Source organism: Orbicella faveolata, unplaced genomic scaffold (assembly GCF_042242905.1).
Source record: "Orbicella faveolata isolate gen_17 unplaced genomic scaffold, um_ofav_v1 contig_24, whole genome shotgun sequence".
NCBI lineage: Eukaryota > Metazoa > Cnidaria > Anthozoa > Scleractinia > Merulinidae > Orbicella > Orbicella faveolata.
Genome location: NW_028301552.1, coordinates 22,830,108 through 22,895,863, shown reverse-complemented (window position 1 = coordinate 22,895,863; position 65,756 = coordinate 22,830,108). Strand labels below are relative to the sequence as shown.

Here is a 65,756-nt window from a genome sequence, read left to right as displayed (position 1 = left end):
CCTTTCACGCGTATCGCGACCGGGCCGCGAGGAAAGAATAGGGAGAAACGCCACACAAAATTTCTGTTTTTGTTCTCTTCCCATATTCTTTGCAGCTCGGATATGCTGAGTTAGGCTAATGACTTGGTGACAACTTACTAGGCGGAAATAGTTGTAAAATAAGACGGTTTACCATTCAGTTTGGCTAGTTCAGGGTTATCCCTTGTGAACCGCAGTTTCTCCATAGCCGCCTTGCTGAAACCAAAATGAAACAACAGCTTTTTTTTTTTTCATATTATATAATCTTGTTGGTAAGATTACGGTCACTAAAAACCAGGTAGATTCCGCTTGATGGGTAGAATTTCATCAGGTATAGCTGGCATGTCTTGGAAAGAAAGCACGATTAGTATCAGTTTATCAAGCAGGTGAATTTGAACTTACAACCTCACTTGTTAAAACATATCGGTGGATTATACTTTACTTCATCATAAGACAAACCTTAGAGCTAAACCCAGTCTGTTAGTAAACTAGACGCTCTAAGAGCGTTTACTCGGGCTTTGTTACGAGTACGCGTATTGGACACAGTAAAAACAAATAAAAGAATCAGGATATTTTAACACAAGAGTTCTGCTTAGATATTTAGTATTCATTATTTGCTTTGTTGAGTATCCTCCTAATCCAGTCGCAAGTTGTGAGTTTAAGCCATTTTGGTTCAAGAATCAAGAACAGCTGTCTACGCATTTCTGGAGAACTTGTTTGCAAAGAATTTTCCGGGTCTCTTTACAACGGCCGTCAATAAAACTAAGAACATGGAACATTCCGGAACATCCCAGAACATTGAATAATTATAATAATTATGGGGAAAATGTGTAAAATTAATTTTTCAAAAATTAAACTAAACAAAAATGAACTGGTATCAGCTCGGAAAATAAAAAGCAAAACAAAAGCATTATAAAACAAAACAAAAAAAGAAAAAAACTAAAGAAAAATGAAAATGACTGCATTGAGTGACGACTTGCAACTTAGAAGACCAATCCACTCCTTCCAGTCGTTCGCCATCAGTTTAATCCTGTGGCTGTCCCTTATTCCCAGATTTCGCTGTGCATAGAAAACCAAGGTGGTGGCGTTCGAACTCTTTAATCAGACCGATAAATATGGGTACACGAGTGTGATTTCTTTATTCAATTCATTACGTCAATTCAAAGATATGCGTATTTTTTCTCAAGAAATAGTTTCTCTATGAGATAGAAATAGAAACTCTTCGGCATTGATGGAGTTTCTTGTGTAAACTAGTTCGGACTGCTCAAGCTGTGATGACAGAGTAAACAAATACAAACACAAAATTTACGGGGTCGCTGGTCAAAACTTTATTGTCTCAAAAAATATTTGTTACAAGTGTTGGCGATCTGAAATTGAATTCAAAGTGTCGCCAACAGTTCAAATGCCTCTCCTGGAAAATGTTTTCTCTGGTACAAGTCAATTCTTAATTAATTAAAAACACTTTTACCGTGGGCTATAATCTATTCATCGCTAGTTCAACTTGACGTGCAGATCGTTATCTGACATTCGATCAAACTTAGGGTGCGTTTCTTTAAGAAAATCCAAGATTGGATTCTTAAATCCGAAGGAATCTGAAAACGGATTTTGCGTCTCTTTACTAAACAGATCAAACCAAGATCACTCGGATCATGGTGCGTCAAAGGAACCGAAGAATCCACTCCCAGTACCAAAGTAGACCAAACATGCGAAGTATGCGCGTGAATGCACTGCTCTAATATTTGACCGGAAAGGCTGAGTCTGCACTTGGTGGGTCATAGTGCCAGGCGTTCCTAGCGGAGAGCGCGAAACTGGGGATGATAATTGCAACACGAAGACGGAACAGTAGTGACAAAACTATGGCTACTGACTTAACAAGCAACTGTATGATGCTCCTACGAACACCTCAGATGTTGAAGAAATCGGGGTTCAACAAGGGAAAACGCGATGAATTACCTGGCATTCATCGTCCGAATCGTCCACGTTTGTGCTGTAAAGCCCCGTAACGCAATTGGCCGAAAAGAAGAGGAGCCTGCACTCATTGAACGCTCCCAACCCCCCAAAATATCTTTTCATATTTTGAACTGATACCAGTTTATTTTTATTTATTTTATTTTCGAAAATTTAATTTTACATATTTTTCTCATAATTATCATAATTATTCGATGTTCCGGGATGTTCCATGTTCCTGGTTTTACCGACGGCCCTTTACAACTTGTGGCGATGACATTGTACATCCTGGCAGAAATTGTACGAAGTTCGTTTACTGGTCGTGACGATCCGAGTGAATTGTGCAGCTGAACATCTTTGCCTTGTTGCGATCTTAAACCCTTTTCAAGAGTCATATCTCCTTTGGAGAGCGAATAATCTCTTTCGAGAGAGCCAAAACGAATATCATGATAAACTCCGTTGCGGAAACAACAGTTTACGACAAGGTGTCAAATTACATAGCACATAATTTGCATAAACTTTCAAGTGGCGTTTTTTGCGAATAACTTCCGAGAATTTACGACCTTTAACACAGTATGTGAAGAAATATTCAAGCTACATATTTTTTATTGAATCAAGGCTGGAGTTTTTTTGAAGAGGAACTCATTTATAAGGGAAGATGCGGCATTCTGCTTTGCTGCTTATTTGGTTTCGTACTCGTCAAGTCAGTCGTGTAACGCAACATGATTTTCCTTAGCAGTCAGGCACAGTTTTCTAAAAGAATTGGCGATTGCTAAGACTGCTAAGTTTATTTGAACTACTAGTGAAATAAATTTGGCTAAAGTATCGTCAATGCAGATTGTCCTTAGGGCTTGGCAAGAACATTTGCTCGTCAATAATCCCGCACAATTCCCCGTACACTCGAAGTTTTAATTTTCCCGCAGAATTTGCCTCCAAAATCATACAATGATATTCTTGTTTCCTGCACCCTACTAGAAAGCCAACTAACCTGGAACTAAGATATTTAATTCAGGTTACCGAAAGTCTTATCTTTCCAAATTTGGAGATCAACATATTTTGTGCGGCGCAAGAAAGAAGTCGCATGTTTTAATAAGCTGCGAGTCCAAAAACGTTTTCGTATTTAGCTAATTTTATTGCAATATGATTTGTTTTACTGCCATGTTCTAAATAATAACAGCAGTAGCCACATACCGTCATTGAGTGCCTATTTTTTGTCAGACTTTTCGTAGTTTGAACACATACCGCGATCGGCTCAGTTGTTCTAACGAGAACGTTTCGAGCGTGAACTTTGCTTACCTGGCTGGCTTTCAAGTAATATAGTTCGTGGACCGATCCTTTCCGAAAACGATCGATATCTTTGTATGTGAGATGAACGTATAAGGCGCGATTAGTGCCAAAACTTTCTTCGCAAAACAACGCATTCTGCCACGAAAAGGGAGCAATGTCGCGTTCTCGTCCCCAGTTCCACGGGCTACGTATGGAACGCCTGGGACCATGACCCCCTTTTTGGCGACCAACAACGGCTTGCTTTTTAGTGCAGAGTGCACTACTGGGATGGTTATGGGGATTGCCTGCCGCTAAGGAACTAAGGCGGTATGGCCCTATGGCGCTAAGGTGTAAACTTTAATGTTTGTTTAATTAATTAATTTCAATTAATTAATTAGTCTAGAGGCAAGGAAGTAGTGGGAGTAGGGTGGGAAAGGTACATGTGTACTCTACGTAAAACACATTCCATCGCCGTCGCTTAACTTTGAACATCGCAAAGCTATATAGTTGTTTCAGGTAACCCCTTGCTCTCCTTGTGGTACCATTCTCCTTAGAACAAAACTAATTTGCCCTAAACGCATGCGTAGATTAGTTAGGGTTCGTGGCCTCTATATTAGGTGAAGGATACATTGCATACGGAATCACGCACAAATGTTGAGTGGTTTTCCTTATGGTAGAGCTCAACATGTAAGACGCATGCGTTCTAGCATTGTTAGTGTTTACACTATCTTTACACGCAGTATTTTATATATCGTGTCATGTGACCAAGGACGGCAGTTATCTTTCAGGTAGCGCCAATTGTCCCTTTTTATTGCAAAAGTGTAACGTTACTGTGGCTGCGTAGCTTTTAGAATTACAAACAGGTCGGTTCAACAAATATCGTCTCCTGTTTTCAATCTACAATAGTGTGCTTGTCAGGGTTCAAATATATTGCTTCTCCTTTGCGACTTGTTTATTTCTTGCCTTAATTGTGTCTGTAAGAGAGACCAAAAAGTTCTCAAGTTAGTGGCTTTAATACTCCGCAAATTGTAAATTTGTAACAAAAGAAACCAGGAAAATGCTCAAATATTGCTGCAGACGCCGTGGCACCTAATGAAAGTTCAAATTAATTTAATCAGTCTTTGAGGAGACTCATTCATATCGGCCAAGTAGCGCTGTTTATCTTCAATACTTTTCGTTGAAAAGCTTCTCAGCCATCAATATCATTGTGTGTTAATTTTGAATTGTTTTATTGTTAACAACAAAGGTGGCAACAGAAAAAGAAAGTGGTATTTCGTGACTATCTGATAATTAAATTAGTTCTTGTTCATCGGTAAAAATTTGCATTTTTAGTAAAACATCGTCTCTGTTCCGTTTCTTCATCACTACATCAGATATTTAACTTTCTTTCATTTATCTCCAAAAAACAAGGACATCTTCCGTATGTTTTGGAGAAAACAGGGGTTTCATATTACATGGCTTTGCGAGGAAAACAAAAGTATCAAGTTACAAAGTTGGCGTGAAGAGCTAAATTGTCACGTTTGCTGCTTCAGCGTATTGTTGAATTTAAAATGAACGAAAATCAACTTAAAGCACCAGTAGTAATTAATTTGTGCGTAATGTTTGGACCTTGAATGAAAATACAACCTTGAAACATACACACTGCAAAGGGGAAAAGCCGTAGCAGACTACCAAGGTAGACACAAACCGGAAGTGAACCGAGCAGGGGTGAGTACTGATGGGACTACTGTATCAGAGCTATCAATTGCGCTCTGCACTATCTGAGATTGTCTCACTAGTTATGACTCGGGCTTTCCTACGGAAGCCGAGTAATAAGAACATTCCTCGAATATAAACCCGTTTTTGAATGTGATTGGTTACCTTCATGACTCAGATAGGCACTAGCATGGATCGGTACTTTTGTTGTCAGAGGAAGAACTTCCTGATCAGGAATTGCTAAACTTTACACAACAAAGAGACTGGAAGTTCAAGTTTCTTCTGTTCAGAAAACTGCCGCAACGCAGCAGATACATGTGGTTATGTGGTTGTTAATACATTGCTATTATCAGAAGGAAGGGAAGAAAGAAGGAGAGTGAGAAAAGAGAGAAAGAAAGATTGAAGACAGAAACTCGTGTTAACTACGTCATTAACTAGGTTCTGTCTCGCCCGACATCGATAAAATGGACCAAACAGTCCAAACTTATCCTGGTGTAAAAATGTTCCTTGGTCACGATAATGAAAAGACCCGTGGTAGCGCTCACTATCCAAAAATATTAGGTTAATCAAGTGAATGCGGGAGAGCAAGTGATAGAGTTGCTTTGGTTCTTTATCATTAGATCCTTTTAGGTGAGTTAAAACATACTTTAAAATACGGATGGTTTTGCTTCATTAAGCACCAATTCCTAGTCCGGGAAACTCTTACCAGCCATTAAGAAACCAAGAGTGGAATATTCCTGTAGAATATTCTCGTACGAGCAAACTTGAATTGTATTGTACATATATGGTTTGCTCTTCATAGCTCTTTGGTATCTGAGAAAAAGGATGGTTAAAATTTCAGTTCTTGCTATAGTGAAGGGAGTTATGGAATTGTATTATTTTTGTGAATGCATAATTCTTGCCTTCTATCCTGTTATCAGCTTTAATGTTCGATATATACCGTAAAAAATTCCGTAAAATGACGATTATAAGCCCTGGGCTTATTTCTGCTGATCTCCATGCAGTATAACCTGGGAAGCTTACACACGGGGAGGGGGTTCGAATTGAGCGGACAAGAAACGACTTAAGGTTTTGATGAAAGATGTATTGTGAGGATGCCACTTTGGCTCAGTAAAAGTTTTCATCTTCACTCTTCATGAAGGCTATTGGGAGGCGCGGTGGCCTCATGGTTAGTGAGCTTGTCTCCGGATCGAGCGGTCTGGGTTCGAGACCTGGCCGCAGACATTGCGTTGTGTTCTTGGGAAAGACGCTTTACCCTAACAGTGCCTCTCTCCACTTAGGTGTATAAATGAATACCGGCGAACTTAATGCTCGATCGATTTTTGAGATTTTCGCGCGTTTTTTTGTTTTTGTTTTTAGAAACCTCAACAAAAGTAACTATACATTATATTTATTTTCATTTATGCAGCGACTTGCGCTTGCCTTGGAAATTCCCTTGGTATCTCCGAGTACTTTCAGGAAAGATGCTGTAGCGTAGTATCGTAATGTTTATTATTTTATATTTATAATGTTTTTATCCTTTCATGTATATACGTATTTTAAACGTTTAACTTATAACTTTTATTTTAACTTTTAATAGTTATTTATGCAGGGCCCCACTGAAAAGCACCTTATAGTGAAGTGGGCTATTTTTTCATCATCATTATCATTATCATAATCATTATCATTATTACTGTTGCTGTTATTGTTTTTGTTAATGTTATTGTTATTGTTATTGTTATTGTTATTGTTATTGTTAATGCTGCAAGGACCTAATAAAAGATACAAAAAAAATGTTTTCATATTCGGAAGAGGTCGGTTCTCCCTACCGGTTGTTACAAAATGTTATTTATTAATTTAACGTTTACCCCCGTGTCACGCTCGAGTTTGTCCTAAAGTAACGTCACCATCCATCGAATTCTCTCGGGGGACAGTCTATATCTTTCAATAACCTCGTTTTCTCGCATATTTACCATCGATGTTATTTCCATGTATTGTCTGGGCTGTCTAGCTTGAATCATAAGAGCCGCGATACTCGCCATTTTATTTCGATAAAAACGCCCGAAAAACGTTTTCGTGAGGTGGTGAGTACCCGTAAAGTTTACGGGAAAAAAGTGACGTGATTTTCTCTGGCCCGAAATTTTCGTGCGCTTTGAGAAACTCCCGAAAGTCTTTTCGGGAGCTTTACAGTACGGTTTTCGGAGCCCAGACGTTTGCGGGTCTTTAGTGAAACGCACGTTAGGTATATTGGATCAGGGATATCTAGGATCACAAGTCTTATGCATGGGATCAGGATCAGCAAACCTTGAAAAACGGGTCTCACAGTCTCATTTTTCTAGCGATTCCGATTTCTCACATTGTTAAATATCGAAAGTACCATTCGCCGCCCCTAACATTCTTAGCTTGTAAACGTTGTACTCGTCCCACAGATCGAAAATTTTCCTTGGACGCTTTCGGTATTTTTTCCGCAGGATTTGCCGCAACTTGTTCTTGGAAACGAGCCTAATCTGAAGGGATGTTAGGCGAGCCTCTCGGTGGAGAAGACGGATTAAGAGAGATTGTAGAAGCTGGGATTATCAGACACGACGAAAGGAAATAGAGAACGAAATAAAGGAAGAAAGAAAGAGTGAATAGGCAAATGGATGGATTGTACATAAAAAAGCCATAGCGCAACAAGTATGTTATGTGGACCCCAAGATTTTATTTACAGCGTTGTTTTTGTAAACTTTCATGGTGATCATACTTCAAGAGGTCAATTTAATGAACTGATGATTAAAATGCGAAGACATAATGTTAGTAAACAGTGTTTAGCGTCTTTGTTAGGTATCTTGATTTAAATTAACATATTCTGTGTTAACAGTTAATAAATATTTCGTATTAGTGTAATTAATGTTCTCCTAGACGTAACTCTTTTCTGCTTCTTTTATAGTCTCTCTGACCCATTCAGTCATGTCCTCCATGTCTGCGTACACTCCATACTTGTGTGGGTCCCCGCAGTTGTGGCCCCAGGAAACCACCCCAGTTAGATACCAGAGCCCATCCTGTTCGCAAGCTAGCGGCCCCCCACTGTCGTACTGGCAAGCGTCGACTCCACCCTCCTCAAATCCAGCACAAAGCGCCCTGTTGTGAATGGCTCCTTCGTACGATTTCTCTGCGTTGCACTGGTCTTGATGAACGAGCTTTACTTTGGCTTCCCTTAAAATGTCAGGCTTTGGTCCTCTCCACTGTGTATGGCCCCAGCCGGTAACATAGCACTCCTTACCGGCGGGGAAAGTAAAGCCCGGAGGAAGGAGGCAGATTGGGGATACAAAGTTGTCCAAAATGGCGGGAGATTTTAGATGCAGCAGAGCTGAAAGTGAAATGAAAATACAGCTTTTCATTGGTCATCGTTCCTTCGCACCTGTTCGGTCAAATAGACCCAACTTGATTGCTAGGCTGGAGCTACAGCAAGAGGGCAAAGCACTATTAGCACAGCTACTCGTCCTAGACTCACGACTGTAGTGGTTTTAATTTACTTAGAGACGTCTGGAACATGCATTTCGTAGACGAGAGAACCGGCAAGAGACAATAACAGCTGCCATTATTACCAGCTATTCATCCATTTATCCATCTATCATTTTTCTCTCCCCTCCTTTCTCCTTTCCTTCCTTGCTCTTTTCTACCGACCATCCGTTCCTCCATTCAATCATAGGTCGTTAGATTACGACGCGGTGGAGAAAAATCTTTTCCTAACTGAACTTAATTAATTTGAGGTTGACAGTCACCAAATACCAATTTACTTTTGAAGTTTAATGAGATAAAATGCAATAAGGTCTCTTTTTCCTACGGAAAGTAAGGGCAAGCGGAATAAGAATGCGGGAAAGGAAGGTTATATTTTCTTTTCTTGGAAATGGAAGGAGCGTCTATTGGTGACGAATGGCTTGAGAAATGTTACAAAATCATGACATCTTTTAGCAGTGATTTCCTGTGATTGGGAAGATAAATTACAGTTGATAAGATAAGAGAAAACAGAGATATATAGAAGATGACATGACAACGAAGTTTCTCATACCAACGTCATAATCGGGTGGGATTCCTTTGATTTCTTGGTCTGTGACTTCATTTCCGCCGCCAGTATACTGTGGGTGAGTATAAATGGACTTCACGTTTCTACTTTGTTCAAACCAATCCTCATTTTTTAGGTGGTGCTCTCCTAAGGTTACTGTCCAATCTTTGGGATCAGTAGACAAATCAGGACCTGAAATCAGATTAGCAAGAAGATCGTGGCGATGCTTTAATTATCTTATGCGTATTCCTCTTGCTTTGTTTTGTTAACAATTAGCTATTATATAGGCTAAGCTTTATGGTAATTTGGTAACTTGCACCTGTAATTACCCAAATGCTCTATGAAATATTGTATGTTTCTTTCCATTGAGTCTCACCCATAATATTGAAATAAGACCTCTACGGATGAAGGGATGTGATTGCACCAGGCTGACTTGTGAGTCTAGAGGATGTGTAAACATACACGCTGAAAGAACTTGGATCATTTACATAAACCAATCAAACTAGTGATAAGAATCAGTTTGTTCTGCAGATGTTCCCTTCTTTTAAGATAAACACGTGACAATAATTGTAAATTTCCATCACTGAATAGAAGGTAAAGTCCAAGTCATTGCGCTGTTTGTGCAGCATGAGGAATGAAATGTCAGAATGAAATAATCTGTATTTCTTACCAACAAAGCAATGCGATGCAGAGACAACCCATTCTGGCGAAATAAGGGAACCTCCACACATCTGAGTGTTGTTTAGGAGCAGAGCCACCTGCCAGGGCCACGCCCCGGGAGAACTGATCCGGCCGCCTACAATGCGCTTATCTTCTTTCTCGTTTTGCCAGAACCTTACACCACATTCGGGCTCTGAGAGAAATTCATAAGATCCTTTCAATGTGTAAAGCGCTGGAAAACCGTGTTCAAGGTTATATTAACGTTCGAGAAATTACAGGTATTGATAACTTTTTGTTACCGTCAATTCAGCTTTCAAATTCAACTGTGCATGTGTAAAGGCCATCGAAAAGAAAAAGTACACCTCGTTTTTTATTCGTAGGATCCAATGAGTTAAGGTTTTTTCCTATTTTAAAATGGCGACCTGCCCCAGATAAGGTGTTATGTTAAACGAAAAATATAATTATTATTTTTGGTTTTACGTTATCGAGCTATTGAACACGCAAACTATTTACAGTCACAAGATTAACGACCATAATATGTACACGCGGCTCTGCCCCTTTGGTGTCCTTGTTAAAGAAGTTCAACTGTGTACGTCTTGAGAAGTAAAGTCTTTTTTTGGCTAAGATGGACATTGTTGCTAATGTTTCACGAAAGCTGCGGCTCGCTGGTCTTTTGTATTCTCGAATTTCAGGGCTGCATACAGATTAGCGCTGATGTCAGGACACATGGCAAGGGAAAATATATAGTTTTTGTTCTTACCTAAGACCGTTTTCCAGCTGTAAGGTTTACATAGGCCAAAGACGCTTGCCAAGATCACTATCCTTGTTGTACCCCAAACAAACATTCTGAAATCAAACCTGCGTGGCGTAGCAAAAAGTTAACTGTGTGGACCAGAGTTTAAAGTTATGTTGAACAGAGATATAGATTGTCGCAACTTTAAAAAGTGTAATTTGTTAAGCAATAGAGGACTTTTTCCGTGTTTACATAACCTCAGCAAGAATTCGAGACAGTTATGCAAACCCAAGATGCATCACCTTCGAGTCCTCTATTGCTTTTACAAAAAAATATTTCTAACAACGAGGTTTACATACTCACATCTAAACATACCTATCGACCAATGAGAGCGCGCTTACTATCTTAAATATTATATAAACGGCAATGTTTAATTTACGCATAAACGGGACCCCTAAATATGTTTGATTAACCGTCATATGCAGCAGATGTTTATTATAATGTTTTTGTTTTGAATTTTACTTTTTTGCATATATGTTAAGAGGAGAGCACCAAAATAATAACGCCTCGCAATTTTTCAGGCTTGTAGCTTTTTGTCTCTGACTTAAATTAAGACCAGGTTTCTGAAGATATTACAAGTAAAGAGTAACAAAATCCATTCTCTAAATGGTCCAGAAAATATAGTAAAGTTGCAATTCAAAAATTATATTGATATTATTCATTATCCTGTTGGCTTTTTCACTCCCTTGAAAGCTGAACACATTTGTGTACTCGTTTGAGATATTTTTAAATAATAGAGAAGTTAAAAGTGTAAATTTCTTAGATATAGCGTTCAAACCGATGGTTTATTTTTACAAGGCATGAAAATTTAGAGAGCATCGATCTGTTAGCATAATTTTCGTTGTCCGCCACTACGCTGATTGTTCAAGGAACTATAATGTTTTATTTCATCAAGCGTATCTTCTTTATCTTCATTCATGTAAAAAAGTAATACACGAAACATCACTAAAACCTTCAAGTTGTCTATTTTATTTACCCCAGAAAAACAACCTTGCAAGGATGCATTGAATCTAACAGAGTGCCACGAGAATCTGTGTCTGACATAGACAATTGAAATGTGAGTTTATGTATAAACGGCTTTCACGCAGTGCTTTTCTTACCTTATATAGAACCTCCCAGAGGTGTCGAGTCTCATCCAGCCTCAGCCAGTAGAATTTCACTGCAATTTACCGTTCAAAACATGAAATACATGTTCTAATACATCTACAAGCAGACTGCTCGAGTGACTGAAACTGCCGCTCGCGAACAATTCATACGGTCATTTCCATACGGGAACTCGTTATCATGCAACTCCAACAAAAAAGCCAGGTGAATGGAGTCCTTATGAAGTCTTGTTGATTGGTCATGCAATTGTTGAAAATGAAACTATTCAAAAGAGACATGCATTTTGAGAAATATTAGTATAAAATACGTCTTGGAATTAATTGTCTGGCATTGAAAATTTCGTATCCCTTAGAAATTGTCCGAACGTCGCTAATACATCGTGAAAACACCTACGTTAATTATTGAAAATCGTTCGTTGAATATCGGACGCGCGCCAACTTGTCTATTACATCACGTATCATACATGCATTATCAGTGGAATAAATTTATCAGTTAATGCTAAAAGTCCCGATAAGATCAGAATTTCCACCTGCAAGTTTAGTTCAGTCTCGCTCCAAAAAAGATCTCTGATCGTATTGAGTTGATCAGGGAGACATGGCACTCCATTCCTTTTGAAGGGTATTGAGAAACACAGACATCTGTATCACATTTCTCGTACGGTCAACAGCGAAAGAGTTAGATTTTTTTTTGTAGATATTGATAAATGAAGAGATCTTGGCATTAACCGAAAATTATTCCATGAGTCCGCATTGGATACGAAGTGGTAAATAGCAAACGGGTGTTTTCTATGGTGAATTTCATTGCTTCTATACTAAGTTCCTTCAACGCAATTATTTTTTTGCGTTTGGTTGTGTTGGAGGGTTACCTTTCCTCAGGGCGTTTTAATTGAAAAAAGTTGTCCCTACCAACTAATCCCAATATGGCCATCTTGGTTTCGCGCCTGCTCTGTATGTACCGACTTGTCCCTTAAGGGCGAATAAAGGTGTTCACATAGGAAAACAGTCGGTTCGCCCCAGAGTCACCCTGGCTTCAAATCGAGTAACTCTTTTTCCGCTAGGCCACCCTGGAACCGAGCTAACTCTGTGATTTTTCGTACAAACGTTTCCGTTTTCATTCCACATGTGGCTCGGTATGCGTGAGCCTCCGAATAGAGACAACTCTTCTCCATATCGGAATAGGTCCTTAAGAAGTGAGCATCGCGTCGCTTAGTTTTGCCGCCTTTTTCGCACAATATTATCTTAAGTAAAATAGCAACATCTTCCTATCGATCTCAAATTATATCTTAAAATTCATGAAGTGGTAAAAAATTTAGTCAGTGAACTATTTACTGGTAAAACAATCATTCCGTTTGCGTCTATGTCATATGAGATTGGTTTTTTTTTCTTTTTATTATGTCCGCTATCCATTATTATAAGATTGTTGTAACGTGCTTTGCGCCAGGTGCCTTATCCATCAAATACCTTTTTTTTGCCAATGTTTGGTTTAAGATAGGTCGCTTAACACACCCAAACCAGGTTAGCTTCAAAGAGAATCTTGGCTGAAAAACAATTTAAGTTTCAAAGTATATATACGTGAGTAATCAGAGGAGACAGAGACTGTTTTGGAGGCGGAGTGACAGTTTATATTGCTGGTTTTCAGTGTCACGCAATTCAAAATAGATCAAAATAAAAAATCAAAACCGGTCAATAGATAAAGTCTAGAATCTGGGAAATGAAAGAAGGTAAATATGCAAAGACTCTCGCCAAAATTCTGGTCACAGCAATTTTTCTTATGCGAGATACGCGGAGAAATTTTTTACCCAAATTTATAGAGATTTGTATGGAGACGCCATGCTGGTGCCCATCCGTATGGGCACCAATATGGTGGCCGGAAACCAACAGAAACATCTGTCACTGAGTTTTGACACAAAAGCGTGAATTTATCCCTCGAGGAACTATAAAACATTAAAATAATACTTTTTTAAGGCATGAACTGTTCAGATAGCCAAGTTCCCCGAAATAAGTCACTTTTTTAACCATCATGACAGCTCTTTAGGCCGTCATGTAAATGCCGCGTCACGCAGAAGCTTAGAAATTCAAGCGTAGTGAATCACAAAACCAAGAACCCATTCGGAGCGAAAATTTGTGTGAATGTTAGTTTTTAGCTGCTCTTATACATCATTAAAGTAAAATCTCAGGAAGATCAATAGTTTTGTAGTTAGAATTTTAGTGACGTCATGTGAAAACCAGCTATTGCCGACCATCTACAGTTCAACCTGATAAACAATGAAAGTAGCTCAAATATTGAAGCGCTCTGGTTTGAACTTGCGCCGCCTAAAAGCAAGAAAATCTTCTTTGGCAGCCTCTGTAGGCCACCAAATTCGGATGCTTCTGTTTTCTCCGGTGAAATTGAATCGATGTTGACGAGTTATTCAAAGGATGACGAGGGAGCCATATTTTTGGGGGACTTTAATTTTGACATGGTTTTGAATTCGACTGGCCTTCAACCGAGAGCAAAGAACTTCTTACGTATCCCCAGAGCTTTCCATTTGACGAAAATCATTAGTGAATGCACGAGAATAATGGTTCTCTTTAATTGATCTTGGGTGTTTTTAGTCTCTCTTATTGTTCGGATAAGAATATTGGTTTTCAATTTAAATCGCCTGGGCGTCGTCAGGTTTATTTAATTGTAATTTATGGCGTCATTGCGTGGTCAGAGATCTGATTAGGAACCTCTAGATCGAGCTACGAATACGAGATTAAGTACGAGTACGATCTTCGAATTTCAAACCAGTGACGTTTTTAAGAGCCCTTGCTCTTCATGTTGGTTTTTTTGGCAGAGAGGGTGTCTCATGGGATAAGGTGGGTATGTGACGTGATTATGTGAAGACTACAAACTAGAATTAAAAAGGTGTTCTCGTCCTCGATCTCGCTCTCCTACTCGAGTCCTAATTCTGCTAATGTGAAGTCTATAGAAGACGATTTCTTGTTGGAACTACACATACATAGGAACCCTGTTTTACATCACCCTGAATATGAATTATAAAAGATTAGAAGCACCTTTACATCTCTAGACTGACGCAATGTTGTATTTTAAAAACGTTCAACCGCGTAATGACGTCATATCTTCCATCACGCTTTGCAAAAACTTACATGGCGGCGCGCGGGAATTTGAAATCCCATAATAGCAGAAGTGAAACGTCCGGCATTCAAAACAGGCAAAGAATTATCCACTTCAAATCACTGAATCAGTTAAACACAAACACCGACTTGTGATTTCAAACAAAACTTTTCTTTAGCCGAGATTCCTTTTAAACGCGAATGGGTTCCTCAATGTTAGATTTTCCAAAAAAGTCGTAATCATTGGGGCCAGTAAAACTACTGTAAAAATGAGTAAGATATCGTTTCCCAGACTGACGTCACATTAATTTCTTTGGTTCATGGGAAGCTGCAAAAGAATTACCGTGTTTGTTATGTTCTTGCTACCTCAATGCTACCTTCAAAATTCCATTTACAACCTTTAGGGTGGTAAATGGAATTTTTATCGAAGTGCATTGTATTTCATTTGAGCGTTAAAACCTCGTATAGTTTTAACTCGGTTATACAGCTGAACAGTTGCTGAGCGTTACCAGCAAAGATTTTCCCTAATTCAAAGCTTGCTTCTTTCCGAACTTATCCACTAATGATCTCTCACCGAATCTCTTCGATCACAGCATCCAGAAACCTCGATAGATTTAATTTTTTTTTTTTTTTAAGCAGAAGTCAAATTCTGACCGGAAGTGCGTTTGTACATTTCGTCACGAAAGGATGTCATCGAAAATTCTCCTTGTAAGCCAGTTTAAACTTACGGAAGGTCTGCAGGTGATTTGATCGAACGGCTACAGTCAGAGATCAACCAGTCAGTGATACCAGCGATTAATTAGTGAAAATCTTAGTCCAAGAATCTTGCCTCTATATCCACCTTTTCCTTTCGCCCAGGCCCCGCCTGCCAAAAAGGAAAGGTTGTTCTGGGGAAGAGAATGTACAAACACTAGCCTGAAATGTTAGTCATCTCCAGTCTCTTTCCCAGGGCCTGCACCTTGGGCCGCGGAAGAGTGACGACTGACATATCAGTTTCTATATTCGTAACAGTCAAATTGATTTTAGGATAATTTCACGGGATGAAAAACGACATTTCGATTTCTCTGAGATAATTTCCAAGTTTAAAAAGTGATTAAAGTTTTTGCACATCTGAGTAAAATTAAGACATGGGAATATCAAACAAACGATAAAAATGTGTAAATAATATGCACTAAGCGTCACGTTTAGACGTCTTCTGAGATCTATTACTGATAATACACACGGCAATATGGAATCCTGGCCTAGGCTCACTTTGACAAAACACGAAAATAGCAATTTGACGAAATCTATAGTCTATAAAATGAAGCAAAGCGTAACTGCTTCAAATTTCTGACGAACGTCGAAAGCAAAACGAGCCAATTTGAAATCGTTGTTAAGTTGTAAGCATGTTTTAATACACTTAAATTTTTAATTTCTATAATAAATCACGAAACATTTTGGGAACATAAACAGCTATAAATTTTGGCGGACCGTAGAGTAGAATAGGACCGGCTAAATTTACCAATTAGAGCGCGCGTAGTATCTGGTAAACACAATCACTCAAAATTGCCTTTTATCTCTTCCATTTATTGTTTTAAATGTTGAATAACGTCTGTGATCCACGTGCGCAGCACTCGTACATCAGCATAGACTCCGTATTTATTTGGAAGTGCGCACTTCTTTCCCCATGATATGACGCCCAAAAGATACCAGCGTCCGTCGTATTCACAGGCCAGCGGTCCACCACTATCTTTTTGACATGCGTCAATACTGCCATCTTTGAAGCCCGCACACAAAGCCGTTGGAGGAACAGTTCCATTGTAAGAATTCTTTTCGTTACATTCATCTCTCGAAACCAAACGAATTGAAGCTTCTTGTAGGAAGTTAGACGGGGGCTTGTTCCACCCTTTAGTCCCCCATCCTGTTATGATGCAGGTCTTTCCGGGAGGAAATACCATGTTAGCTGTGGCGAGGCAAATTGGGAGCACGTGACTATTGTAAATGGCGGGACTTGAAAGTTCAATTAAAGCTGCAAGTGTTGAAAGCAAGGAAACGTTGATGCAAATGCGTCCTTCAACTAATCATAAAGCAATTACCTGATACGATTGACTCGCTGTATGAAAGAAGTTGTTATAATTATAATTATTACTATTACTATTACTATTACTATTACTATTACTATTACTATTACTATTACTATTACTATTACTATTACTATTATTATTATTATTATTATTATTATTATTATCACGTAAGGTCAATGAAACTGGACAAAAAAGTCAGCCGTGCTGGTCCAATATATGTTGTGTTACATTGTGCTCTACGTTCTGTTTGGATGCAAGCAAGACGATTAACAATTATACAGAGTACCAAAAAGTTAACATAGGGGGAACGATATCTCTTTTCAGCTCTCAAAGAACCCCGGGGACATACTCGATATACAATTTCGTCAAAAGTACAATTTTGACCACACTAACACACCGCTCCGCTTGCCCAACTGCTATTGGAAAACCGTAATGCGAACTGCAGTGTGTAAGGCCTGACGGGTTGCCGTGAAATGACAAAGTACTTTTCGACTGAGTGGGACGGCCGGACGGCAAAATAACTGACTCCAGGTAAGAAACAATGAACCTCCCAGCGCTCGGTCTACACGTCCAAGCCTGGTGACAAATGTTTTGCCGTCCGGCCGTCCTGTTCAGTCAATAAGCTCATAGTACTACTTTATGCTCTTCAGAGAATTATTTCCGTTCAATTTTTCACTCACCGACATCGTAATCGGGAGGTTGAACAAGAACTCCCTGTTCAGTCTTGCCCCAATACTTTGGGTGCATAATAATGTTCTTCACTTCCCTGGTTTCTTCAAATTCTGTCTCCGAAGGAATTTGATGCGCACCAAGTTTAACTTTCCAACGAGTCGGATCCGTTGATGATCTGTAATCTGCGGGAAAGCAAAGTAAAAAACATCGTTTCCTTTTAGTCACATATGCTGTCTTTGCTGCACGATATACAGGTCTGAGTGCAATTGTACTTTTACAAGTACCTGGTAAAAAAAGATTTAAATTGGAGGACGTATTCAGTGACGCACCTGTGAAGCAATGACAGGCAGTTAAAATCCAGTTAGACTTGATGAGTGAGCCGCCACACACTTGAGTATTATCCAGCAAGAGAGCCACCTGCCATGGCCACGCCCCGTCACCACTCATGCTCCCACCCACTATTCGCTTGCTGATCACGTGAGATCTTGTCCACGCCTTCCCATACCTTTTGGTTTGGGGACGGAGAAATCGTTTTCCACATGATTGAAAATCTTTAATCAAAAGCAAACAGGATCATGATTTTAGATGCTTAAACTTCCTGTGGATAAAATATAACCTCGCAAGAGGGTCTGACAAATTATTGTTGTTCTGGGTGAAAGATATCTTCCAGTAGCAAGATTAAACAAGACTGACTTAATTTGATTCACTGACTTCGTGCGACATTACCACCACGACTAAGCCCAGTCCACAGTACGTAAAAGAAATTTGAAAACACAGTTTTATTTCTACGGCCAGGCCTACCGTCCACCCTAATCCTTCACGAAAACAGAGCTTTTCGAAAAAGCAGGTGTTTACACCAAATTTACATTTTTTCTATGTTTTAGCATCCAATAATATTTTTGCGTACATGAGTGCTCACTCAACTTACCTCTAGGCGAGCTTTCCGCCCGGTAAACCGACAACTTATCACCAAGAAGAGTTGTGCCACCGCAGCTGACTTGGATTATTGTGACAGCTAGCAAGGTGAGACGCTGCTTTCTCCAAAGATTCATTACTAAGGCAATGTTACGGAACAGTGATGACTTGAAATAAACCATGTCAGTGTAGTTAGACAAATGCAAATTTCAAACTTATTGTAGGCGTTCATTATATTAGAACCGAGGATGCTTTCCTTCAAATACATTAACAGTTAGAGAGTTTATCAACACTAGTAATATTATGGGCTCTTCTGTAGCAAAATGAACATTAACCTAAGAACAATTCTGTCTCTAATCACCTAAGCATTGCAATCGTCTTTATACAATGCATTTTCACACCTCGTCCAATACAATAGATTACGGTTTCGCACGTTTTCCCATTAAAAAGTTCATTTTTGAAGATCTTTCATCTGTGCGTTTCCTGAGCTAAAATACCTCTTGACTTGCTTATACCAGGCCCTGTCGACTGCTTGATTAACAAGGAATAACAGCAAGAATTTCTAACTGGTCTTATTCAATGCATTTATATACAAAACCATTTCAATGTCAATCCCCACGTTCAAAATTTTCATCAATATTTCGAAATACCATTTTGTACAAAGTTAAAAATGTGAAAATGCCTCGTCGAGCTAGTTTCTTTTACCCATTTCTCTTTAGTTTTAACAAAAAAAAATTATTGCCGTAAAATAGTTCAATCGAGATGCTCTTGGTTTCAATATCTCGGCCCAGTTCTTCATTTTAAACAGCATTTGAATGCCAGCCAGCTGCTGTCGGAATCGACACAATACAAACTTCCTTCTTTCATTTAAATTATTCCTTCTTTGAAAAGCAAATTAGCTTAAAGATGTATCCGTGACAGATGATGTTGGAAAACAAAATTGCCACAAGTTTAAAAAACACAGTTCGATGGTCATCCTTAGAGGGAAAACAAAAAAACCAAGGATAATGTTTAATGCCTGCGTTTAACAAATAGTGGGAAAACTAACAATTCCAAAACTAAAATGAAATGAAAAGTCAAAGTTTACCGGTTTGAACTTGCGCCGAGAACACCAGCAACTTGGCATCCATGTGTGTTAATAACAATAACAGAAAATTCTCTTTGTGAACTTACAAGTAAAACGCTGCTTTTTCAGATTTGACTAAAATTTTTTCGTCGGTCGCTATAAACCGTTTGTGCTTTATATTTCTCGACTGAATTCGCATTTAATATAAATTTTTTTTTTCAACGAATTCGTCGCACAGTCGTTTCTGGTTATTTTCGAATAAAAGTAGGAAAAGACTATTTTGAACGTTTCTTGTCTTAAACAATTCAAAATGATTCCCGCAGAGTGATAACTGCAATTCCCCCCGTGAAAATTGTTAATATTCTTTTCGTAAGTTGAATTTTACACAGTAAGCTCAAAGATGAAAAAATAATACAAAGCGTTCGGAAGTGGTTAAATTTCAGCTCACACAGTAATAGATGTTTATATGGCAAGGCTGATTGTGTGCAATAAATCACATTGTCTTGAAAGAGATGACACAGCTAAGTGAGATAATTCAGCTTGTATTCGGCAAATAACACCTAAAAAACCTCGCAATTTTTAATCAAGCTCAGGACATTTTTGCCGATTAATTTGCATCTTTTGACAGCTACACGAAAATAATTAGTCGTGAAGTCTGTCAAAGATGTTAATAACTTTTCTGGACGTTTGTCTTTATTGAAAAGAAAAAAAACAGGAAGGATTTGCAAAAGAAGTGCTACTAAGCAAGATAGTTTTTTGTTCGCCTGTATTTTAATATCTTAATTGCTTCACATAATCCATTTAGGTTTTCGCGATTAAGAAAATTCGAAAACGTTTATTAAAAAGCGGAGGATATATTTTACAGAGGATGTGCTTTGAATTGTGCCCGTTTATCAGAATTTCTGATCTGGAAATCAAATCCAAATTCTACGAATTTGTTGTGAACATAAAAATATTTCGGTTAACACGTCGCCAAACAAAACACCATACACGATTTCACCAAAAGTGAAAAAACAAAACAAAATGAAATCTTTCGTTAAGAGATGTACTTACTTAGACCTCTCAAAACAATATTATTCACAACACAGTTTAGCATCATTAGGACACCTTACCTGTCAATTCTGTGCAATTCTCGTTGGTTATGCCGTTTGTAAGACATTTATTCCATACTACCAACCAAAGATCACTTTCGCGAGAATGTTCCCTGTTCGCTTACACCTGCGAATTGAACCTCCCTTTCCATAACAACAAGCGGAAACCCCGCAGCTTATGTTTGTCGGAAACCTTTCATTTTAAGTGTCAAAAATAACCTGCCGTTGTGAAATGATCTTTGATCTAGTGGTTAGGATGAAGCGATTTACCCGCACTAATGATCAAGTTAATCCGAGGTTATTTTTTATTATTCAATCTGATTGTAACTTTATCAGCTTAGTTAGTGGTTTATACAAGTATATTGATCTGTGCATGGCCCTTCGGTGAATGTCTTTGTTGATTAGTCCACAACAAGGTTAAGTTTTACACCAGAAGTACTTAATTAAAATGGCATAATTAACAGCTAGGGAAATACGGCTAACGGGCTGGTGGGATAACTTCTCGCAAATACAGATTTCTTTTGCGAAACTGGGGTAAACAAGGTAGAATTGCCAGGCTTTTGCCATTGCTGCACGCTTGGTTTGGCCTGCCTGATGTAGATCCCAGCGGGTCCTTTACGAGCCACAACAGTCCACCCACGTTGATGAATCTCGCGTAAATTATGTCTGTCAATAATGTTGACCTATGGAAGTGAAAGGAATTCATCTAACTCTAAGTTATACTTCATGGATGAATATTCCATGGGAAAAAGGATAGCGGCCTTAAACAGCCCATAAAGTACGAGGAAAGTCATGTCAGTTTTGCAACATTTGTCCCTCTGCTAACGACATAGTGTATGCTAGGTTTGAATATGTTAGAACTTCAGTTTCTTTACGTTTTTATGAGCGTTGCTTAAGTTTTCGTGCTTTACGAATTATGGGTAAATTTACCAGTCGCCATTTTTTTTTTCCTGCGGAGGATTGAGGTTTACAGCAATGCATTGGTAAAACCTGTCTTTAGTCGCAGTTCACAAAACCCAGTCCCCCTAGCCGCCTTTTGGGATGTAGCGATATGATTTTGAGCGGAGTGATGATAGGGATGGGGGATTCAAAGTGAGGCAAGACCAGGCTTTCCTCACACTTTGTCCTACACCATCAGCCCCTGGTATTTGTGTGATTTGTTTGCGACCTCACAACGGCAATGCTTAATTCGTAATGAAGTCAAGTTGAGCCCGCCGTAAGTCATGTTGCTAATATAACATGAATATAAGTAAGCAACCGCTTCCTTTCACAAAATTTTGTGCCCACGAAAGTTACTTGCACAACCTGTTTGAACGCAGAAACGTTTGCGTGGTTTCAAAAGGGTGCTTATCTCTCTCTTTCTGTCACGGCTTTTTCTTCTCTCTGTCTTGTTTAACCTAACTTGTCAAAAGTGGTATTTTTTATATATTCGTTTTATTTTCTTATTCTATTTGATATTTACTTTAAAGAACGTGAGAATGACAAATCTGTTGCCTTGGTATCAGAGTTTAGCGATATATCTGAAAACTAGAGCCTTTAGAAACAACATGCAAAGGAAATTTCAGGCTGGATGGAAATTATTTATTTATAGTTAATTATCATCTGTTATGACATAGATTAAATAATTGTATTATCATTGTTTATATCTAATGTAGTAAGCATGTAATTACGACACGTGTGGTAAAATTGCTATACTTCGTAACCAATTGTTTCAGAATTGCCAGTTGTAAATTATAGAGATAAAAAATTGAGTTTGAGGTCGAGTTGGAAATCGAGTTGGTAAGACTACAGATTTTTTGACTCTAAACAGGCTAAGCTGAGTATCTTTCAACCGGGCTAACCTGAGCGTTATCCAGTTTAACCGAAACGCTATTAAGGCTCAGCTAGAAGTCCAGCTGGAATTCAAACTGGAACGTCCAACTCGAGGTTTCAGGGTTGCCTGATGGTTGTCACGTACTCAAGCGTGAGGGTGCAGTTGTGTTACGGTCACGTGTCAAAACAAAATTGTGAAACGAAAACGTGCTAACTGGTACGATTCAAAGTGCGCTGTCATGTTCTTCCCGAGAAAACCACTTTTTCTTGTGGGTTTAGCCATGTGCAGGTTTCCTGGTGCTTTGTAAGTACTTAACGCATTAAATTTGCTTTTTGTCGGAATAGCTCATTTTTATTTTGAACGAGAAATATTCATACTGTTTGTATTCCATGACGTGGTGCACGAACTAGTCTTTGATCAAACTGTTCCCTCAGAGAAAGAGTTATGAGATAGTTTAAGTTTTTGTATACATGACTACATGATTTCTTGTAAGAAATCCGTAACGGAAAAGGACCGGATCAAATATATTTCAAAGAAATTGTGGAAGTGAACATAAATTTCAAGTTTACATGATCGAAAACAAAAATTACCCTTAAAGCATAAGGCAGTTATCAGGAAAAAAACACGCAAAGGAAAAAAGTTATTTTTGTTTGTTGAACTTGTAGTATCTATATCATTTTTATGTTCAAAGAAAATCTAAAATGAATGTGGTTTTAACTTTGCGGTAATTTAAACACGTTGCTTTTGTTTGTCAGTAGCGTGACGGATAGTAACGCAATCGCGTCCTTAGAAACTAGTTGACGTGAAAAAAAATAGCTTGTCGATATTCGCTCTCTTGTCTTACTCTTACAAGATAATCAAATTTTTTAAGAGGTAAAAGTTCTTGTTTGACTCATGCGAAGGGAGTTTTTACTGTGCCCCATGTTATAAAACTGGATAATTTCGTTGTTTCGAGAGTTCTGTGAAATGCTTCCAATCTCCCCTTGGTAGCTTTCTGTCACTCTGTGCTTAATGGGTGTCACGAGATCCGTAACATAAATTCCTCTTGCTAAAATTTTGAAAAACATTTTGAATTTTACTTTGTTGGTACATATCTATAACTTTGGATTATATTTGTAAGCACATTTAGTAGCAAATATTTAAAATACGTATTTGGCTGTTTTGAAATTCAACGTTGTACCCTTGTGGCTTGTTCTGTGGTTCGCCAAATCAAGTGGGATCGCAGTACAGTGTATCAACATCTGAGCATGTGCAAAGTGAAGAGGAAGGTAATTCCGGTGCACCCCCGCCGTCCCTCATGTGAGACGTGGCAGTTCTGCTTGTGCGTGGTGATTCACTTCAGGCTTGGGTTAATCAACAATTGCAGGTGAGCCAAATGTTCTTAGTTAATTTATTGCTGCGTTGTTTAGCAAAGGGACATAGTTTTAATTGTAAATCTTCACAGCCGTATTGTTCAAAAGTCCCCGTATGCACACAGTTCCAAGTTCCATTTAAGTGATATTCAGCAACATGATTTATCTACCCGTGCTGGGATAAGCTGAACGAAAAAGTCCGTTATCAACATTTATAATCATATTTTGTCCTTGCTGACGCCGGACCGAGGTCTTTACATGAGTGTCTGAGTGATGGGAAAAGGGCTTTGCTAACTGAACAGGAATGTTATCGTTCAGAAAACTACGTAAATGAATGTTAAGAGTTGTTCAGTGAATTGAGTGTCATAATTGCAAGTAAACTTTGTTGCTTAAGAAGCGACTTTATTTGTTTCAAGTAGCTTTGTTGCCTTGACGAACTCAACTGAGAACTAAGACGGGAAAGCGTTATACCCCGTACAAAAAACGTAATTTTCTCAACTGGCTGGACTATTTCATTGCATGTTGTATTTAGTATATTGGTTTCAAAACAGTCTTGCCTCGTGACGCAGCAAAAATAATATACAATGACGTCAAACTACACGTGGGGTCCTTTGTCAATGAGCTCAGTCAATGGAACTTCAACTTTACGGAAAGACGAAAGAGCTGAAAGCTCAGTAGTCTCAGTATATTGCAACTTTGGTGACTAATGAAAAATAAAGAAACGAAAAAAATTACCGACCAATCAATCACATGCTTTTATGTATTGATTTTAAAAAACACAAGAACTGAATATCGGAATTAAGAACCCAAATTGGGAAATATTGTTCGAATGTTGTGATATCTGTTTGGCATAAAAATAAAGGACAATCATGCTCTTGGACGATATTGCGATGGCATGGTTTGTCATTCATTCCTTCATTTATTCCGTTATTTGCACGGTCTGTTGGACATTCAGTAACTACAGTCAGTGATTCAGGGCCTCTTCATATGGGCCCGGTCAACCGTGTTGCCGTCTCACTCTAATTTCCTTTGTAAAAATTTCCATGTGTTCATATGAGAAGACGGGTCAGCTCGGTTACCGAGATTTTTTTTTTTTTTGGATTTAAAGAAACATTCGTACAGGACTAAACTTTCATTACATCACTCTACTTACATTACTCAACATCTCTCTACTTATTATATTACTGTAGTTATTGGATTAATCGCTAGTAAACACTAGTACTTATTTTTACTTATACTAACGGTCACTCACTAACACTCACTTACAGCGTTACTTACAGTTACAGCACTAACGGTCACTTACTAACAGTCGCTTACAGCGTTACTTACATTACATTGCTAAACAAAACATGACTTACATTACAATACAAAGCTCACAAGTCGCTAATTGAGCTTATTTGCCCACTTAAAATTACTTGAAGTACTTTACAAAACGACACCTTAGTTACTTTCTACTAACAGTACGAAGTAGATGAAAATTTTCCCATATGAGCACTCAAGCCCAGGTAACCGGGACGAAACTTTTTTTGACAAAATAGCTTCGCTTTCGCAAACATAGCGGCCAAAATGGCGTAATTTTTGAGTCGTATGTATTTCCAGTTCAGAAGTACGCTAATTGACGTTATTGGTAGAGTTTCAACTTTATTTGGCGTCATTTTGGTTTTGTTTTCTGGGCCGGGTTGTACAAGGCCCGATTAAGCTAACCCAGGATTAGCGCCGGAGAATTTTCTTTTCAGTTTTTGTAACTTTTGGGTGCCTTTTTCTGTGTACATCGTTTGTCCTTCAGGTTTGAGTTTGAAAAATCTCAAACTACGCAAAACAAAAGCAGTGAAAAGCATTTTTATACAAGAAAAATGGATACTTCGATTGACTTTTAATCCTGGGTTAGCATTAACCGGCTTTCGAACAACCGGGCCCTGAATTTAATCCTAGGCTGAAATTTCCCATATGAACAGACAACAAAACGTGTCCCAGTAACCGAGCCAGCCCGGTTACCGAGCTCATGTGAAAAATAGGCCCTAATTCACAACACTTATAAATGAACATTTCTGCCCAAACTATGTAAGTGTCCTAAGTACGTTCGTCAGCTGTAGCTGTTGGGTCAACGCCGTTTCTCTATCAAGACTTTGGCTTGTTTGCCTATTCCTTAAAACCCTAGACTTAAGGCGACCTCTTCTTTAAATTTCACCTTAAAGATAAATCAATCACTGACTTTTTTTTATCATTTTTTGCCATTCTTACGTGATAAAGCATTTTTCCTTTTTTGTAATATTTATGTATATATACTTTTTCACAATCTTTTAATCCATGTGTTTGCTTTTTTGTTTTATTTGTATTGTCATTGAAAAGCCCCGTCAGGGAAGTGTCATTGAAGGTGCAGTATTCTATTGCTTTCAATTACTTATGTCTTAGTTCTCATTTTCTTGACTTTGTTTTGCAGCAAAATGCCTGCCAAGCGATCTGCACGGTTAACGAAGCAAGCAGCTAAAGCTGTAGCAGCACCTCCAAAGAAGAAAACCAGGAGACCTGAACCGAGTCCGTCTGCGCAGTCCTCTGAGTCCGCTCCGGAAGCTCCACAACCCACCCAGGAATTAAACCTGCCTCCTGGTTTAATTGATCAGTTGATATCAAGAGTGGCTGATGAAGTAACCAAGAGGTTGTGTACACTGCACTACCATTATATTTCATAACAGCCAAATATATATAAATAGCTGAGTTAACGAAAGAAAAGGAAATGTAAAGTAGGCCATTTGTTGTGCACAAATTGATATGCCACTAAGGTTAACAGACAATATTTGAGTAGAACTAACGTGCAACTGTGGTTAATGCGGAGAGTCTTTTCAAATGCAAATGTCATTCACTTCTTTTTAATGATATTCCCCCGTATGAGCCTCCATTGCAAGCTAGTTCCAGTCCAATACCGTGAATACGAATATTGTCCATTCTCCTGTACTAACATTGTTTTATATCGTGAAGCAACTTGCTACCAGCTTTAACTTCGTAGATTAATTGTTAAGGTGGCTCGCAACAATTTCTAGCACTTTCCAAGACTTAGATGTTGATGGGTCATTATAACAACTCTTTATCAGTTGTTGATGCAATCATAGTACCAACCCGCCCCCGCTCCCCATCATTTGGGTACACTTTGTTGCCATTTTCGAGACACAATAGGTTACCATAGCAACTGTAGGACCTGCTAAAAACACTCTTAATTTTAGCTTGAAGTACTTGTATTTCAAAAACGGTACGGGGAAACCCATATTTAACTTGGAAAATCCAAGTTGTAGATATGGATGGGAGATTCACTCGCTCCTGTTGGACTTTTTGTGAATCCGCTTACCAATGTACAAGGCTTTCATAGTCGTAGCGAAGTTCAAGTTATATTCGACCTGGAAGTGCAACGATTTCCTCACAGACTGATTAGTTTTAATTTTTATTAGCAATGTTTCTTATTTGTTCGTTGCGTTTCTGACGCAAGTATTCAATATCTTACCTCAGAAACAAATTACATAGAATAGATTTTCGCACGAACGTCTCTATGTATAGAAGCTAATTTATATAAATAGCGCATTTTCCGAAGACGTCCGCTTAATCCAGGTTTGACTGTATTCGACTGCCTAAAAGAAGGTATTGAAAATCACAGAATTGATGTGCTGTATGAATTTTCGAATGTTTCAAGCCGTGATTACACGAATGATTGGGCGGTTTTTTGATACCACGATTGTAATATGAAGGGTATTTTAGCAGGTCATACTCTTGCTACTGTAACCTGTTGTGTCGCGAAAATGTGTCTTAACCATTGAGTGAGTGTTTTTTTGATACCATGATTGTAGCATCAACTGATAAAGAGTGGTTATAGCGACCGGCATCAAAATCTAAGTCTTGGGAAGTGCTGGAAACTGTTTTGAGCCACCGTAACATAAGGTAAGAATATTGTATCAGTCTTAAGGCTACTTTCCTTTACGTTCTCCACGTTCGCTGTGATCGCAACAGAAAAAGGTAAGCGATCCTTACGATGACTACTATATGATCGCTAAGATCGCTATAAGATTGCTGGAGAGTGGTTTCAATATTATTACAACGGTCGCTGAACTTTTTTCTGCAGAGATCTATCGTAGCGATCATTTAGAAACCTAGTGCTCGATACTTTGACTCCAATACTCCTTATGTGTTGTGGAGGTGTGGTGGCCTCATGGTTAGTGTGTTGGCCTCCGGATCGAGCGGTCAGGTTTCGATCCCTGGCTGGTCTTCTTGGGCAAGACACTTAACTCTCGCAGTGCCTCTTTCAAGCCAGGTGGATGAATGGGTACCGGCGAATTTAATGCTGGGAGGTAACCTTGCGATGGACTAGCATCCCATCCAGAGGGAGTAGAAATACTCCTTTTCGGTTCTTGGCACTGAAACCAGAGATATGCACCGGCCTGATAGGCCACCTGGCTCGTGTGTAGACTTTATCTTACTCTCTATGTGTTAACGCGTGAAAGATAATTAAGTAAGTGAAGGGCATAACTTCCACTTCAAATTCTTGTGTTACTATGACAACCTCATGCTACACGATATACAAACCGGAAAACCTTTTCAGTACAAAACAACTTCAAAGTTTGCCCGGCGCTATTTGCGCGTATGTATTCGATGTGCATCTCACGACCAGACGTCTAGCACTAGTCAGGTAAATAAAATACAGATTATTTTAATGATGGATACCCTCCTTCATATTCGGTCATTTAGCTGTACATTTGCAAAACGTTTAGTGTATTAGTGATACTAGCTCATGTGGCGAACATCAAGGTACAAAACGTCTGATAAAATGAGAAGCCACTTATTGACTTTTTGAATCAAACTGATTATTGTAGGTCTATGAATATGATTATTGTCTTACAAGGCATGCCAAAACCCGAAATGTTATTAGAAACGTTCGGACCGACACCTTAAAGTTACTCATTTGGTCGTTATGTATGCGATATATGCAGTTCAAGATCAGTAGTCAAACAAAAAGCTATCCACTTCAGTGTTCGCGAACTGATATGGCGTGAAAGTAGTCGAACGATACGAGCTGCTGTGAGCTGTCTTGGGAGAGTTTAATGATGCTTTATAATGCAATGTAATATCAGAGGATCCTTGAAAGTGACTGATTTAAAGTCGTCCATTCACAATGCACTAATTTAATATTTGTGTTGGAACGCATGAGTGAAAACGAGAATATTAAAATTGTCCCGTTTCAGCGCAATGATTTTGAATCCTGCCGGTTTCTCGTTAGGTTTAACAATCTCTCTTGTAGCAAGGGACGATGATCTAGTCTCTTGCTTGTAAACAGATTGCATTTGCAGCTGAACGATAAGAAGAGTCATATCGTTACGACAACCTTTATTTACACGAACAACAATGCGGCCATTACTTTACTGTAGAATGACAGATATTTGCCCATGTACTGTGAAGGGGTTCTAAGTAATAATATCATCCCGAAAGCTCTCTGTTGGAATTGTTTTGGGAATTATAACTAAAAAGAATTTTCTATAGAGTATTTTGAGACATTTACAATGGAAATCGCTCAAATAGGATTTTAAGACAATTTTTAGTTATAATACTCTTATAGTTCCTTTTCACCTGCGTTAATTATGCCCACTGTGCTCTTTTTAAATAGGCCATGTTTGTATTCTCGGTTTTTGGACTAGAAGAAACTCATGCGGGGAAAAGTTATCATTAAAAAGAGATTAATGTCATTTGCATTTGCAAAGACTCCCCGCATTAGCCTCAGTTGCCAGCTATAAGTTCGAATACGAATATGGCTTATGTTAAATATGAGTCCAAATTCTGACCTGAAGAACTGGGGGAAAACTATTTGTTGTGCATAATTATATCAAAGTTAAGTTTTTGCTCTTAAAAAAATTGTTTGAACATGAATGAATGAATTAATTTTATTCATACACCGAATGCAAATATGGCGGACCGCTCGGTTGGCGCCCGGGACGAGTCGCACGCAAGCGAGACTAGTGAGGCTTTGATGTTTTGTTGTGACAGAAAAGTCTTGCATCGTCGTCGATCTGGTCTGTTTTTGTTTCGCCCTCCCTATAAGTTGTTGTGTTCCTGAATGCCACCAGAAGGAATTGAAATCTTCCACAGCAGAGAAAGTGTTTTTTTTTTTTTCGTTTCCGCGGTCGCCTCTCAGGGAAAACAAACGAAGGTAAGTAGTTTACTATCGCCGAAGGAACTGTTAAAGTTTGTTCGTTCAGGCTGGAAGATCTTAGAAAATGTGTAAGCGACCGCATTTAGCTCCAAGTCGTTTTCATTTGGCTCAAAGCATTCACTGGATACAACGATGGGGGCAGTTGAAGTTCATTCGCTTGGTTATTACACCGTAGTATTTGTTTCGTGCGATTCCGTGCGAGTGGACGCGAAGTCAACTTCTTCCTTTGAGACAAAGGATGTTTTTCAAGAGGAGCTTTTCTTTACTTTGGGGAAGGTACTGGCCATGTAAATCGTGTTGGAACACCACCAGACACCACATAAGCTCGTCATTTAAACGATTTTTCTAAGATCTTCTAATGTGAAATGTAGCGAACAAACTTTAGTTCCTGCGGCGATCGTGAACTCCTTTCCTTCGTCTCAACGAATTGCATTGATCCACTATTTTCCCTAAGCTTAAGAGGCGAACGGTGGAAAATTTATATCCCTTCTCGTGGCGTTCAGAAACACAGCAGCTCGTAGCCACAGCTAAATAAAACAGACCAGATCGACGACAAAGCAAGACTTTTCTGGGAAGCATTGTCAAAACAAAACATCAAAGCCTCACTAGCCTCGCTTTCATGCAACTCGTCCCGGGCGCTGACCGAGTGATCCGCCATATTTGCATTCGGTGTATGGATGAAAACATGAAGTATTTTAGTTATTAGCTTTCCTCAGATGATTAATTCCAAGCACGACTTTCACCATTGCTTTCTATTGGTGTTTTCCCGGTTTTTCGCTGCATTTGACTGCGTGTTAAAGTCCAAGTATTTGTAGCTTGATATTTTTGATTATATTTTTCAGGATGACGGGTTCGGCTCATGTCTGGGACTATTCTATCCTCCATGGGCCTCACCGCTGGGCAAACACTTTTCCCGCCGCAGCCGGTAAAAAGCAGTCACCAATTGATATCCAGGCTTCTTGCGTTCAACATGACCCGACTCTGTCCCAGACCCCTCTCCACGCGCTTTACATGAAAGACAGCACATATACCATCACGAACAATGGTCACTCGGTGGAGGTGTCTCATTCGTCAGGAAATGGTTATCAACTGAGCGGTGGGCCGTTGCTTCACAAATACCAGTTTAAACAATTTCACTTCCACTGGGGTGCCAGCGATAAACAAGGCTCCGAACATCTGGTGAATGGAAAAGCTTACCCAGCTGAGCTTCATCTGGTTCACTGGAACGTTGATTTGTACGAGAATTTTGAGACCGCTCTGACGCAGGAGAATGGTCTGGCCGTGATTGGTGTCTTTCTTGAAATCTGCGACGATTGTGAAAAGTTGACGCCTATTTGCGATCTCCTACCACGCGTCCAGTACAAAGACGACAAGTACAAAATGAAGTCTAGTTTTGATCCGGGGTCTCTGATCCCAAGCACCAAGGACTACTGGACCTACAGTGGCTCGTTGACTACGCCTCCTTGTTCTGAAAGCGTCACGTGGATTGTGCTGAAAGAAACCATTACAATTTCAAGGAAACAAATGGAGCTGTTTCGAGCCTTGCGTGGCTTTCCCTTCTGGCAGACGACTGGGCCGAATATTGTTGATAATTATCGCAAGGTGATGCCGCTGAACGGTCGAGTGATACGTTCGACTTTCCCAGTGGATTAAGAAGTACACTGGCTTATTGAAACCTTTATATCAGACAAACCGTAATGCATTTCAAAATCAGATTATTTTGCAGCTAGTTACTAACAATTAGTAAGTGTCCATGGGGTACGTTCCATGTTCTGTTGTCAGCTTAACAGCTGTCGTTCAAATGTTCTTAATCAGAGGAAATCAAGGCTCTTCGGGCTGACTTACGAAATGAAGGAGAAGTTCTTAGTGATAAACTTCCGGCTACAGTCAGGGGTCAAAACAATCTTTGTCAATAATATTTATTTTATTATCCATTGCCGATATTTATAAGCAAGCTATCTGTCTTTAGTAGGGAACTCTCATTCTCCGTGACCCGTTTTTTTTTTTTGCCTTGAAAGTCAGTTCTTAAAAAATATCTTTCATTAATTTTACTGAGGAACAATCTTGGAGTGTACAGCGTCCATGTTTGTATTTTATAACAGGAAATATTTCTCTAAGAAAGGAATTCATTTCCCAAAGAAGAAGTCCATTGTTGAGAACACAAACATGACATCCGTGACGTCATGTGAGAACACTCTATGCAAAGACTTTCCGTTTTGTTTTATTCAATCACAACTAACACTGGTACTCCGAAGTTTCCAAATCAGCTTGCTTCATACTTATAGATTTCAAACACAGGAGTAAATTGTTCCTCAAAATGTATAATCAATTATGAGGGATCCAAGCTTCTCCCAACCCACTCATCAATGCCATTCCTGTAATATTTACCTTTATTAAAGTGAATACCTACTATATATTGTAAAGTTAATTTTAAAAACAAATTTACTTGAAAAACAATATAAAATTAAATGCCGACTGTTTTACAGCAGCAGTTGATGTTATCGAATGTATTTATCGCTGACGTGAACAGGACATAGTAATTTGGTATAGGATTGTCTCAGGCAATTTTAAATATCTGCAAAGGTTACTTATTTTCATAGTGTATGCTCACTGCTTATGTTGTATACAGCTAACAGTACATTAAATAAATTAAAGACGTAATTGTATTTTCTCTTACTGTATAATGTAAATGTATAGGTAATCATACGGTTTCGTTTTCAACTTGAAATTAATTTGCACGAGTGGGCTTTTCAAAAATAATTTTGAAAAACTCACAAGTCCAAATTAATTCCAAATTGAACGTGAAAAACTGTATGATTACTTATTAATAATATAAACATGAAAAAAATTCGCGTGAAGCCATTTTTCTCATTCGAGAAAATTTTTTTCAAAGTTTCCGCACAAAATTTTCGTCATCATTTTACGTGATACCATTGGCTTAGAAAATGTCCTATTGTCTTTCAGCCAATCACAATCCAGAATTTGGATGTGTAATTTGTACTGGTGTTACACTTTTTGCACTGGTGTTACACCTGAACTGCACTGCTCTCAGCCAATCAGAATCGAGTAATTTTTTCATGTATATTATTATAAACATTATAGCCATGACTTGTTTTGAATTTTTAGTCAGAGTTGTACTTTTCGCTTTGTCTCCTCCGCTATATGTTGGTTTCCTGTTATAAGAAACCAATCTTTTTTCAATTCCTTTAATACTTTTAAAATTGCTAAAAGTATGTCTGTAATATATTAATTTGTAACGCCCTGATTATGTTGTGACTGCAAATAGTGAGTTTGAATTGAAACAAATATCATTTCACCTTTTAAACATCTTTTGTTTAAGATTGCACAAAATTAACATTGATTCTTGTTAGAAGTTCAAGGGTTATAACAGTTAAGTCACCTGACAAGTCTAAGTGCAGCAAAGCCACCCCGATAATTTCCAAAAAGCATGCACCAATTCAAAGAAATGCTCGGTCAAAAGCGTATAAAGGTATCTGATATTTGGAGTAAATTCGCCCATTAGCTGATGTTATAAAGGTGTGGCTGTTCTACGGGGACTTGTGGAAGGTGACCGGTAACCTAGTTCGTTAATTTCTTCGCAAGGAATCTCTTCCTCTTGAATAGGACGACCAGTCTTTCTCTTACACCAGTTGTAAAACGGCTCCAGTGATCCGGTATTTCCCTCAGGACCGAATATTCCCAGAATAGTCGTGAACAAAATTAGAGCGTAAATAATTGAAAGACCAATGGTGCAAAACATGAAAATACCAAACTGAAAGAAAAAGAGAATTTTCGCCGCGACCATAAAAACAGAGGCCCCTAGTGACGTGCTCGCTCCTGACAACACAGAAATCCCCACGTGACCTAGCGTCTCTCGGACTTTGTCCTGGCGTGATTGCTTCTGGGATCGCACGTAACCGTCAGCAAGATGAACTACGTAATCAACAGCAAGACCGACCACCAGCGTCAGATTGAGAGATTCAAGAACGCCCAACTTCCATCCGGCCAGCGGTATAACACCAACAACACCCACAGTGATACAAGAGATGATGGCCCCGCACAGCAGACCCACTATCCAGTTTGACGTCATCACTACTAGCAAAGAGATGGCCAGCCCCAGTCCCAGCAGGATACCTCGCACAGCGGTTGATGCCAGGACCTGATAAAGAAGAGGAGATTCAAACCTCTTGAATTTAAAAAGTTCTACGAGAGACTCATTAGATGGCTGAGACGCCCGGGTGCTCTTCCCGATGGTATTTCTCGTCCTCCAAAACTCGCCTATCGGGTTTCTTTAAATGATAACTGGATAGAAACAAGAAAAATACTTCTCTTGCTAAAGAGGGAATAATAATGTTGAAAACTTTGACGATTGTAGCATTATAAACGTTTAATGAAGTCATGATAGCGACTTAACCCGAACAGGGTCAACATGAACCCCCTCTCATTAAACGTAATTTAACGCTTGCCTCGTTGTGCTTGGACTGACCAAAAAACAAGAAATGTTTTTGTCAGCGAAGAACTCTTTCACAAAGTTGGCATATTTTATATTCTTTCATAGCGCATTTGATCAAGTTTTCGAGGTACACTTTCATTACAAGAAATAAATTTCAAGGAAACAGGTTCACATGTACATCACTTGTCTCGAGTAGATTAGTTTCTAATGAACTGTCAGAGTCGAGTTTTCGACGTGGTTGAGCTGAGAATGAAACTTGCGATATAGCAAACAATATTGCAATAGTTACTACTTTGCAGGCAATACTAACTTTTTTAACCTTGAGCCAATGCCAAGCGTTATGTCCATTGGGAGTGGCTTGAAAGGCATTCTTACATGAAGGAGGCATAGTTCTCATCTGAAATGAAAACAAGTTTCAGTCCTTTGTATTAATAGCACTTACATAACTTAAATAAAAGCTGACAGACCAAGCGTCTTGTCAAAGCATTAGAGTTTGTATTTTGATATCTAAAACATTTACAGGTGTTACTCGAAATTCCATCATAAGTGTCAACGCAGTGCCAGTTTATACCTGGCCACTGTCAGGTGATAGTGATATCTAGTCAAGAAATCAATCAGTCCGTTATAATAGACACAATCAATCTTCAATCTATCAATCAATCAATCTTTATTTGTACTCACTCTTGCTCAAAATAATACGACAATGAAAATATTAAAAGTAAAAATTAGAGTACTAGCTGCCTAGAATAACCATAGGGGGCTAGCGGAGCCAGGCAACCAGTTAACATCAGCATTAACAGATGGTAGACGTGTATTGTGAAATTTATACATAAAGACTGCAATATTAAGAAAGACAAGGTCAGGCAGTTTAACAATATTTAAGTGTTTGAAAATTGGACTAGAAAAGTAAACAAAGGCTGGGTAGTTGGAGATTAGGTGTTACCCCAAGAAATGAAACCATAGGTTAAGAGGGGATATATTAAGGCATAATGTAGTTTAACCACAATATCTGAATTCACATGATAACGAAGTTTAGAAAGAATCCCAATATTTCGCTTAATCTTTATAGCAATTTAGCTTACTTGACTTTTCCATGATAAATTAGAATCTATTATAATACCTAGATATTTTATCGGAGTACTCTTGGTTTAAGTTTGTGCCATTTAAAGAGAGTGTGACATGAAAAGGTAAGTTCTTGTGGAGGGTGGAAAATGTCAAAGTTTAACTTATCAATATTAAGTGAAAGTTTGTTGGCACTCAACCAAGTATGAATATTTACTAGTTTATTGTTTACTTTGGATTCAAGGACTTGGCATCATCTGCAAATAGTCAGAAAATCTAGAATTTCAGAGCAGTTACTAAAATCAATGATATACATGAGAAATAATAGTGAGCCAAGAACTGAGCCTTGAGGAACACCGCAAGAGACAGGTTGAAGTTCAAACACAGTTTGCCCCAAGGAAACATATTGATATCTGTTAGTAAGATAAGAGGTGAACCAGTCTTTGGTTACACCACGAATGCCATAATAATCTAGTTTTTCAGTCAAGATATTATGATGTCTATGATTTACAGTATCAAAGGCTTTACTGAAATCCAAAAATATACCACAAAAAAATTCCTGGCAGTCAATCGCATGTTGAATCAAGTCAATGATGCTTAGGATAGCGTGATCCGTGGAGTGTTTCGCACGGAAGCCAAACTGCTTGCAATAAATTACTTTATTCTTCTCCAGAAGTTCTAATATTCTCTTATACATCAACTTTTCTAACAGTTTATTGAATATTGAGAGAATAGAAATGAGACGATAGTTATTTAGGCTTGTTTGCTCACCCTTTTAAAAACAGGGGTAACTTTAGCTATTTTAAATAAATCTCAGACAATTCTAGTAGAAAAGGAGGCATTGAATATTATTTCTAGAGGTACAGATATAACACGTTTGGTAGCTTTTTAAAATAGCAACTGGTCTGCTGTAAGGCCCTGTAGACTTATTAGCATTTAGCCCAATAATTTCATTTTCAATTTCAACTGTTGTTGTGGGAAATAGAAAGAAACTATCTTGGGAACTGTGAGATACTGAAGGGGGGGATTTATTTACACAAGGAATATTCGTTGTCTTATCCCCTTCCAGACTTTCTTAGAATCAGACATATTTACATGGAAATAATTATTATGATAATTGTTTTTACTTACTTTTAATGAGTAATTAATTTTATTTCTATTAAGTTTGAATTTAGTGTGATAATATACAGAGTTAGTTGAAAAGTCATGAACCTGTTGTCAAGAAACCGCCTTCGTGGTAATGTTAAGCACTTCGCATTTCAGCCGTTTGTTTGTTAGTCACCTTGTTTCTGATTGGATCTTTCTCTGAAATGGATCTCTTAGTTGTTTGATGAAATTTATTTTCGTAGGCAAATTCTCATCCGTTTTAACAAGCAGTCTTAACAACTGAAGGATGTTTAATCGATGAAACTTGCATGTTTACCGACTTAAATGTTTACTGATTAAAGGGGAACTTGGAATCGTCTAGACAATTTGAAATTTGATTTATGCCGTGTAGTTATTCAAAACTTCATAGAAGTCTGTATCAAAAGAGAAGGTTATCAGTTCAAGAGTTTCGAGTGTATCATTTGCGTCAAGCATACCTTTTGTTTTACAAAGTCTTCCCAGTGTTTATACACCTTGAGTCCTTCAGTTTGTCCGGTCTTGCTTAGAACCATGGTCGTGTTGACAGCCACAGAAGCAAATAGAAGCTTGTTCCCATATTTACCGCCTAAAAGGAAAAATATGTAATATTCAGTCCATTCATAAGCAGGAGGAGGGACTCCATTAAGGCTGGCTTTCACTAGGGCATATAACAACAACAACAACAACAACAACAACAACAACAACAAAACCTTTATTGAAGTGTCTAGGGGTATTTGATTTGATCTGGGGGTACATGCATATGCACAAGGTAACCAGGACATATGCGTAAGACGATTGCAATCGCGGAATAAGCGGGATTTTCGATACCAGCTCATTCTCGTTAAAAACGTGTGGCACTGGAAACAAGAATAAAACCAGTGCTCCTACTTCTCACTCCACATAAGCACAGATTAAGCATAAAAGAACGAAACATGTTTGTTCTGTGTGTGCCTGTGATTATCTTTCGTTGTCGTAACTTGCTTATGCTTATGAGCTAGTTCAGGATTTCTTTCACTCTGCCTTGTGCTGAGTATTTTCGGTGCGACTGTTATTCAACTGGTTTCTACTACAAAACGTTCCTCACAAGCGTAGACTCCTCACCTTGATAATTTGGCTCTGTGGAGGGGTCGGTTGGGTCCCTTGATCCACCCAGCAGCCCACCGTAGGTTTTGTAGTCAGATGACGTAACAGACTGATTGGCATTGGTTAACCAGTAGCCAAGCATTGCTTCAAAGTATCTGTTGTACATCTCACCCACAAGCGTTATGTTGAACAACTGAGGGTTTCGCGCCATTAGCAGCCGTACGTCATCTTCATGTGAGGGTATGGTTAGGACAGTGGTGTTTGAATATTTGGGCTTGGTAGCCTCGTCCTACAAAGATGTAACGTTAGGGATGCAATAAATGAAAAGGGAACTGATGTAAGATCAGTCACGGTAGTTTACTTAGAGGTCAGTGAAGAGAAAATGGTATGTGATTTACATAGTCTCAGTGTTTCAACAATGAACGCCGTAAGTTTATATTTCTCGTGATCGATGATATGTACTTTTTTTTAAGCAGGCTTTACAATCATTTTTTTCTAAGTAACCATAATAATTTCATTAGACTGACAGACTGTAGGAGACATAAGTCGCAACTCCATGGGCAGTTGTGTTTGCAACTAGAAAATCAAAATTAAATTAATAAGTGGAGGAACCGCTAATATCATTGGCCTTTTAGTGCAGCGCGTAATGCTGTTGCTTACGCCCAAACCATAATACAGGATTGCTCGCGCACGAATTGCAGCTGACTAGTGGATAGTTCAGGATATCGAGAGTTTTAGTACAGAACCGGAGGCCAAATTAAGACTGTTTTACCTCCGATGTAGTATGCTTCCATCCATTAAAAGGACCGAGTTGACCAGCGTTACTGTGGACACTCTCCATGAATATTTTCCAAACGTACACGTGTAGACTAGTATCATGTTCATAGTCACACCTAAGTGCAACTTAGTAAGGTTATGAAGCAGGAGAAACCAGTTGATATCGCCTTTTACATACATAAATAAACTTTATTTCAGTGTCTAAAAGATTTTGCCTTGAAGGCTAATTGTGGACCCCACATAGATAATTAAATCGATAAATTAGCGGATCGATAATGAAATAAAATTAATTATCTACAGCAGAAAAAAAGTTTTAAGAGCTCTATTTTCATTCGCTTTCGTTTATCTGCACCTGTATGTATGTGTTTAACTATTCTTGCGTACGGCCAATCATGAAGAACTTTGCAAATGATGCAGGTCCTCCTCCAGATTGTTGAATTGTGATTCGTAGGAATTTTTCAGTTGTGCTAAGATAGAGAAATTATTTCTTTTTGCTCACCTGAAGGTATTCATTCAGTCTCTCCATAAAACATTGGATTTCTGGTTCTCCAGAGACGGCGTTTCGTCTTATTTCCAAGTTTGTGACCTGGTGATCTGGTAAATTCTTCAGTTCTTTGCAAAAGTCCTTGAATAAATGAAAAAACACAGCATTCAGGTAACATCGAAGAAGCCAATCGATAGGAAAGGGTATTACGCGATCAAAACCATTTTTCAAAATTATTTATCAAAACTAAGCAAGTATATTTATCTTAATTGAATTGATAAAATAATGGATGGATGGATGGATGGATGAAGGGATGGATGGATGGATGGTGGATGGACGAATGAAGGGATGAACGGAAGGAAAGAAGAATGAACTATGACTGAATCACTGTCAATGGATGAATGATTGATAAACTGAAGGAAAGATTGCCAACCTCTAATAATGCATGCATGTTTGTAATGTTAAAAAATGTTAAATGTTTAATCTGAAATGTTTATAGTGGTCGATGCAACTAGCTAGTTTTCACGCATGCCACTTAAAGTGAAAGAAACAAATATTGCATATAAACATAATAAGCAAAAAAATCCCACCTGACGGGAGGCAGACCAGTTGGCTTTTTACAAGCATGACCGAGGAGTTGAACTGGGGTCTACCGAGAAACAACTCCAACTTAGCGGTCAGAGCGGGACTTGAACCAGCGACTTCCAGATTTCAAGTCCGGCGCCCTAACCACTCGGCCATGCTGCTTCCATAATGAATGAATTTGTAAATGACCGTGCGGACGGAAGGACAAATTACTTACTAGCAAGGCCACCTGACAGTCTGACGGGTTGAGATCAAAACTGGTATCAAACACCGTCCTTCCTTTGCACTTAAAGTCTGTAAAGTGACATGAACTCCGATCTTGATTCTTCAGACCCCAGATGATGTGAACTTCAACAACGTCGTCTTCTTGACTCGGACGAAACGCGGAGCGCCTTAACTGTTTGATACTGTACCAGTTAGTGCCCGGGCCCCAGACGTCCACCTGTCAATAACAAAGTGGAATATATAGGTCTCAGCTAAATTTGGTACTTCACTGTACCCTTGCTTTTCATCGCTGCTGCATACGCCCTATCATTAAGCGAATGTGCATGTGCGCTTCCAGTTGCCTTCACAAAGATAGCCTGTCTTTTACCGCAGCCGCAGGGAGTAGAAATACTTCTAGCCGCTTCATGCTACAGAAACCGGGATAAGCTCCGGCAGCTATGAGCCAGTCGGCTCCAAGGCTTCACATTTACTGCAGCCAATGTAATGAGTATTCCTTTAATATTTCACCCGGCGAACAGAAATTTTGCGCCTCAATTTAATTAAAATCTTCGTTACTAATCTAGACTATCGAAAATGAGTGCAGCAGTGAATAAGACTCCGCGTGGAAACAACAACTTGAGACTGGAACGGAGCCATTTTCATACATCAATGAGTTTATAGATTGTTTGTTATCTTTCTCCTGAAGAGTGGAAATATCCTAGTCGACTTGCACATATTGCTCATACCGACTGAATAAAGAAAGACTGAAACACGCAAGAGAGAATCGTTCAGCTCAGGGAATCGAGCCTTGGCCCTTCTAAATAATAGACTAAAAATACTACATAATAAAAACAAAATACCTTAGTACAAGTTATTTCAGATAGCGTTAATTTGTTGAACTTATCAAGATGACTTGTCTTAATTATCCTTTTTGCTTTATAGATTATTATGAATTGTTTTTCCCTTTGCGTATTTTGTTTATCAGAGGAAATTTAGGATAACTGCCAAAAGTTAACCTATGTGTAAACAGAAGGCACTTTGAAACCTTAAAGATGCATACAGTTCACTAAATTGATTTGTGCAACGAAGAATGATTTTCAAGCAATTTGAAATTTGTACAAATTGCAACCTTTATTGTTGTAACGTACTAAGAAGGTATTTGTAAACTCTTCATTAATAATAAAATACTTCATTTGAATTAAGATATGAATGAATGTTATTATTATTCTGTCACAAGGATCAGCAGCGGTTTTTTTTTCATGAGAAAGTTAAATCATAAACAATGTGTTTTCCTTATTGGATTGAATTGATACAAATTCGTTTTCCTCTAAAACCTTCACCGTGCAAAATGTTTCAATTTGGAATGCTTGTTGAAGTTTGAAACACCCCAGGACCTTTGCCAACTGTGGCCAGATTTGATATACACGTCGTTTACCGCGTGACGTTCACAGCGACAGGTCTGAAAATTGTCAGAAAAAAAACCAAAAACAGAAAAAACAGGTATTATATACAATCTCTGACACAAAACACTGAAATTTCTGAAGAAGACGTTTTTTAAGAATTAACAAGAATAGAAAGTCGATAGCTCAAACTGTCGCCAGTTTTGATGAGTAAATACAGCTTGTGTGAAATCAAATTATACAGAAAGTTGTTTTTTATCAGATCCAAATCTTTCTACACGCACCTAAACAGGAACATCATTTATTTATGTAACATTCTTCTCCAGTGAAAGAATATATAATTTTTTCGATTTCGAGAAATAATTTTTGCGGATACGTGTGGTTTCCATGTTATTTTCGCGAAGAAATATTTTTTTTCGTGAAGAAAGATGAAGATCCGAATTTAACAGCTATCAAATCACATGAACAAAACCAGAATTTCCTGTCATGTCAAAACATGATGGGACAAGTCACACTTCATGACCTTACCTTAAATGTTCAGTGTATCTAGTATATTTTTGCAATAACGTTCTTTGGGACATTCATACTATAAGTTTTCACTTTCACTGCTACAGTCATACCGTAACTGAAAAAAAATTAATGACAGTAGCCAGGGGCGAGTTATAACGAGAAAGCCGAATTTAAGTACTTTGACTTCTTTGTTTTTAAACGAAAATGGTTTAGAATATGCAAATGCGACACAGAAAGAATTAGTCGAAAACCAACGGCTCCATGAAACTGAAGTTGATTTCTATAAAACATGGCACGGTTACTTTAATTATTTTTTTATGAAAATGTCGACTCCAAATTTTTTTTCAAGCCAAGCGCGTGTTTCAGTCTTTTCACTTTTAAACTTAATGTGTCTAAAATTAAACCTGCCGAGCCTGAATACGGTCCAACGAAAACTACAGAATTTAACAAGTGCACTGAAACATAACAACACCTGATATAACAGTCACAGTTAGAGCCAAGTGAAATAATTACCAGCACAACGACTAAAGAGTAGACTGTACTGACGCCCTGTTGCTACAGTCAGTCGTTCATTGTTAGTGTCTACGTATCTTAATCGTCTCAGGTGGAATATAAAACTCACCGGCTCTTCATCTGGAGTGAGCTGTGTGGCAAATCCAATTGAAACGCAAAGAAAAATGAAAAACACTCCCAAGATAATCCATCGAATTGTCCTGTGCGCAATGAAATTTTCGAAGAAGCTATTTTCAAGGAACTTGCTGACAAGCTTGCTCGGTTCCACGAATTTCTCCTCTCGTTGTTGTTCTTCCGGTCCCTCGCCCTGAATTATATCTTCTCTACGTGACGTTATTGCCTGCCACGCTTTCAAATCCCCAAAGCAATGCCAACGATAGGCTTTCCAGTAGTACTCGTAAGTTATTATTACAGTAGGAAAGAAAATTATCACGGAGCAAAAATTTACAAAAACTAGCAGCGCTGAAAATATGCCGAAGGTGGACACACCCAAGAGTGGGGAAAACACGCTTGTCACAAAAGCCACCATCGTAGTGAAGGAAGTTGTAAACATGGCACTGGCCGCGCGCCGGTAAACCAATGACATCCTTGCTGCCATGTTGCGAAAGGCCATTGACTCCGAAGATTTCCATGTGTCAATAAACACAAATACATCATCCGCTCCAATGCCAAGGATTATAAACACAGAAAGGACGTGAAAAATGCCGATGTACCGACAGTCCAATATCACTCGGTAAATCAAATTCGCGCCGAAGAAACACGTGAGTATGCTAAACACGGCCCAGCCTGTTATCCAAAGGGACTGAGTCTGAAAGAGCATAAATAGGAAGATAAATGTAAAGCTTGCACCGGCCAGAAGAAGATCATATATAACCTGCTGCGAAATGGCATTAAAAAATAAAGCGCGGAGAAAATAATAAAATTTCATGGCACCGATTCCTTGTTTGAATTTTTTATCCAACAACTTGGCAAATGCCTCGCTCGCGAAAAACTGAGCTTCGTCCCACTGTTCGTCGACGCGGTCCTCTGTGTTGTGGAATCCTTTAAGAGGATAACCAATGTAAAATAACGATCTGGTGTATCGTGATTGAACAGCAACATCGCTAGCGGAATGGATTACCGCGTGCTTGTCCAGATGAAAGTCTAGCATAGCCCGAGTTATGTTCATAGAGTTAGCCAGGATTAGAATTCTCGTGATATTTTCAAACTCGGGATCGAACAGATCTGGATGAATTGATCTATAACTGCCGTCAAAGAAGCGAATAATCGACAAGGGCAATTTACAAAGGCCATTTGCCATGACCTGGCAAAGGCGTTGCTGATAAATAGAATTGTTGAAGATTTCAATCTCTACGTCGTGAATTAATTTCAGATTCTGTTTTGTGAAGGTATTGCCTTGTTGTGCGTCGTACATCAACTCCAGCATGTCGTATTGGATAGTCCTTTCGCCCTGAATTCCCACGGATGTGGGATTTATGTTTACTCGGGAATCTTGCCGGACGAATTTCCACGCGTCCGCACGAAGTTTTGTCACATCGTCTTCGAGATTTAAGGGCACCTGGGTGAAATCGGCCGGCAAAATGTCGTAACCAGAAAGATACAAAGAACCCGTCACTAGAAGTAAGACAAAATGAGCTCCAAGGGTCAAGCCTGTCGATACAATTCAAACGAGAAAAACATTTCATTTGTGTACTAAACAAAATGAGTTTTAAGAAAAATGGGGGAGAAAACCTTCTTGTAAAATCACTTACCGAAGCAGAGTTTCGGCCTCCGTACGAGGAAGCGAAACACCCAAGCCGCCATTACCGTGGACGTTATTTCAACTGTGTCATTCTGGCAATGATCGGACAAAGAAGGTACATGTTCAAACGTACACCACCGGCCGTATTACTCAACCTTGGTTCTTGTTTTCCTTTCAACACTGAGCAGTAAATCATTTACATAATTCGCTTGCGCATGCAAATGACCGCTCCAGCGGTTTGTCGCTCTGCAAGCGCCTTTGTTGTCTTTGTTGGGTAATGACAGAAGACACCGCTTGTTGCAGGTGCTATGAACAATTTTTACACCACATTGGATCTTTTTCGGTTCATTGGCGCTATACCATACGAGCAATTTGAACTCGTACTGTTTTGTACTTCTTTTACGCAATTTTCTCAAAGGAAGTGCAAAATAACTCATACAATGAGGCAAGTCTGACAAGAGAGGTTTCTGGAAAGCGAAAGACTCATTCATTTTTACCTTTGACATAAACTTGACGCTGCTCACAACATAATCGACCGCTTTGAGAAAAAGAAAATTTACCGAGGGAAATTTTTGACAATGGGAAATTTTAGACTATCAAATTGCATTATCGGTCAAGTGAATTGTTGTTTACTTAGAATTACAATAAGGACGCGCAAAAAAATTTTCTGTGGTTGATTGTATGCGCCAAGAAAAGACTTGACACTCGCGTTATCTGTCTAAATGAAGAAGTCTTGCAAACAAGCTGTCAAACTGTTAGAATAAAAAGTGAACTCATGTTGGGAACTTTCTTTTCCGTTCTGTTATGCATGGTAACCCAATCATCTTCATTGTTTTGTCTCGTCACGCTATTAACTGGTGGACCACATGGAAATCGTTCAATTAACAACACGTGTCGAGTCAAATATAAAGTTTGACCCTCTTGATTGCCCATAACACAAGTCTCACTCAGAGGAATATGAAAAGTCAACACCTCTTGAAAGTGAGAGAAAAGTGAAATTATTTGAGATTTCCGTTGATAAGCTTTCGAAACAAAGCAATGACACAAAACGCGACCAATACGCGCTTGTTTATGTCAGATGTCGACATGACATCGCTTTCATCGTCAACATTTATGTTTCACGTTGTTTCCAGCCCCAATTCGCTCTCAGCAAAAGCTAATTTGCTCAATCTTCCGAATAAACGATCTCTTCATCGTCTTGGAACTTTTAGTAAGGAGTACACCGTATGTTCAGTTTATCTGCTTTCATAGTTTTCTTTGATACATTGGATAAATTGAATAAATTATACATTAATTTAAAAGTCGACACCAATATAGGTTATTTATGCAAAAGCGTTCAACAACTGCTAAACTTTCCTTAGTTCTGGCTCCTTGTCGAGTCATTGTTCTCTTGTATTCGGTATTCCCATATATGACTTTTGCAACTTGTTCAGTCAACGGTGTGAACAACTCCAGCTGACATAATGCATTTTGTTCATGTTTCGTTTTCAGAACAATGAATTTAAATTGGAAGGTGTAAAACATCTTGAACCATTAACGATTTCGAGCTGAGGGGAACAGGTATTGATCATGACTTCACGAGTATAGTGTTTCTGACCTTTTCCGAAATACCGAGTCCAGAATTTAGAAAAAGAAAATTTGATTTTCATAACATTTAATTTTCGTAAAGTTTGTTTGTTCTCTAATGTACGGTAGCCTTGCGTGAGAATTAATTAAAATACAAATAAAATTACATTTTTTAAAATTTGACTTATGCTAGTGCTAACATACCGGAAGCCTGTTTAATTCGTCTTAGTTTAAATCATTTCTGGCTATCATAAGTCTACTGCAATAAGAGCAGAAGAAACTACATATTCTGAAGAAACTATTGACTGACTCTCCATGCCAACACTGTTTATGTGCAGTTTTTGTCTAAAGCTGACGTGGACGAGGTTTATTGACTTTTAAAACATACTACATGCATTTATGGCAATGTCATCGTGTCCAAGAGACTAAAACTAACCTATTTAATTTGATGGTTGGGAAGGCTTTCTGTCAGCGGAAAAAGCCCTCAAATAACACGACTCAAGTTAATACTCTGCCGGGGTTTACAAAAAGTTACTAGTATGTCCACAGACGTTCCGTTCGTCGAGATCAAAAAGTATTATCCGCAGGGGATTTGAAAAAGAGCCCGAACACAAGGGGGTGGCCCTGGGGAAAAACAATGACCACCAACGCGAGGTTTCTGCCTTTAATATATATTAAGGGAAGGGGCTTTGCACGAGGAGAAACATGATTTGATTGGCTAGATTCTTGGCCTAAAATGCTGGTTTCCCTCCCGAAAATACTCACTAGTGGATCTTCACCGCAAACTGTTCGATTACAGCACCTACAGACCTTAACGAAGTTTTAGCAAAAAGTTCTCAATGAATTAAGTCATCTTCGACCAAACACATCAATTCCTCTTCCATTCAGAATTTTACATCTATTTTAAATTTCCTTTGTCAAAACCCGTTAAGGTCTGTAGGTCCTCTACATAAACCGTTTTAGTGAGATATCAACCAGTAAATATATTTCGGAAAGAAAACGTCGTTGAAGTAGCGAAAATCTTGGAATCTTGCTAATCAAAATTATATCTTTATGACCAGCTTTTCCTCTTTGCCAAGGCCCCGCAGCTAAGAGGGACGAGTGGCTCTGGGAATGAAATTGTCCGGTACAGTCGAAGAGCTCCGTGATACTGGCACCTCAATATTATGGACAGTTCACTTGAACCCAGAAAAAAAAAACAGCATTCTTATCATTTCAGTCTCTATAACATGGACACTCGGACGTGCCTCCTTCGCCTTCCCATCCCAGTGATCGACCGTACTATTAACAGTTTTGTGGTACTGTGACACCAACATGAGAGATAGCGTAATGTAAGGAGTGAATCTGTATGATACTGAAACTTAGCTTCAGCTTAAGGGTGAGATTACTAAAGATGAGGTAAGGTGTTTTGAAATGAGAAAGAAACTGGCCACATTTTATGTAACCGTCGATAGCAAATACTATTCTGGAGACCAAACACTCGGTTAAACAAAACTGTTTGTACCTTTAATCGCTCCGTGAATTTCTTTGTTTACAACGCCCTCCGTTTCCTTTGAACCTTTACGTGAATAGGACGAATAAAGACCGTTGACGATAAGAACCTTGAAATACAACAAATTTAACGACGTGAAATTCGCATAGATCCGCCGAGGTACAACCTTGTGTCGAACAGTGTAACACATGCTAGAACTACCTGTGACAGTTGTCCGAGCGAAAAACTGGTAACTATAGCACAACATACCGCTGTACAAAAAACTAATGCGACAGCATTAACATTTTATTCTTCAAATGGTTTTGCTTCTGTAAATTATGTTCCTGTAAAATTAATCGATATTTACATTCCCAAGGACATAGCAAGGTTTTACGAGATATCTACAGGAGTAAATGTGCTGTTCTCTCGAGGGGGCTGGGCATGAAATCCTCGTCCATCGCATTGCTGACAAGTGACATCTGTGGGTTTCTTGTTGCGCAGTTTGTCTCTCACATAGCGCACTAGCGGTAGTATTGAACCCCTGCTGCCTTCAGGTCCTACCAGAGCGAGGACAGTGGTGAAGAAAAATAACGCGTAAAATATCGAGAGTCCAATTGTGCAAAAAATAAAGATTCCAAATTGAAAAAAGAAGAGAATTCGCGCAAACAGCATAAAAATGGACGCTCCTACGGTTGTGCACGCGCCTGACAACACAGAAATACCCACGTGACCCAGCGTCTCGCGCACCTTGTCGCCGCGCGAGTGCTTCTGGGAGCGGACGTAGCCGTCTGCGAGATGGACCACGTAATCAACGGCTAATCCAACGACTAGGGTCAGGTTCAGGGACTCGAGTATTCCGAGCTTCCATCCGACTAGTGGAATGATACCGACCACGCCAACCGTGATAAAAGAAATTGTCATACAGCATAGCAATGCCACAATCCAGTTTGTGGTCATGATTATCAACAGGGGTAGAGTAAGGCATAGACCAATGATAATGCCATTTACTGCGCTTCGAACAAGAACCTGTGAAAATGGAAACATAAAGAAGAACGAGACAGTTTTGCAGTGAAACGTAGTAACTAATCCTGAGACAGTGCGGAAGATGAACAACAGCAAGTGTGACAACTTGACTCATTGTAATGATTGCATTCCAAATTGATTAAGAGATGGCAAAATATACTAAAACATCATGAAAAAAATGAACGCAACGCAACGCAACGCAAGAAACTCAATATATAAAATACTATTTACTCAGAACTTTATTCTTCAAACCTGTTGTACTTTGATCCAATGCCACGCCAGTGCCGCCTCAGGAGTGGTCTGGAAAGCATTATCACATGATGATGGCATTGCACTCATCTGCAAACAAATTCAGTTTATTCAAAGTTGGAATGCACTTCGGCGCACGAGTTTACCCGTCTATGAATTTTTCAACAAACGTCAGGTTTTGCTACAAAAGGAGAGCACATGGGACTTTTCAAGCAGTACAACATGCGAAGATAGCGGTGGAATGAGTATAGGTGACAACACAAGTTGCTCTTAGACAAAATTCAGGAAGAGAAATAACAAAACTGTCGTCAAAGGTAAACTCAGAACTGACGGGACTGAAAGCCTGAGAAGTTAGTTTTTGAACTGCAATGTGCTTCTGGATGCACGGAGACACTGTCGCCTTGAAAATTAGAAAAGGAACGTTTCTTGTAGGATCTTAACTCAAGTGTCATTCTCTTATGCCTGATTTCATGTTACTTTTGGTTGCTTAGGGAGGTATACATATATTTTGAGCAGGGAACCATTTGATAATCATGTAGGTCCATTGCTTGTTTATTGTCCATGTTGAAACTATATGTTTAGGCAGTCACTTGAGTAAGAAACAAGACAAACAACAAAGTCGTGCCTACACTCCAGGCAGATATATAGGGCTTTGATCTCGAGCTGCTGCTTGGTTTGTCCCACAAATAACTTTTTAAAGAAACACACAACACTCTTTAACAAACATATTTCGGCGGATGCTTTATTCGGAACCCAAGAACACAGCCTAATCTAAGGTGGTTCAAAACAGTAATGTTTCCGTGAGAAGCCTGGGCTCTAACGCGCACTTCAGCACGAGGCGTCACGCGATCACCCGAGGGGTCGCGAGATAGCGCGCGAGATTTAAAGTTTGCAAAAATGGCGGCTCGAGGACTACTTCGTAAAACTTTGTTTCCGCTGACTTTAGAGAGCTGTTTGCGATATCGCTTATTTTTACCTTCGAAAACATCCATCCTTCAGGCAATTTCAAAGGAGAAAGTATTCTTTTTAACCACTGTGCTGGAACGTAAACGAAAATTGTGATGTTGGTGTTGCGATCGATCGCGCCGGTTATCAATCTAAAATACAGCAGGAAAAAACTACTCTTCCGGTTTTGTTCGTCCTTTTACTGTGCCAGTCTCACCTTCGGGTATTTATGGTACTCTTCTACTGCAGATAATGCTGCTAACGACAACAGCGAAAAAGGAAACACTATTTTCGGGTATTTGCGTTTTTTCGCGCGGAATTGCGGGCTTTACTGAGCAGCGGACCGCCTTCATGTGTGCACAAAGTGCGATCTTGCAAAGTCGAGATTTTAATTTATGCATTGAACACGCGTGAAAAATTCCTCATCCTCGAAGCTAATATCTCAAAAACTAATTCGGTGACCCTACTTTTTTAATGCAAAAAATTAGTCAACAGCAAAAGCGGAATGTACGTACGAAATGCGGAATTTTTCCAACTTGGAAATTTCCACTGTTTTAAATTTATGCAAAATCCACTCCACAATTTTTTTTAATCATTTTCCCTCTTTCTTCTTCTGTATGTAATAAAACGATTTTAAACGAACAATTATTCTTGTCACAAGGTCTAAAAAATCGTAAACGAAGCTTTCGACTGTATCGCACAGTCTTCATCAGCGATTAAAGTGAGCTCACGTTGTCACGTGAATGCAAATTGTTTAATCACGTGACAACAGATGGTCAAAAATGGCAGGAAGATCATAGCCCCTGTCTCTGTTCAGTGTTGGGCGTTGACGTCTGATATGGATGGCCTCCTTGATTTTCCTTTTGATATCTACTGACTCTTTATCAAGAATCTTGACTCCTTCCCAGTCGATCTCGTGGTTGGCCTAAGACTGGTGTTCCCGGAATGCAGATGTTGTTTGTTTCTGATGTTCACCCAGTCGCTTCTCCAGAGTTCTCGCTGTCTCGCCAATGCAATGCTCTCCGCAATCGTTGCATGTGATGTCGTATACCACGCCCGTCTTCTTTTCAGTTGGTGTCCTGTCTTTTGGATGGACTAAGATGGACCTCAGCTTGTTGTAAGGCGTGTGGTATGTGCGGATGTCTTGTGCCCTAAAGACTCTACTAAGATGTTCTGAGAGTCCAGACACATAAGGCAGGCTTACGGAGGTTGGTCTAGGTGTCTCCAAGGTGCTGTTCTCCTAACTTGTGGGGCTGGGTCGAGAAGGGACTTTAAATATCCAGCGTTTGTAACCATTTGCGAGTAGAGCATTCTGGATGTGCCGTACTTCCTTTGCCTTATCTTCCTCCTCGCTAGCAAGGTGTTCTGCTCTGTGTAGGAGGGTCCTCACAACTGAACGTTTATGATGTAGATGATGGTTGGAGGGGAAATTGAGAAGGAGGCCATCCATATCAGACGTCAACGCCCAACACTGAACAGAGACAGGGGCTATGATCTTCCCGCCATTTTTGACCATCTGTCATGTGATTGAACAATTTGCATTCACGTGACAACGTGAGCTCACTTTAATCGCTGATGAAGACTGTGCGATACAGTCGAAAGCTTCGTTTACGATTTTTCAGACCTTGTGACAAGAATAATTGTTCGTTTATTTACACACCAAGGTCAAGAATGAGCGTACATAGTCAAAAAGATTTTAATAAAACAATATAGGATCACCGGCCTAGCTTTTAAGATAAATGGAATCGATGGTAAAAAGTGGGTCAAGTTTGTTACTATGCAACAGAACAGTGCACCCTTATTTATGACTTAACCACAATGAAAGGTACAGTGGAAAGTTTCCTTAAAAAATAGCACAGCCATTCAAAGCAGTACAGTTCCAAGCCTGAAAAACCGCACCTAGTTCTAAAAGTCTCAAAAAAAAAAACAACAGAAAACTGTTTTGAGCCACCTCAAGTGTAAACAAGTTTTAGTACCTTTTGGTTTACAAATTCCTCCCAAGCATCATAGGTAACAAGTCCTTTCTTGTATCCTAAGCTACCCATAGTCATTGTGGTATGGACCTTGATTCCGGCGTACAAAAGATTGTTGCCATATTTACCACCTAAATCAGTATTACATAAATAAATAAATAAATTATCAATACCAAGATTCCAGACGAAGTAAAAGTATAGAGATGACGAAGACAGAACGTTGAGATAACTGTAAAGTGAGAGGAACAACAAATCATTTCGCCGATCTTACAGAGAGCGTGTCATTTAGTTCTCTTAATTGCAAAAGTGGTTAACGCATACCAAGTTAAAGAGCATATCGTAGTTCCCATTAAATTGACACATAATTCTGTAACATGCGCGTGAATTGTTCAGTACTCCATTAAGTTCGATCCTTAAGGGCCCATTAACCGATTTAAGCGCGCGCTCGCGCGCGTTGCTAAGGAGGTGAAATTTCACTCCCGATTACTTACGTCAGTCTGAGCGCGGAAAATAAAAACAACTCAATAACTTCCAAATTCGCTAAACATTTTCGATGTTTTTCTTTGTGTTTCACAAAATGCAAAGTAAAAAAAGTACAAGCAACGACAAAATAAGAGAAAGACAGAAAAACAAGAGCAATAGAAAGAGAAAAACTAACTCCGTGTGGCTTTGTTTGATCTTACCGAAGTGCGCTGGTAGTGTAAATTGCGCACGCGCTGATAGGGTGACTTCCAATATATATCGGGCGCACTTCCGGTTTCTTTAAATGCTAAAGGAAACGCGGTTTTCCATTAAATCCAGCCTTTTTTGACGGATTTCGATTAACGCCAACGTTGGAAACATAGCTATGCATTCCTTTTTCGAAATCATGCTTTTTTCAGAAAATTGCGAATTTTTTAATATTTTGAAATTCCCTCAAGATCCGACCTTTTAGAAATGAAACAAAATCTATGCATAGCGTAATGAGAATTTATATCAAAATATTAAATCAGCAAAAAAAAATCCCGATAAAGTAATTTGCCTGGGAGCCTTTGCGTTTTTTCAGTATTAGTCACATGACCATGGGCGTGGCCTGATGACATCATCATTAGTGTTGCTGATCATGAAAAAGTTAAAACAAATGAAATAACTCTGAACTGACTAAAAATGATGAGATTACATTAGAATAAATTTTCCTTAGCAACGGCTCGAAAAGATCGGTTAATGGGCCCTTAAATACCTTCTCTTCTAAACATAACATCATTTAAAGTGAGAATGTCCATCCAAAGACCTCCAGGGGAGTAGGGGCCAATTGATATGCAATAATTTGATTGTTAGCAAATTATCTATCCACTTCCCTACTTTTTCTTGAGAGAACTCAGAACTATGTCAACATATTTAGATCCTCTATTTTCTACATAAAAGACACTAATAATTACGTAAGGGGCAGCTTAATTTTCTTAGGGAGTACAATTTCAAAACGCTTACCTTGAAAGCTGGGTGTCTTCAACTTAGACGTTGGATCAACCTGCCCTCCAAGGAGCCGACCATAGGTGACAAAATCATCGTTGTTGTATGACGTGTTACCACGAGTCAACCAATAGCCAAGTGCCATCTCAAAGAAACGATAGTACGCTTGCGAAAGTTTCGAAGTGTTGTACAATTTAGGGTTGTATTGCATCAAGGTTCTCATTTTTTCGCTGTTTAAAGGGAAGCTAAAATCCGTACCATTTGGATATTTGGACTTTTTTGCTTCATCCTGTCGATAAAAAGAAGTGAAAAAAGGTTGATAAAGGTTACACATGAGACATGTTGCACGATACTGACTTGTTATACTAGTCTCTGACTACATAAGCCTCGGGGGAGGGGGGGTGGAGGAGGGGGGAGAGGGGGACTCCCCTATGAAAAGGTCGGGGATGGTCGTCGTCTCGCTTAGGGGTATAAATCACTTAGGGTGTTCATGAAGAAACGCCACTATTTTTATCTGTCAAAGTATATTTTAGGGTGCACTTGAAGAAATAATAGTAAAAACCGCTGTTATTTCCATTTTTAGGCTCGATTTCCGCCGGTCTCTCGAATCCGGTCTACTACCTGAACAACGGCTGGTAATCGAGTCTGTTTTGTTTGAAGTGGTATCTTTAAGGGGTCAAATAAAGCTCGAGCCACCCCCAGATTGTTCTGCTTTAGGGTTTTAATTCCAATTTTCCGACGAGGATCCCCGACCTTTTCATATGGGAGTTCCCCGGGTACGTAAGGCTGCAGAAAGGAGAATATTGGTCTCAATATTCAGAGTAAACTTACGTCATGTTTATTTGCACGACTATTCCTTCTTAATATAAATCTACTATTGTTCTTGCTCACTATCTATTCTGTGCATGTAAATAGTGTGCCTAGCAGTTGTTGAAGTTTAGCAGTGTGCGGTTGTCAACAAAATGACGGCCGCTTCTTTGCGTTTTCGAAGTGTCTGTGGAGAAGATTTAGATAAAGTTTTAAACGAGTAGTAGATTTATACTAAAACAATTAGATTATTCGCTGTCAAATTCTATGTGGGATAGTTCACCACTAAATTTTCTCCGATTCTTATTGGTTTAATTTGATCATGTGACGCAACAGTGTTTATCGGCGGAGAGACACTATCGGCCCATCGTGCCCGTCCGAGGAAAATACCCGGATAGATAGTACTCTTCGGTGAACATTTTTCTGTAAACAGGCTGTACGCATGAATGAATATTGATTGATCTGCACTTTGTGGGTTTTTGTCTGTTTTCTTTTTCAAATTTTACATTTGGCTTTCACGCCCTTTGGAAATTTGATGTTCTTAAAACTAGCATGTTTTCCCTTGAAGATTCGCTTCTTGGGTAAATATTTGTTTTAAGAACACCAAATATACTCGAGGCAATTATCAGCCGATAGTTCCTCGACAGAAACACTCTCATAATAGAGCGAAAAACTCACCTTAAGAAATGTACTCATGTCCTGAAGAAAGCAGCGTATGTCTGGCTCACCAGTAACCGCATTCCGTCGTATCTTCAACTGCTCCAGTTTATCAGCACTCAAACTTTTTAACTCTTTGCAGAAATCCTAAAGAAAAATAACCAATTTGTGTTAAAACTAATTTGTTGGTTTTATTTTCTTTTAACGAAAATCCCTAAAATTAGAATACTTCAGATGAAAAGATAGTAAATAAAGTGAAATGAGTTATTCAGAGGTACTTCTGTGGTAGTGCCTTGTCCTCGTATTTTATTTTTATCACTGACTGAATGGCTGGTAAATTCTATTATCAGTAACAAATTTAAGACCAAAAAAAAAAAAAAAAGAAGATTAAAAAAACGAAATAACAGCATGACCTCTCGCAATCCTTTGAAGAACAATGCATGATCCGACTTTGTGGATTAGCACTGAATTATCCGGGCCGAAATAGTTTTAAATCGGTTTTACTCAGCTTCTAGATATCAGCCACCGCGGAGAGGGAGACCTTTTAATACATAAGCTGATTTTAAATTAACAAGCTTGTCTTCGGCAGTTTCAAAAAGCGGTTTAAAATTTTTCACAAAGCGAAGCTACGGACTAAGTAAGTGTCTACACCAAAACATGTGACTTTCACTTGGTCGATCTCATTGAAACATTTATCGATTAATTTAAGCAACTATTGGTTTGCAAAATAGGTCGAAAGCATGAACGATTTTAAAATCTAGAATGCTTTGTGATTCCTGAAACAAAACAGGTGTGGAGTAAGCCAAAACTATAGCTGATATCCAAGCATGCAATTGAAATTGATTGTTGAACTGTTTAACAAACAACTGCTTGATTACAGTCTAGATGTGTTTAAGGTCATTTCACTGAAATAGAACCTGCACTGAGATTATTTTTGTGAAACTTTTCCTATTGATTGTTTATATTATAGGAACTTAAATTTTGAAATAAAAATGGGGGTCCCCATGTTCGTTTAGGAGCAACGGCACCTTGTTTATACCCAATAAATCCTCATAGAGCGTTTTCACATCACGTCAAGGCAGCCATATTGGTGTTCCAAGACAATGAAACAGCGGCCAAGTTGGTGTACCAAACCAATCCTGTGGGAGTTGAACTCTTTTCTTATGTAAACACTTTCTTTTGTTCCAATAAATTTGCATGGCTGCTGGTCACGTGAGTGAAAACGCTCTATAATAGCACCATGATTGTAGTCACGACTGCTTGCTAAATTCACGTTTCCGACGATTGTTTTTTTGTTCTACACTGAGAATTGGTCCATATTTATTTTACACAGAGAAAGTTATTACTCAATTTAAAACAACAGAAAAAAAATGACAGGTCACCATACTCGTTTGCGAGAAAATGATGATTTACCTCTATGGCGAGGTCCAGCCGTAAAGAAAAAGCCGCCATTTTAATGCGTGCGCGCTAATCACGCGTGAAATTATGCGCAGTAGGGATGCGCAATGCAATACTGGGGAATGACCTTAAAAAGGGAAAGCATGTGGCCAGCTTGTTAATAAGCGGAGGGAAAAGGAAGAAAAGGAATAAATCCTAGGCTCCTCCTCTGGTTTTGCCATTGCCGAATGACTGACGGACTCAATAAACTGGCTGAATGACTAATTGATTGATTGATTCACTCATCAGTGGTCAAGTGAATTGCTGATCCATTAATCTTTTTAATCTAACAGATTTGCGGACGGACGAACTTACTAGCTGACGAATAGACAGATAGACAGACAGACAGACAGACAGACAGACAGACAGACAGACAGACAGACAAACGAACTGGCCAATTGACCGACTTGCGGACCAACGGACTGACTGACTGACTTACAAACAGACGGTCATGGACTGAAAAATTGACTTACTGATGCCGCACTCACTAACGTTCTGACAGACCGACAGATTGAATTACTGACTGAATGATTTAGCTCATCGTAGTTGATTAATAAAGGACATATCTTCTCGGGAAATCTAACAGCTGCCCCAACAAAGTATTCCACTGTTAACAAATCTTACCAGCATCGCTAACTGACATGGCGGAGGGTTCAGATCAAAGCTTCTGTCCAGCACAGTGTTTCCCTTGCAGTTGAAGTCTGTGAAGTGACATTCACTGCGGTCTTGATTCTTTAAACCCCATACGATGTACAAGTTGATCACATTGTCTTCTGAGCTCGGTTTAAAGGCGACCGCCGTCAGCCGCTTTACACTGTGCCAGTTTGTTCCCTTTCCCCAAATATTAACCTACAAAAAAATGAGATCATTACAGTGCAATTCAGAATAACGGAACGTAGAAACAAGAGATTTAATGGGATCGACAAAAGTCGATATCTGCGCAAAATAGGCCAATTTCGACATTTTAAAATTCTAACTTGGCTCCGAGGTTTAAGGAATAAAACATAAGACATAAAACATAACTTATTCATCCTCGACAACGATGTGATTTTTTTTTGTTTTATTCCCCCAAGCCTCGGGGCCAAGTTAGAATTTTAAGATATTGAAAATGGCCTATTTTAGTTTAAAAAGGCTTCAGAACCTAAAAACTTTTCTTCGCGAGATCTCCCTAGAAATACGAATATTTAAAACAAAGGAAAAGATAGAACCTTGCAAGTGCATATTTAATAGGTTTTCATGATTTCAAATTTCAAACTCGCACAGTTACCTGTTTATTTAAATAAGTATCCAAGTTAAAAAAAATGTATTAAGCTACTTAAAGTAAAGATTGTGTACGCTTATGTATATTCAAATGCAGAAGAAATATTATCAGCATGAAATATAAGCAGAGCTGGGGACCTACGGCAAATAAGAACTGTAAATTATGCAGATGAAACTGCTTCTACTCTGACGGAGGCAACTGAATGTTGCCAAAAATTTAGTCTTTAACAAAGTTCTTATAAGATCGATTTTACTGTTTTAGATCAATTAAAAAATATGTCGTTTTTTCAAAAGAAATATTAAACGTTAAGGCTCCGTCCACGCTACGCGAGAAATTTGAAACGGCGTTTCAGTCTGTAAACGTATTAAATGTTTTCCGTCCATACTACACCGAAGAAATTTCAAAACGCAACAATCACCGATCATTTTGGATTTGTCTTTGAGTAAAACTAGGACAGGGAAATCACTTGATTATCGTGGCGTCATCGTCAGTTTTCCGTTTTTAAAATGCTTTCCGTCCACACTAAACCGCAAAGCTGGCGTATTCAAATTCCTTCCGTTTGAAGAACGTTTCCGAAAAGCTCCATTTTCGTGACGGATTAGTGTGGACGGTAGGCCTCACCGTAGAAATAAAGCTGCGTTTTCAAATTTCTCCTGCGTAGTGCGGACCGGGCCTAAAACGTCAATTATTCGGCCTTATGTGCGTGCTCCCACTGAAAAGTCACTGCGTAAAAAAACGCCGGAAAAACTGTAGCCACAGCAAGAGACTTTCACTTTATGTCCAGGAAACGAACTCTTTCGTTTGAATAATTTTTCGCAAGAGCCAAAGCTTCCAATTTCTGTTGAACTAACCCAGTAGACGTTGTCTCGACAATGTTGTCCGGAGAAGAAACCTCTCCTACAGAAACGGAATACACAGTAAACTGCCAGAGACAATTTACGATAACATAGCTGCTTTTACTCTGATTTCAGTCAAACCGGGGCAAAGATATCTATATTACCTGCTCCTCGTCGACCTTTATCCGTGTTGCATACGTCACTGACAGGCAGATAAACACGGTGAATACAACAATTATAATCCACCGGGTAACTTTATGGCCAACAACTTTGTCAAAGAAAACTCCTCCAAAGAGCCTGGCCACCAGTCGAGTGTGACTGCTTGAAACAGATTCCAGCGAAGAATCTTTCTCTTCTTCAATGTCTCCTGTGAGTGTTGGTGAAATCCGGTTGTCCCGTGGATTCCTGTCACAGAAAATGTGGAACACCTTGCAGCAAGGCCACTTCCAATTCTTCCAGTAGAGCTCGTGAGTAATTACAACTGTCGGGAAGAATATGATCACGGAGCAGTAGTTGACAAAGACAAGCAATGCGGAAAACGTACCGAATGACGAAACGCCTAGCAACGGCGAAAACACGTTAGAAATGAAAGCCACCATTGTTGTAAACGATGTTATGAACATGGCACCAGCTGCATGGGAGTACACATGAGAAAACCGACTGACCAGATTTGGATAGACTTTGTCCTTTGACGCACGCCAAGTGTCACAGAAGACAAATACATCATCAGCCCCAATACCAAGAATGATGAAAACGGACAACACGTGAAAAATGCCGATGTATCGGAAATCGAAGACAATTCTGTAGATTAAGTTAGCGCCAAAAAAGCTAGAAAAGATACTGAACAGTCCCCATCCAGTAATCCAAAGAGACCGAGTCTGAAACAGCACGAAAAAGAAAATAAATGCGAAACTGCCAAGCACAAGTAAGAGATCAAAAATGACTTGTCTGGACACAGCATCGAAAAACAGCGATCTGAGGTTGTAGTAAAATTTCATTTCACCGACACCTGATTCGTAAAGCTCGTCAAGCTTTTCAGCAAATGCTTCTCCCGAATGTTTTTGTGCAAAGTCCCACTGATCATCTGGCCGGTCCGCTGTGCTTTGAAAACCTTTAAAAGGAAAACCGAGGCTAAGGAATGTTCGAGTGTAAAGCGAGGTCGCGGTTTTTGAATTAATCACCGCGTCTTTACCGAGGTGATAATCTAAGATTGCTCTCGTGTGGTTCATGGATTTTGCAGCGCTTAAAACTCGGGGGATGTTATCAAATTCGGTATCGTTTAGCAACCGATGAAACTTTTGATAAGAGCCATCGAAAAACCTAATTATTGAAGTGGGTTGTTTGCACTGGCTGTTTTGCGTCTTCAAACACAACTTCTGTCGAAAAACCTCGTTGGCAAACAATTCTCGTTCGGTTTTCTGAATCAACTTCAGGTTCTCCTTGGTGAAAATGTTCCCATTTTCCATCTCGTATATCAATTGCAGCATGTCGTATTTCGCCGCTCGTTCTCCTTGAACACCGAGCGAGGCAGCGTTTAAATCGATTTGCGGGTCTTGGTCAACAAAGTTCCAAGCATCCGCTCTGAGTTTGGAATCATCCTGCTCGAGGTTAAGAGGAACTTGAGAGAAGTCCGCCGGAATAATATCATAACCAGTAGTATGAAGAATTGCTGTTAATATGATAACTGAGAAATGGGCAGCGAGGGCCAAACCTAAACAGGGGTTTAACAAACGGAAGTTTACATTAATTTACGACGAACATTTAATATAACACATATTTAGTCGTATTTCGCGGAGCAGTTTAATAAAAAGAATTGGCATCTCCAGCACCACTTGTTATATATTTAACCAGTTATTTTGTACATGAGATTCATCAATCGGTTTGCCTGTAACCAAGCCTATCCATTTAAAGAAGAACTAAAATTGAACGAACTTAACAACAGCGTCGCTTCTATTGCTAGCTTGTAACCTGAACACAACCCAGAATTCGCCTGGTAGCATGTAACCTGAACACAACCCAGAATTCGCCTGGTAGCATGTTACCCATGTCATCATCCGGGCTTGTTTCATGACTCTCGGCGACATAAACCGAAGACAAATGAAACGGAAAGGTCGACTTACCAAAGCAAAGCTTAGGACGTCCCACAATCACCTTGCAGTATGGCAAAATCTTGTTCCTGGTCATTTCAAAATGCTAGCTTGTGGCTTGAAGTAATCCAAGGATCAACTCAAACTTAGCTGTAGCAGATTTGCGATGGTGCGATGTGTTGTATGTGTTGTCGTTTCGAGCTGTTTTCACCTGCTTGGAGAACGAGCGAAACTTATTTAAATAATACCGAAGTGACGTCATAAATGTTCATTCTGGTCAAGACAGATTGACAATGAGAAACATGAAATGTCACCATCGGAAGCCTTTGTTCACTTTACAAAAGGACTTTTCTTCGTTCAATTGCAATGCATAGCTAGACTGTATTATTAAAGTATTTTAGTATGGCTGCTACAGCGGCATGCAGTCCTGTATAATTCGTCGATTGAAATCAGGCGGGAACTTTTGGTACTTAGTTATGTAACCGAAAATTCTACTAAATATCTTACAGACAATAATTTCAAATCTCGTTTGAAGTTGAGTTTCAAAGAAAGATGACCTATCATCCGGTCAGTACACGCATACAAACGAGAATAAGCTAGATATTTTGTTAAAATGTAAATAGGGAGCTTAAGGAAACCACGAAAGCAACGACAACGTCACCAAACAAAAGGCTTAATGAGCAGAATAATAACTATGTCGGAGTGAGTTATAGATATTTGTACATTTCGTAGCCGTTCGCTGCAAAACAACAACGAGAAATGACCAAGTTCTGAGTATTTTGGAGAACGTGAACCACAACAGCCAAGTTTTCGTATTTCCTTTTAGAATTCAACTCTATCATTACATATTTAGCCTGAGCAAGTTTTTAGATAGGTTGAAAAGATCTGAACGATTCCGACAAAATAAATTCAGTTTTTTACCAGGCGTCGTCCTCGGCGTCGCCGTTGTCATTGCTTTAGTTTCCTATGTCTTTTAAGCTCAACAAATTTACCTCCATGAAGTTGAAAATAGAATTTTGATGAAATGAAGAAAATGTAAATTTTTAAACCTGTCAGAGTTGGACAAACACAAAAAGGTTCCTAGCACCTGCCTGTATCTTTCAGTCTGTAATTTTAACATCACATAATCACCGGAGACTGCTGTATAGCCCTTATGAGATCAGTGTAAAATTATTTGTATTTAACTGTGATATACGAACATTATTTTATCGATACCTATCCCCACCGGGCCGCAAGATAAATACATGCACAGTGAAGCCTGTGAAAAGCATAATCATGGGATTACAGTTAGATTTTAAATTACTTAGCTTGTTATGAAGATTAATGTTAAATGTTGTAAAACATACATATAACTTCAAAAATACGTTATCAAGCATAAATGATATCAAGACCTGGATGTGAAGAGAGGAAAATTAGATTTCAGGTTTGTTGTGATTATTTGTGGATTGTTGTCTATCAACAATGACAACAATTCGGTTTACAATCGACTGACTGAAAACCAAACCAATAAGTGCGGTTGTCAGCTAAGTGCCGTAAAGCCAAAACCAAACCAATATTAGAGCGTTGAAAGTAATCAGACAATTACTTTAGTCTCGGTTTTGGTTTTACGACACTCAATCGAAAACTGCTCTATACTTGCCAGTTAGACTACTCAACCAATCTCAAACCGTAATAAAACCAAAAGCAAAGTAATTGCCTGATTACTTTTGACACCCAATTGAAAATCGCTCAAGCATCTGTTTGCTAATTTGTCTCCTTGGCGATAAACGAAAACGCTCTGCCGTTGTATTCTGGACGTGAAGCGTATATCCCTTTTATGTTTTTTGTCTCCATTTATCATTCGCCGGCAAATTGCCCTTTGTTGAACATTGCGATAAAAAATTGTCGTGATAGGGAGCTTCGGCGTCAGCAACGTCGAGGACGGCACCAGGTAAAAAATGAACTTAGATTTTACTTTTCAATGTCGCTATCATTTAGACCTGTTCAGATCTAAAAGCTTAGCTTTTCATAACCTAAATAGGTAATGACAGTGTTCATTTCTAAACGGAAATTGGAAAAATTGGCCGTCGAGGCCCATGTTCTTCAAAATACTCAGAACTTTGTCAGAGGACGGAAGACGGCTAAGAAAGGCGGTCAAGAAATGGTGTAAAGAACGCTTGTGCTAAGAAGCTTTAATAAAAACAAGAAAAACCGCATTAAAAATTTCAGAATCTTGATGATTTATTTCTTTGAGAGGATTTTGTAGTAAAGACTAACGATAAAAAATCAGGACGTTTAGAGTGAGAGTCAAAAATAGATGAAATTAGCATATATATGTATCTAACAGTAAAAAATGTCACGAACGATAGAATGCAATAAAATATGTCAGTAAGATAAGTGATAAAAATATTTACGAAGTTAAAAAGTAGACTGTTAGACTGCACAAGACTGTTTGGGTAGTGCAGTCGGGCAAAGGTCTCTTTAAAGCGTTCACATTCCTCATGAAACAACTTCCAAGTAGATGAGAGCTTAAACGCACGATAAAGCATGGTGTTCAACAGTGACCGTCGTGCAGTCTACCATCCGTCAATTCATTAATTCAAAAGGGTCTGAAGATTTACGTACCTAAGTATATGAGAAGACAGAAGCTCCAGTTAGAGTCGTGCTGCCTTTTAAAGACCAGAAATCTGCCAACGCAGTACGCAGACAGCTTAGCGACCTCATTCGAAAGATCAATGCAGAAATTAGCCCAGCGTGCACAAGTCGAAGGATCAAGGACGATATCAAAGTGAGGGAAGACAAGCCGCCCCTAGTGAATAAGCTATGCGTAGTGTATTGTCTTAAGCGTGACCTGTTTAGTGCAGGTTTTGTCGGCCTACACCAACGAATTGAAGACCACAAAGACCACAAGGATCGGCAGTTGGAAACCACCTAAGAGAGTAATGTGTAAAGAAGCCGGATGACATCGAGCAAGGTTTTAAAATTTTAAGAAAGTGTCAGGACAAACTTTACTGTCTTATTTTCGAATTGTTTTTTTTACCAACACTGAACAAACAGTGTGATTCAATTCGCATTGAATTCTTTGTTTAGATCAATGCGTTAAGTTTATTAGTATTGTTTTATTGTTTTATTGTCTCATTGTTTTAGTTCCCCTTTTTTAACTTTGTAAATATTTTTATCACTTATGTTACTCATTTTGTTGCATTCTACCGTTCGTGACATTTTTAACTACTGTGACTATTGTTGTACTGTTAGAAACATATTTATGCTAATTTTATAATTTTTATTCCCACTTGAAAATGACCTCGGAGAGGTCGAAACGTCGTAATTTCTTAACGTTACTTTTTATTACAAAAAAAATTCAGAATAAAAAATGAAAATTTCGCACAATAAGTAGAAAAACGAAACGGAAGAATCTTCGAGTGAAGTACCTTGTAAAAAGACGCTTGTAAATTAGGAGAAGGCATGAAGCAAGGAAAAATGTCAATCAAACTTATGTGAATACACAGGGAAAAGCGAAAATTGTCTAAGGTCTTTTACTAACTGAAAGAGTTCTCAAATCTGATTGGTTGAGAACGGCACAATTTTCGGTTAATTTAAGGGCAAATTCGCGCAAATTGAAATTGAGTCTAATGCAATGTAACAGTCAACTGACTCAGCAGTCTTCTGTCACTCTAATGGAAATGTCTGCGTCGAAGAAGGAAAACAATTGTCGCATTCCAGAAGTGAATTCTGTGGCAATACAGGAACTAGGCAGAAAGGAACTCAAAAGGTCCTCGGAGAACCAAATAGCAGCAAATGCTTTCTGAGTGCCAAAAACTAGATTAATGTATTCAAGAACCGCGAATGCATCGGGCAACATATTAAGAATGATTTTCTCAGAATGTCGAGAATTCAAAGACAATCATGAAAAAAATACATTTTTTTTTTTATTTCGCAAAAAACACCTTTGGGTGAACTTATTCAAGGAAAATAGCTTAGAGCTCGAACGATTTTTTATGGAAAGAAATTTCTTTATAAAGGCGGTTTTCGGGCCTAAAATATCCAAAATTTCACGTTTCTTTACGAAAACAGCGGGGCCGTAAGAACGATCCTATTATTCTATTCTTATACTTTAAAATCGTGAAATAAGTTTCTTGAAGTTTTGTTTGTAGCATTTTAGCTAAGCGTATTTGTAAAGCCGCCATTTGTGTCTCTTGGAAAGGAAAAAATAAAGGCTAACTTTGACTAGTATAAATGGCCTCATGTAAATACCATTTGGTCGAATATCCACATTTTAGGAAAAATTGGTTATTGTTTTTTCCACCAGGAAAGTTATGAACTGTTGCGGCATGTGAGCGAGTTCAATTTTATGCAAATCACGAGGTTATTCGTTGGAAGTTAATGGTTTAAAACAGGAAAGAAGGACTCACCGTTACTTACGTTCCTTCTGCTGCTATATTCCCAGTGTTTGAGTTGTTTTATAAAATATATGCCTGGAATATATCCAGTACATGCTGATAAGCCCGATCGCAAGGATAAGTATAAGCATAAGCATAAGCATAAGCATAAGCATAAGCATAAGCATAAGCATAAGAAACTTATGCTCTTGTGGGGACGGCCGCGACATAAGCATAAGCAAGCGTTCTTCTGAAGGTCTGTCCAAACGGGAAATGTTTGGCGACCAAACACCATCAAATAATGTTTGGTGACCAAACATTTTACAGTTTGGCGACCTTGTTTGGTGCTGTTTGGTCGTGTTTGATAAATTTTGAAGGCCATCAAACATTCGATCAAACAATATTTCTTTTGTTCTCGTGTTTCATGGGCGATGTTTTGTTCGTTTAGACAGCCTTATCAAACATGTTTGGCGCGCGCATGCATACTTTGCTTGCTCAGCGGCTTGTATTCATAGTTTGATTTGTGTTTGATCAAACATGTTTTAACCGTTTGGCCACTCACTTCCACATCAGCATGTCTGGTCACCAAGCAATGTTTGATGATGTTTGACCACAAAACATTCCCTGTTTGGACAGGCCTTTATGCTTCTGGTTACGCTTCTGCTTAGTGAGGACATCGTTGACATAAGCATAAAGTGCTCGCTGATTGGCTGATAGTCTTCCGTTTGTGCTTTTTAATATGCTTATGCTTATGCTTATGCTCATGCCAACATATCCCCACTGGACACAATAACGACATAAGCATAAGCATAAGCATAAAAGAATCTACCTGGACTTACTTGAAAACGCCGCGACCAATTGCACTTAACATGAACTCAATGGTTAAAATTTCAAGATCTTTGTGAAAACTGAACAGGTCATATTAGCGTTGTAACGGATGAACTCTGTACTGCTGTAACTGAGGATCATGTTAAATGTTTGTTTAATTGTAGCAGTGATATTTTCACACAAAACTACAAAATTTACTGTTACAGCATATTTGTAATGCTGCTCTTGACACAGATTGCAATAACTTTATAAGGAAGTGCACATGTTGAATTTCAGTATTATCAAGTGTATCAGAAAACGAATGAGAGGACAACTTCAACAAGTAAATAATAATTGTCGGAAATTTTTGGACGCCTTCAATGACACGGGCAAATAACTTCCTCAAGAGATGGGATTGTAATGTTTTACAGTAATTAAATGAGAAGAAATGTCTCGAAATATGGAATCGGATTTGGAAAGAAAATCTTAGGCCTATAAATATAACAGAAATACACTAGACTTCTCGTATTTTTCAGATTAGAAAAATAAAAGGATGAAACAAATGATACTAAGCCTTTATTTACACAGAGTAAGTTACAATTAATAGAAAACAATTCCTTGCTAAGCGGCACCAAGCGTGACTGGCAGCATGTAGCTCGCGTTACTTAAATGAATAATTAGGAGGTGCCTTCGGCGGTCCAGCTTTTCCTGCAAGTAATCGGTTTCCTATTGTTGTTATTCCTTACGCACATTTAGAGGTGCGCGACAAAACACTGTGAATCAAGTCGACATGCGACAAGCTTGCCTAGCAGACGTTTCCTTTATATTTTCCAAGCGGGGAGATCGAGTAACCGTGAGAGCAATCGAGCGAGCCTCGGGTGGGCAAAAAATGGGGAGAAGTTTAGCCTGCGAAGGCAGACGTATTTCTGATTGTCACTTGTCTCCGGCGAAAATGACGTCTGCAGCGAAGTGGGGAAGGGAAGGGGAAAAAAGGGGGAAAGAGCAGGGCGTGGGGAAGAAAGCATTCATTTGTTGCCCCACCCCCTCTCCCTACTCCTTATTTTTTCGCTGGATCAAAGGCCAAATCAAAGAGAATCCTCAATCCCGCATCCAGTGTTGAAAATAGGGTCTC

General features: G+C 38.9%; 5 protein-coding genes across 12 annotated transcripts; 1 reads left to right on the top strand and 4 right to left on the bottom strand.

Moving 5' to 3' along the window:
• Positions 1-7,586: 7,586 nt before the first annotated feature.
• LOC110039961 (transmembrane protease serine 2-like) lies at positions 7,587-11,870 on the bottom strand. 2 transcript variants are annotated; one of them, XM_020745141.2, is made up of 5 exons: positions 11,504-11,870; positions 10,371-10,468; positions 9,621-9,803; positions 8,957-9,142; positions 7,587-8,254 (listed from the first exon to the last, which is right to left on the bottom strand). In XM_020745141.2, the coding sequence occupies exons 1-5, from the start codon at positions 11,536-11,538 to the stop codon at positions 7,803-7,805; spliced, it is 954 nt and encodes a 317-aa protein (XP_020600800.1). In that variant the 5' UTR covers positions 11,539-11,870; the 3' UTR covers positions 7,587-7,802. The 2 variants fall into 2 exon arrangements, with proteins under 2 accessions (XP_020600800.1, XP_020600801.1); XM_020745142.2 differs by lacking the exon at positions 9,621-9,803 and having other exon boundaries at positions 11,504-11,869.
• A 4,280-nt stretch (positions 11,871-16,150) lies between these two features.
• Positions 16,151-20,563, bottom strand: LOC110039932 (prostasin-like). Of its 2 annotated transcripts, XM_020745114.2 has the most exons (5): positions 20,434-20,563; positions 18,269-18,422; positions 17,670-17,891; positions 17,349-17,522; positions 16,151-16,613 (listed from the first exon to the last, which is right to left on the bottom strand). In XM_020745114.2, the coding sequence occupies exons 2-5, from the start codon at positions 18,390-18,392 to the stop codon at positions 16,171-16,173; spliced, it is 963 nt and encodes a 320-aa protein (XP_020600773.1). In that variant the 5' UTR covers positions 18,393-18,422; positions 20,434-20,563; the 3' UTR covers positions 16,151-16,170. The 2 variants fall into 2 exon arrangements, with proteins under 2 accessions (XP_020600773.1, XP_089148995.1); XM_089292869.1 differs by lacking the exon at positions 20,434-20,563 and having other exon boundaries at positions 18,269-18,531.
• On the top strand, positions 18,266-32,422 carry LOC110039931 (carbonic anhydrase-like). Of its 6 annotated transcripts, none has more exons than XM_020745110.2 (4): positions 18,266-18,363; positions 23,440-23,591; positions 26,018-26,233; positions 30,604-32,422. In XM_020745110.2, exons 2-4 carry the CDS (start codon positions 23,473-23,475, stop codon positions 31,412-31,414), a joined length of 1,146 nt encoding a protein of 381 aa, XP_020600769.1. In that variant the 5' UTR covers positions 18,266-18,363; positions 23,440-23,472; the 3' UTR covers positions 31,415-32,422. The 6 variants fall into 6 exon arrangements, with proteins under 6 accessions (XP_020600769.1, XP_089148989.1, XP_020600770.1 ...); XM_020745111.2 differs by lacking the exon at positions 18,266-18,363 and adding an exon at positions 20,573-22,528; XM_089292863.1 differs by lacking the exons at positions 23,440-23,591; positions 26,018-26,233 and having other exon boundaries at positions 18,285-18,363.
• LOC110039940 (protein dispatched homolog 1-like) lies at positions 32,134-43,903 on the bottom strand. The gene is made up of 8 exons (XM_020745122.2): positions 43,709-43,903; positions 42,067-43,607; positions 39,548-39,772; positions 38,761-38,886; positions 37,503-37,773; positions 36,860-36,987; positions 34,525-34,611; positions 32,134-33,920 (listed from the first exon to the last, which is right to left on the bottom strand). The coding sequence occupies exons 1-8, from the start codon at positions 43,758-43,760 to the stop codon at positions 33,291-33,293; spliced, it is 3,060 nt and encodes a 1,019-aa protein (XP_020600781.2). The 5' UTR covers positions 43,761-43,903; the 3' UTR covers positions 32,134-33,290.
• A 2,845-nt stretch (positions 43,904-46,748) lies between these two features.
• LOC110039942 (protein dispatched homolog 1-like) lies at positions 46,749-62,433 on the bottom strand. The gene is made up of 9 exons (XM_020745124.2): positions 62,064-62,433; positions 59,493-59,670; positions 57,537-59,083; positions 55,900-56,124; positions 53,860-53,985; positions 52,393-52,663; positions 50,929-51,056; positions 48,011-48,097; positions 46,749-47,761 (listed from the first exon to the last, which is right to left on the bottom strand). Exons 2-9 carry the CDS (start codon positions 59,554-59,556, stop codon positions 47,126-47,128), a joined length of 3,084 nt encoding a protein of 1,027 aa, XP_020600783.1. The 5' UTR covers positions 59,557-59,670; positions 62,064-62,433; the 3' UTR covers positions 46,749-47,125.
• Between the last annotated feature and the right edge of the window lie 3,323 nt (positions 62,434-65,756).

Bases quoted from the DNA above. Each gene is read 5' to 3' on its own strand.
- LOC110039942 (XM_020745124.2), bottom strand. From the start codon at position 59,556: ATGACCAGGAACAAGATTTTGCCATACTGCAAGGTGATTGTGGGACGT. The intron at 56,125-57,536 runs GTAATATAGATA...ATTTTTTTGTAG, and splicing joins TAAAGGTCGACGAGGAGCAG to GTTAATATTTGGGGAAAGGG. The intron at 48,098-50,928 runs GTACTAAAACTT...ATTTGTTTGCAG, and splicing joins AGGAATTTGTAAACCAAAAG to ATGAGTGCAATGCCATCATC.
- LOC110039961 (XM_020745141.2), bottom strand. From the start codon at position 11,538: ATGAGACTCGACACCTCTGGGAGGTTCTATATAAG. The intron at 9,804-10,370 runs GTAAGAACAAAA...AATTTCTCTCAG, and splicing joins CAGCTGGAAAACGGTCTTAG to AGCCCGAATGTGGTGTAAGG. The intron at 9,143-9,620 runs GTAAGAAATACA...ATCTGATTTCAG, and splicing joins TGCATCGCATTGCTTTGTTG to GTCCTGATTTGTCTACTGAT.
- LOC110039931 (XM_020745110.2), top strand. From the start codon at position 23,473: ATGTGCAAAGTGAAGAGGAAGGTAATTCCGGTGCACCCCCGCCGTCCC. The intron at 23,592-26,017 runs GTGAGCCAAATG...TTTGTTTTGCAG, and splicing joins GGGTTAATCAACAATTGCAG to CAAAATGCCTGCCAAGCGAT. The intron at 26,234-30,603 runs GTTGTGTACACT...TATATTTTTCAG, and splicing joins GCTGATGAAGTAACCAAGAG to GATGACGGGTTCGGCTCATG.
- LOC110039932 (XM_089292869.1), bottom strand. From the start codon at position 18,437: ATGGTTTATTTCAAGTCATCACTGTTCCGTAACATTGCCTTAGTAATG. The intron at 17,892-18,268 runs GTAAGTTGAGTG...TTTTGATTAAAG, and splicing joins GGCGGAAAGCTCGCCTAGAG to ATTTTCAATCATGTGGAAAA. The intron at 17,523-17,669 runs GTGCGTCACTGA...GCTTTCCCGCAG, and splicing joins TGCCTGTCATTGCTTCACAG to ATTACAGATCATCAACGGAT.
- LOC110039940 (XM_020745122.2), bottom strand. From the start codon at position 43,760: ATGGCGGCTTGGGTGTTTCGCTTCCTCGTACGGAGGCCGAAACTCTGC. The intron at 38,887-39,547 runs GTAAGTAATTTG...CATTTATTCAAG, and splicing joins ACTGTCAGGTGGCCTTGCTA to GACTTTTGCAAAGAACTGAA. The intron at 33,921-34,524 runs GTTAGTATTGCC...CTTCTTTATCAG, and splicing joins ATTGGCTCAAGGTTAAAAAA to GTCCTGGCATCAACCGCTGT.